The sequence below is a fragment of the Sorex fumeus genome, unplaced genomic scaffold, assembly GCF_029834395.1.
Source record: "Sorex fumeus unplaced genomic scaffold, SorFum_2.1 ptg000044l, whole genome shotgun sequence".
In the NCBI taxonomy this organism is placed as follows: Eukaryota; Metazoa; Chordata; class Mammalia; order Eulipotyphla; family Soricidae; genus Sorex; species Sorex fumeus.
Window position 1 is genome coordinate 70,123,004 of NW_026606101.1, and position 69,847 is coordinate 70,192,850.

Genomic DNA, 69,847 nt, shown 5'->3' on the forward strand with positions numbered 1-69,847 from the left:
CTTCCTTTAATCCGGTTAACCCTCAGTTAACCCATACCAGAGAAGGCTGTAACCATCCTCCAAGAGAAGATCCAGCAGGACCAAAGTTCAAGAAAAGGAGTTTCAAGGGCCGCACCCAATTCTACCCACTTAGCAACAACCTTAGCAACTGACTCTTACTTAGGTAGAAGCCCCAGAGGAGACCAGGTTGGAAAATCTCTATAAAAGCCACCTTGGACATGCTGACTTTACTATCTAATGCTGGGGGGTGTGTAGGGGCTTTCCTGTCTTTGGGGAAGCCCATGTTCTCCCTTGAATGCGTTACTCTCTCTCCCACTTTTCTCTTCCTCTTCCCCTTCAAAAACCCCCAAATGAAAATCTGTTTTACTCCACTGCTCGTCTGCTCCTGAAATTCTTTTCTGCAAGATGAGACAAGAACCCAGTAACCCTGGGTCTCGGGTGGCAGAGGCGGATGGGGAGAAAGTGGCTGTCTTTCTCCTCCCTGTTTCACATATGCCACCGACATCAGTTCCAGGGTCCAGCCAGGCCCTGGGCATGGAGCTCTTCATCTCAGTGGTTTTCTGGGTCCCTCAGAAGGGTCCCGGGTCTCAAATGCTGTCATGCCCCTGCGCTGGCTGTGGACGCCATGCCCCAGTGTTCCTGCAGGTGCTGGGGGTTTGGTGCTCAAACTGTCAGGACTGAAAACAGAAGAATTCAGAGACTATCAAGGGAAGGGAAAAGGAAACGGGCATGGGGCTCCCAGCATATTGAGGGGTTTCCCCAAGGGGGGCAGAGCAAGGCAGAAGGCTTCCTACTTTAAGCCTTTTTTTTATTTTTAAAAACAAAGTGGGGTGGGTGAGCATTTCTTCCTTCCACCCCAGGACTGTGGCATCGCACACTAGCAGCTCACTGGGCGGCCGTCAGCTTTGCCTGACGACGGGACTCTCAGGCACGTGGTCATCACAGAGCAGGACCGAGACCCCACCTGGGATGGCCTCAGGCTGGAGCGAGGCAATGAGAGCTGGACCTGCCTTCCCTGCAGCTTCATCCCTCCCCTCACAGGAAGGAGGGGCGGGAGGAAGAGACCGTCCCCCAGGAAAGCGGAGGGACAGAGAAATGCGCTCAGAGCACCCAAGCAGAGAAGCAGAGATGCGGGTGGTCCCCCAACACGCACCTCGCTTCCCTCTGCAAAGTTCGTTCCCTCGGGTTTCTCCTAAACTCCACTCCTTGGGGCTTGAGAGGGGCTAAGAGTCCCCCAGTCCCCCTTCGTGTTCTTATCACACGTGTTCCTGCTGGAGCTTCTTCTCTCGTGAGGGCTGGAAGCGCCTTCTCCTGTCCTTTGCGTCTGCCTTGCAGTGGCCTCCATGCCTTTGGGGTGCTGCCAGCATAGCTTTTCGTTTGGGGTGGGCTGGAGGGGCCACACTCAGGGTTTACTCCAGGTTCCAGGGAATCCTACGCTGTGCCAGGGATTACTGGGGTCCGCCACATGCGACTTCCTTGCTGTGCGCCCTTCCTCCTCCCTCCCCCAGTGCCCCCAGTTTGCAAGGGAAAGTAGCCAGGTCGGCCTCCTTGATGTCTGTGAGCCCTGGAAGGAAATCAGCCTCCCACTGACACCGGGGAACAAGTGCTTTCTTGTTGAAGCCACTGTGGAGGGGTGGCTGCCACGGCAGCAGACAGTGCCCCGGTGACCCATGAAGGGGACAGGGAACAGCTGCAAGCAGGGGTATGAGAGGCCAATGGGAGGAGAGTAGGAGGGAGATGGGTGCCTGGAACCAGCTGGAGGCCCCGGGATGATGCTAAGGGGGAGTGGGGGGGGCGTGGGGGATGTCTTCATTCGGGGACACCAGGGCTCAGGAAGGCCGGACATCACTGGTCCTAGGGGGAGAAGGCAGGTCGTGCAAATTTGGATGCCAAGTGGTTAAAGAACAGGACACGTAGTGGGACAGGGGACAGAGGAGCCCCAGGTGGCCGGTGGGGTAGGTGGCATCTGCGTGCAGGTGACACGAACACGGAGAGTGGAAAGTCGTGGTTCGTGGGATCGTACCCCTCAGACCCGCCCCCCGCACCCCTGCCGCCCGCGGGGCCCGCACACGGCCAAGAAACGACCCACCAACACACACGGTGCTGGGCTCAGTGCGGGGCTCGGTGCGGGGTGTCCCGCGACGGGCTGGGGGGGCCGCGGGGGTGATGCGCGGGGTACCCCGCCCGCGGGTCTCAGCGAGGCCGGCAGGGGGCGCTGTGGGGCCGCGCGCTGCCCCGGCCCGAGCGCGCCGCCCGCGCCTCCCCCGCGGCGGGCGGAGCAGCCGGCGAGCGCCGAGCCCGAGCCGCGGCCGGACCCCGGGGTGAGCGCGGGCCGGGCCGGGGTGGGCGCGGAGGGCGGAGGTCCCGGGCGCGGGGTGCAGGGCCGGGGGCCGGCGGGCGGCAGAGGCAGCGGCAGGGAGAGCTGCCCAGCCCCGGGGGGCTCCCAGGCTCGACGCTCCCGCTCGGGGGGTCCCGCGCGCCCCGCGCGCCCGCCCCCGCCCCCTGCTCCGACGCCCCTCGGGAGCTCGCCTGGGGCTCCCCGAAACCTTCGTTCCCCTCCTCCCGGCCCGGGCCGCCGCCTAGCTTCTCCGCCCGTCGCCCCACGGTTCCCCCCGCGTCCCCGCCCCTCCAGCCTGGCCTCTCGCTCCAGACCCCCCGCACCCCTGCCGCCCGCGGCCCCCCAGGACTCCAGCTCTCGGGACCCCCCCGCCCCCTACCTGGGCAGGTAAGAGGGCAGTTGCGGCGGCGGCGGCGGCAACTTCTCGGGGTGCTGACCCCCATCCCCAGGGTCCCCGCGGAGGGGCGCGTGGTGACAGCCCTGAAGCTTGTACCCCCTTGTACCCCCTGTCCCCCCACCCCGCAGCGTCTCTCTTGCTTGTGAACTTGGCGCCCGGCGAGACCTTTCCAAGCAGCTGGCTTTGTCCCCCTCACCGCCTTTCTGCGGGGTGCAGGTGGTTCTCCGGGCCAGTTCCGGTCGGCCTACCTGTGGCTGCGGCTGGAGGCTCAGGAGGGTGTGCGGGCAGGGGGTGTGCCGCAGGAGGAAGTGCGGGCAGGGGTTTCGAGCAGAGCAGGGGGTTGTGCGATCAGGGGGTTGTGCGGCCGGAGGGTGTGGGGCCGGGAGGGTGTGAGGTCAGGGGCTGTGTGTGGTCAGGGGGGTATGTGGTCAGGGCTATGAGGTCAGGGGCGTGTGAGGTCAGGAGGGTGTACGGTCAGGGGGGTGTGCGGCCAGGGCGTGTGCAGCCGGCGCTGACAGGGGCTCCTGGAGGAAGCAGGCTGTGTTTTGGGGGTCCTGGTTTGCAAGGCATAGAGTAAACCCAGGGCCTGGAGCCTGAGCAAGGGGCCCCACTGAGCATCAGCCCAGCACCCGGGAAGTTGCCTGGGCTTGAGCCTTGGCACCAGACGCCAGTTCCGTACTGCCAGGTGAGACGTTGGTGGGTGGCCCCCAAGTCCAGCTGCTTGTGCTCCTGTAAAACAGAAAGTAAACTCGGGAGCCAGGAGAGGGAGCGTAATGGGGAAGTGTGGGGTGCAAGACCCTGTGACCTTGGGAGAGGTTTCGGTGCCCAGGCTGGAGAGTCGCAGGCAGGTTCTGTGAAGGCCCAGAGGGGACGCCGCAGGCCCTGCTTGTCCGCTCCCCCAGGGCAAAGCAGCCTGTTTCGGAGAAAGAACTTGGTTCGCTTTGGTTTGTTTGTTGCTTGTCGGGGGCCTCCACCAGCACTGCTCAGGGCCTACTCCTGGCTCTGTGCTCAGAGGTCACGCCAGGTGGCACTCAGGGGACCCCGTGGGGTACAGGGGGTCAAACCCGGGTTAGCAGCCTGCGAGGCAAGCACCCTACCCATGGCTCCATGTCTCTGGCCCCTGAGAGAGGCTTTGTAGTGGGCTCTTGTCCTTTAGGGGCCAACTCCTGAGCGGCCCACCTTCCCGGTGTTCTGGGGTGGCCAGAGGCCAGCAGGGACAGGACATCCACTCGTGAGCCTGCCATGCTCATGGCTCTTGATCGGCTTGAGTCAGAATCAGCTTAGCCTGTGTTTGCCACCGAACAATAGTTAATTATTAGCCAGGTCGGTGGCTCTGTGTGTGTGTGTGTGTGTGTGTGTGTGTGTAGGGGGTGTCACCAGCCCCTCCCCCCAAGAGCCCATGGACCCCCATAGGCGTCCCCAGACTCTCTTCCTGGTGCCTGGGGATGTTATTGGTGGTCAGGGCTGTGTCGTCTCTGGCCTTGGCTGCTCTCTGCATCCCCCACAGGTGAGGGTCCGTGGTGGGGGCTTTATGTGCTGCTCGTAAAGAACTGGGGTCCAGGCCCCGTGGGTGGCTCTGGGCTGGACCTCCAGCCACTGCAAAGGGGCCATAGAAGTGGGAGTCCCGCTGGAACCCCGTCTGAGGCCATGCACATGTGTCCAGTCAAGCTTCCCTGTTTCCAGATCGCCCTTCCAGCACCCTACAGTCGCTCCGGTTGGGGGCGCTCTACCGAGGGGCTCCCTCACCTTTGCACGAAGGCCCACAACTGTCCCCACTCCAGAATGGGGGCTTGGGGGATGAGGCTGTGGCTTGATCCCCCATCTTCCACTCTGCCTTCTTGCCTGCCCCCCCAAACTCCCTGGGACAGACCTCAGAGTCATTTCCTGGGGGGGTTGCTACTGGCAGCTTCACACTGCACATCCTCACGGGGGGGGCCTGAAACTGCCCCTCTGGAGGGTGCCCCCCTTCTTTGTTCCCTCCTCCCCCTCCTCTTCATCCTTATGCTGATTGGGGCAGGGTGGGGAAGGGGAAACTGGACCTGTGCGTGCAAGTCTGGTCCGGTGCTTGTGGAGGCTGCACCCCTGCACCCCTTTCGTGTTGGGGCTGCTGGTGGCTTCACACTGAGCTGCCAGGACCTTGCTGGGCAGCACATGTGGGGGGATGGGAACTGAACTCTGGGTCTCACATCTGCAGGGAGGTGCCTGGAGCCCCCCGGGCCATGCCCCCCCCCCCCGAGAGCCCCCCTCCGACACAGCTCCGGCCCTTTTGGAAGGGCGCCGGTGGTGCTGCTGGTGGTGCTGGCATGTTGGTGATTGGCGGAACTGGCTGAGAACCCCCTGGCAGAGGGACCGAGAGGCACCTTCCTGCTGCTGTTGGAGGCTGGCCCCAGGGAGCACCCTGGGGCTCCTCTCTGCAGGGGGGCACGTGGGAAGGCAGGGATACGGAATGTCACTTGAAGATGGGCAGCCGCCCTCAGGGGCTTATCTCTCCTGCCCAGATGGTCTCTGCTGCGATGGCTCTTACCCAGAATTCCCGGGGCCTAATCTGTTTTCTAGAAGAGGTTTAATTAATGCCTGCGTTTGTGAGGAAGAGCAAAGGAGGAAAGGGAGACAGAAAGACAGACAGACAGACAGACAGATTGCTGTGGAGGGAGGGGGATGAGGATGGGATGTCTGCGGTCCTGATAGTGCTGGCTTCGCCCCAGAACCTGCCTGAGATGTGGTTGTTGGTTATTGGTTAAGGATGTGTGTCCACATTTTTGTAAGGGGGATTGCCACCTTTTGGGGGGGGGTTGGGGTTTGTTTGTTTTTGTTTCAGGTTTTGGGCCACATTTGACGATGCTCAGGGGTTTCTTCTGGCTCTGCACTCAGGAATCACTCTGGGTGGTACTCAGGGGATGCTGGGGATTGAACCCGGGTCGGCTCGACTGTGTGCTAGGCAAGTACAGCGCTTTACCAATTTCTGCTGGTTACTGGCCTCTGGGGCGGGGACCTGCCACCTTTTGGAGCAGAGCCATAGAGATGGGCCCATGGCCCCAGGGAATCCGGAAGGTTCTACGGACAGCCCTAGTTCTTAGGAGGCCGGGAAACCAGTGGGACTTAGCAAATGAGAGAGCACCGAGCCAGGTTGCATTTCTGAGTGAGGCTGAGCCTCTCCCAGAGTGGTGCCGGGAGCCCCACTGACCGGGGGTCAGCCCTGGACATAGGGAGGCTGAGGGGGACTGAGTAGCCGCAGCTGGAGAGGGAACGGGAGCAGAGCCTTGGCCCGGAAACTTCTCAGCTGTTTGCAGGAGCTCTGGGGAGGAAGCACCCATCTGCAAAGAACAAGCCGCCTCCAGGAAGCGAATAATTAAAAGGCTCTTGGAAGAAAGAGCTGGAGGGAGGTCTGGGTGTGTGCGTTTGGGGGGGGGGAGGGCCCCAGGAGGCCAATTCTGCCAATTTCTGCTGGTTTCCGACAGCCTGGGTCACTCCTGCATCTCCCCTCCCCCTCATCCCTTCACCATCCACAGCCCCCCCATGCTCCTGCTGGGGTGCTCACACCAGCAAGTCTGCTGTAGTTTGCAGAGTCTCTTCCCCCAGCATGGCTGTAGGTCCCCAGGCAGCCCTCTGCTTTCTCCTTTGCCCTCTGAGACCGACTTCCTCCAGCACAGCCAACAGCGGTAGCACCGAAGCCAGAACTTTGAATTTCAGACGGAGATGATAACCATCACCCTGCCCATCACCCTGCGTAGCTTACTCTCTCCCTGGTGGCCACTGACACTATTTCTACGCTACTTTGTCTGGTCCCTCCATCATTCGGAGCTGTGTGTCTTTCCAGCCGTGGAAACCGCAGCTTCCTTCCCTAAGACCACCTTTGTTCTGGGATCCAGCCCCCAACTTCTGGCCTTTACAGAATGCCTTGTCATGTGGGACTTTTTAATATGAAATAAAAGGAAGCCCTGGCCCTCCAGTCTAGCCACTTGCGAATGAAAGAGAATCTGAAGTGAGAATTGAAGAAACACCTTTATGGCCTCATTAACTCCTTGCCCCCGAAATGAAAGAAGCTGTGAGGTGGAGAGAGGGAAGTTATTAAGGTTGGATAGAAAAGTCCGGAGGCTTGAAACAATCGTGGAGAGCTGGAAACCAATGAGTCAGCTTTCGAAGCGGTTCCTAGAATGTGGGCAAAGTTGTCCAGGGGCTTTTCAAACAAGTCTAGACATGGGCGGGGCCAGCGAGGTAGAGCAGCGGGAAAGGGGCTGGCCTTGCATGTGGCTGACCCAGGTTCGATCCCCCAACATCGCTCGTGGGCTCTGGAGCACGGCCAGGTGTGAGCTCTGCACACAGAGCGTGAGGAAACCCTGAGCACTGCCAGGGCAGGCTCAAGTCAAAACCAAACCCAACAGAAAAGAAGTATAGGCGGGTGTAGCATTTTGCCAAGGATAGCATGGCAAGGGTTCTAGAAGTTGGAGCTGCTGTTGTCGGGGCATTTATTCTGGTGAGCCCCATATAGCAGGCCCCTCTGCCTGGGACCTCTTTCTGGCCCTCTGGGTAGTCTGGAGGCTTCTGAAAGTGTTCCCCTGGATTTAGATCTTCTGAGCAGAGACATACCACGAAACCCGGGTATTCTGAACGCTGGAGTCCCGAGGTTCCAAGGTCGCTTCCAAGTGGCAGGGCTTCTCTTTGGTTCTCAGGACTCAGTTGGTCTTGGTGTCCTCGAATAAGCCAAGGGCAGAGGCTCATCCCCAGCAGGGTTTCTGTGGGTTTCTGGGTGTCACAGGTTCTTGTCGAAGGTCCCCCCGCTGCGTGAGGGCTGCGTGTGGGCGCGTACCCAGCACCATGCAGTGGACTTGGTGGCCACCCTGGCGGTGGACCTGGTGGCCACCCTGGCCGGGGAGCCCATCCCTTTTTTGTCTGCACCATTGTTTCTTAACTGCTGTGTGCCTCAGTTGCCCTGTTTCTAACGCTGAGATATTGGTGATATCCATCTGCTGGCCTTGCTTTCAAGCTGACAGTCTCTCTGCGACAAGGACTTAGAACACTATGGCCCGTGTTTCACACTTAAACACGATTAACCATCATTAGCATTTCATTTGGGGGATGCCTTTCAGTGCTCAGGGCTTCTCCTGGCTCAGTGCGCAGGGCTCGATCCTGGTGGTACTCGGGAAGGGCCAGGTTGGCACGGGACAAGCACCTTCCCCTCCGCACGGTTGACTGGCCTGAGCTGCTGCTACCGTATATTCATTCCTTCTGCTGTTACTGTATGTTCATTCCTTCCAGATACAACCCAGGGCCCTGAGATGTGGCTGTTGCGTAAAGCATGAGACAGATATGAGCTCAGTCCCCACGGGCTTGCCGGTGGGGTCACGACACGCGGCTTCCAGGCCTCCTCTGATGGCCGCAAGTGGCTGCCATGTGGCCCTTAGTCAATGGTGACCAGGACAGCAGCTGGGCTCTGGGGTGATTTGGCCTCAGCACTTTGGCTGGGCCGCGTGTCGCCCATGCCAGCCCTGCGTCCTGCCCCACCCCACCGTGCCTGACTCTACCTCATTCCCCTTGGTCGGTAGCGGGAAGTGTGACCAGAGGCCGCGGGCTTCCGACTTCGGCAAAGTCTTCTTGGTCCTGATTGGACCTGCCCTGGCTGGTGTCAGGGACTAACCTCCCTGCAGCTGCAGAAGCTCCCAGGACCAGTGGGGACCCAGCCGTGGGAGGGAGGAGCGACTGGCCCAAGGGGGGGGGGGGGACCAATTTAGAGCAGTCAGTGTATCCCGTATCCACAGCAGCAGGGCATCCCGTGCCCACAGCAGCCAGGCCCGCTCTACCCCACAGAACTCCAGGAGACGGGGCTTAGAGTCCTGGTTTCATAGCTGTCCTGGGGAGGGAGATCTTCTCCCCCTCAGTTGCCCTCACCCGCTCCACACGTCCCTCAGAAGAGCCCAGCGTTGGCGCCCTGTGCCGCCTCTCCTGCCTGGAGAACGTGGCACTGGCCCCCTGCCAGGGGCTGAGGCCTAGCGAGATCTCCTTCCTGGGCTCCCTGTGCGGAAACCCACGGCCGGGTGCTTTGTACTTGTCCACACTCTCCTGGCCTGCTGCCCACTGAGCAGCGGCTACAGTCCAGAAAGCCCGGCAGCCCCTTCCTGGCCCCCCCCTACCCCCTTGCTCTTATTATCTTTTAAGTCAATGAGGATCTCAATGAGTGTTTTTCTTTTTTATAATATTTGTCCCACCCTTGGGAAATAAAGTCGAGGCCTGTTCTGCCGTTCATTCATCCCCTGCAACCCCCTGAGCCATTTATAATCTCCGTTTATCTCTAAGCCGCTGGGCAGAATGGAGTCAAACCTTCCCTCTCCTCTCCCGCTCATCCCTCGGGGCTCTTCCTTCCCCAGTCTTGGTTGCTTCTGGATTTCCCAGACCAGTTGTCTCTTGTCGCCGACTTGTCTGTCTCCATCCTAGTGACTAATGGAAACACAGACCTGGAAAGATCAAAGCTCGGCCACTGATGGTCAGAAGTCCTGGTGTTAGATGGATGATGTTTTTTTCTTTTTTCTTTTGGCTAATGCTCTGTCGTCAAGGTGAAAATAATTACTGTGTCTTCTTTGTGAGAGTACGTTTGAGCAGCCGGCTAACGTCAGCAGGCAGGGAAATCTAAGCGCCCTCCCTCATCCCCGGTTTACATAATTTCCAGCATTTCTCAGCGAGCAGCATATGCTTTTTGATTTTCCGTTGGTGTGCATCTTGCCCTAATGACGGCTGATTATCTCCGAACAGCTGCATTGATTGATGGTGTGTAAAGAGGACGCGCAGTAAGTAATTGCAGTTGGCTTAGCGGAGCCTCAAGCATTCTTCCACTTGCTTCGTAGCCGGGGGAGTGTTTGCTTCTGAAGGGCAGCAGGGAAGTGGGGGACTCCTCGCCTCAGTGCCCGCCCACTGCCCAGTGAGCAGACTCCCCCGGGCCTTCGCGCGTCATCTGGGGCAGCATCCCTGCCCTGCACTGGGATTGTTCGCTCGTGGGCCCAGCTCCCCAGCTGGACGGGAAGCTGTGGACAGATACGGCACACAGCTCCTCTCAGAAACGGCCGCCCTGGGGCCAGGGGCCCTGAGAGAGACCCCAGGAAAGGTTTGGGGACTGACTGAAAGGCTGCTAAGAGCTTAAAGTTTGTTGGTTTGTTTTTGGACCACACCTGGCAGTGCTCAGGGCTTACTCCTGGCTCTGTGCTCAGGGATCCCTCCTGACAGGGCTCGGGGACCCCAGGGATGCTGGGGATCGGACCTGGGTCAGTCACGTGTAAGGAAAGGGCCCTAGCCACGTGTAAGGAAGGGTCCTACCAGCTGTGTGTTTGGCTGCAAGAGACTGCAGATCTGACCAAAGTGGCGAGAACACACTGGTTGATTCATCTTCTCGAGGCCATCTGAGTATCAGTGTTGGCCAGCCCTGGGTTCGGAGGCCCAGTATGTCTGCCCTGACATGTGTGTGATTTCCTTGGCCCTTTTACTTGTGGGCCACAAGGGCTGCTGCGGGAAGGACGAGCCAGCCCCATGGTATCTTTCATTTTATTCCTGTTTATGTCTGTCATGCCAGGGATGGAACCCAGGACGGGTTCTCTTTTGGGAGCGACATCCCTGGGTCACAGTGATACTGCAGTAACTTTTTTTTTTTGTTGTTTTGGTGCCACCCCTAGCAGGACTCACTGCGGTTCCTGGCCCCCAGCTCTGGAGTGAGCCCGAGGGTTCTGCTGTTGGATCAGGGATGGCGGCCGGCTGGGCAGGCACTTTACCCCGTGGGCCATCTTTTGCCCAAGTACTTATTAGCAAATCAGACTTCAACAGTTGTCCCCACCCCAAACATCAGCAAACTTTCTTCCCTTGACAATTCATGTCCCATGAGCACTTGCAGTTAAAAGGCTATTGGGGGTCATCGCTGCCTTGAACAGGCGAGTGGACTCAGTGCTATAACAAACCAACTTTGACGGCTCTAGTAGAATAGACCATCACTGCACTGTCCTCCCATTGTTCATGGATTTGCAGGAGCGGGCCCAGTAACATCTCCATTGTGACACTCGCTGTTACTGTGTTTGGCATATCGAATATGTCATTTATTTGCCTTGTGGGGGAGATACTCTGGGTAGCAGCTTGCCGGGCTCTCCGAGAGGGGCGGAGGAATCGAACCTGGGCCAACCGGGTTGTCCTCCGTGCAAGGCAAACGCGCTACCCGCTGTGCTATCGCTCCAGCTCTTAGACGTTTCTATGTTTTTTGCTTTTTGTCTCTCTCTCTCTCTCTCTTCTTTTTTTATTGTTTTGTCTTTCTTTTGTTTAGACATTTCGTGTTTGCGCACACCAAGCCCTCCCCGGTCTCCCCGAGGCGTGGGAGTTTTGCTTCAGAGAACCAGAGGTGGTTCGGAGACCCGGATTTTGAATCCTGCCGCTCTCCTTTGCTCTCCCTTAGGCTAATCAGCGTTGGAGGAGGGGCGTGGCGCAGGTAGGTTGGTCCTTTGTTGCTGGTCAGTTACTACTCCTCACTGTCCATTGGCTGCTGCTGCGTCACGTGCCGCCACGGAGGCGGGCGAGGCGGCCCCGCCCCTGGAGGGCCAGGCGTGGATTTCAGGATCCGCTGTCTCTGCCCGCTGGTCCCCCGCAGGATCAGCAATCTCTTGGCAGGGAAGCGAGAGCGAGGACGGAGGGCAACGGTGGGTGTCTGCCTCGAAGCAAACAACGCGCTAAGAAGGCTGTCGCCCGAAATAGCCCGAAATAGCCCGTATCCCCGGCTCCTCTGGTTGAAATCCCTGCTTCTCTTTCCACCTTTCGGGAGCAGGGTCAGAGCATCCTGCCCAAGGGCCGACCCCACCCTGACCTGGGGCGCGCTCTGCGCAGCTGCTGAGGATGAGCTTGAGGGCTGGAGGGGACCCTGGAAGAACGGCCAGCAGCCCTTGCCTGCCCCTGGAGCTGGGGAGACTCTTCAGTCCCTCGTCCAGCCCACATCCGCATCTGCAGAGGACACCGGGAGTGACCTCTGCTCCCACGCGAGGAGTCCTTTGGGACCCGTTCCCCCACATCCGGCTGTTTGTTCTCAGCCCGCCTTCATCGGCTGGGTGGCCGCGCTTTGTTCTTGTGCAGTTTGCCAGAAGGTTCTGTGGCAGGTGTTTCTGCGTCCTGGCATCCTCAGGATGACCTTCTGCACCCCCACCCCCGCTTATTCATCCCTGGCGGGGGGGTGGTGGTGTTTGGGGGAGGCCCAAGAGCTGTGTGAGTGCGAGGTTGAGTAGGAGGGCAAGAGAATCCAGTATTGGGGGATTCGCCCACCTTTCGAACAGAGAACGCTTCCTGGGAAGGTGGCATGGGGGGAAGGGTTGGGCCACACCCACCTGTGCTCAGGGGTCACTTCTGGCTGTGCTCAGAGAACTGTCCGTGGGCTGGGGATAGAGCTGGGGTCTGCAGCACGCCAGGTGAGCCTCTTCGCTGCTGTCCTCGCTGTGGTGGTGGGAGGTGGTAGCCAAGCTGTGGCCAGGCAGGAGTTAACCAGGCCCCAGGCTTGGGGCCAGCACCGGGCAGCCCGGGAGGACCAAGGCCGAGGGCTCAGAGCCAGGGGGGAGGGCTTGGCTGTGGGACTGTCAGAGGCCACGTAGGACACCATGCCGTCACCTCGCTCGCCCTGTCGCTCTGTCTCCGACGCTTCTCTGGCCCTTTGCCTGGGCATTACTCAGCCTGTAAAAATAGAGGCTGGCACCGCACGCCAGCCTGGAGTTGGCGGGGAGAGCCAGGGCTGTCATTCCGCGGCGGTCGGGCATGTGCCAACGAGCTCTTTCGTGGAGCCTCGAGGATGGGGCTCTGCAGCCGGCGCGTCAATGCCTGGGGTGGGGTTTGCACCCCCCTTTCCGCTCCCACCAAGACAGCTGGCCTTGTCGTGGCTCAGGAAATGCCGGTCTGGGCACACTCAGACCAGCACCGTTCATGCTGGCGTCCACTGTGGGCGTGGTGTCCAGGCAACGTGAAGTGTTGCCCGTTAGGGGGGGCACACCCTGGGAATGCAGAGCCTTGGGGACCGCCAGACCTTTGCTCTGGGTCCCCCCAGGAAACGCGAGCAGAGACTGAGTCTGGCACAGTCGCTGAGAGGCCAAGGGCAGTGTCCTTCAGTCTGTGCCCAGCGACATGGACAGTGCCGAGGACGTGGACAGTGCGGAATAGGGCAAAGAGGTGGGCCCGGAGATGGCGCCGAGGGTCCCCTGAGCCAGTTGTGCCTTGTCCCCCACCAAAGGGCAAGTTACAGGATTGTCACTACCCTAAGTGCTTGCCCTAGTCCCTTCCTACCCTGCAACGTGCATTTCCCATTTTGCAGCAAATGCATTCATTTCTTTATTTGGGGGCCACACCCGGCAGTGTTCAAGGCTGACGATCACTTCTGATAGGGCTCAGGGGGCTTATGGGGTGCTGGGAATTGAGCCCAGGTCAGCCACATGCAAGGCAAATGCCCCACCCGCTGGCCTATCACTCCAGTCCCAGGAGGCAGGAATTTGGGATTCATTTTCATTTCTTTCTTTTATGTATTTATTGTTTGGTTTTGGGCCACACCTGGTGATGCTCAGGGCTTACTCCTGGCTCTGTGCTCAGGGACCACTTCTGGCGGTGCTCAGGGGACCATTTGGGGTGCTGGGGGTCAAATTCATTGCTCAACCTGCTGTGCTATATCTCTCCAGCCCTATTTGTTCATTCTTTTTTGTTTTTTCATTCGTTCTTTGGGCCATACCTGGAGATGCTCAGGGGTTACTCCTGGTTCTGTGCTCAGGAATAACTACTGGTGGTGCTCGGGGATCGAACCTGGGTCGGCCGTGTGCAAGGCACGTTCTCTCCCCGAGGCAAGTACTATCTCTCTGGCTCTATTTGCTCATTTTGGGCGGTGCAGTGTGTGTGCTGAATGAATGAATCCTGACTCGCATGGAGCAGGAGAAACCAGGACTCAGAGAGAGGAAGGAACTTAGGAGGAAAAGGGAGCCAGGCAGTGCTCTTGACCCTGCCGCCTTGGGAATGGGGTCCACGCCAAGGTATCACCATCAGATTTGTAGACCCCGCTTGGTCCAATACTCTGGCCTAGGAAAACCTACTGGCTAGGTCACCAGGAATTCAAGGGGATCCATCTTCTCGCAGGGCCCTGGGGGTGGGACGGACATACAGGCATGAACCAGAGACATAGCACAACTGTTAGGGCACTTGGCTGTGGCCGACTGGGTTCAATCCCCCCATCCCATATGGTCCCCCGGGAGGAAGCTCTGAGTAACACCTCGTGTGGCCCCCAAACCAACCAACCAACCTTCTCTTGTCCTGCCTGGATCCTTGTGGCAAATGCTATTTCTTCTTCTTTCTTTTTTTTTGGTCACACCCGGCGATGCTCAGGGGTTACGCCTGGCTCTGCACTCAGGAATTACTCCTGGCGGTTTTGGGGGGACCATATGGGATGCTGGGAACTGAACCCAGGTCAGCCGAGTGCAAGGCAAACGCCCTACTCTCTGTTCTATCGCTCCAGCCACACAAATGCTATTTCTTTTTCTTTCTTTCTTTCTTTTTTTTGGGGGGGTCACACCCGGCAATGCTCAGGTCACTCCTATCTCTGCACTCAGGAATCGCTGCTGCCGGTGCTCAGGGAACCATGTGGGATGCTGGGAATCGAACCCGGGTCGGCCACGTGCAGGGCAAACGCCCTCCCCGTGTTGCTACGGCTCCTTCCCTGACTGCTGTTTCTGCGCCGCCTTCCCCTTGGCTCCCGACTGTGCTGGAACCTTCTTGGACTCCCTCTGCTCCCGCAGGAAGTAGTCTGACGCCAGCCCCACCCTCCACCCAGTTCTCAGCTGAGTCAGCCCCACATCACCGTCCAGGCCCGGGACCCTCCCTGGGGCGCCTCCGCTGGGTCCTCCCTCCCACCCCTTCCCCCCTCTCGATTTCTAGCAGTGTCCCCCTCTTCCCAGAAGCCCTCTTGGCCCCTCCCAGCAGAGCCCTGCCTCCTCCCTCTGCCTTCCTCTCAGTGTCCCTGAGGTTCTAGAGCAGGGATGCAACTTTGCTGAGGGGGGCAGGGGTCTCCAGCAGTAAACTGAGTTTGATCTCTCTGACGCGTCAAGTAAAAACTCATTTGTACTGTGTTTTGAAAGAAGGGCACCCTTTGTTTTGTTTTTGTTCGGGGGCCACACCTGAGGGGGCTCTGGGTTTACTCTTGACTTTGCGTTCAGGGCTCACTCCTGGTGGACTCAGGGGACCGTATGGGGTGTTGGGGCTGGAACCCGGGTTCAGTGTGCCGTGCAGGTGCCCTCCCCGCTGTACTATCTCTCAGACCCTGAAGGGGATGCCCTTTCAACAACCCTGGTCTCTGAATTTATCATGAACCTGCCTTGTGACTTCTGCCTCATTACGCTGTTTAAAAATCATTTATGTGGGGGCTGGCATGATAGTACAGCAGAAGGGCATTTGTCTTGCATCCATATGGTCCTCCGAGCATCGCCAGAAGTAATTCCTGAATAAGAGCCAGAAGTAACCCCTGAGCATCACCAGGTGTGACCCAAAAAGAAAAAAAAATTCTCTGTATTAAACAGCTTTGCTTTCCCCCGATTTGAAAAATGAGACGTTTGCTTAAGATAATTTGGTAAATGCAGAAAATTATAAATGATAGAAGAAGAGTCCTAAGACTCTTCTCTCTCCCGTCCTTCCCCCTTTGATTTATTTCAAATTAGGGCGGGGAGGGGGTGTTGGGAATAGAACTGAGGCCGCGTACAGGCAGAGTCTGCACCCTCACACTGAGCTTCACCACCCACCCCTCCGCCCATTCGTTTTTAAAAATAGCCAGAGATCCTCAGCACCACCAAAACAAATGCATAAATAAAAATAGCAGTACGTTCACAATTCCAAAAATATTCACCCGAACGTCTCACCCCTGTCTCGAACCACGTTCTTCCCTTCGCGAGCTTGTCTGCTTCGCAGTGTGCAGGGGTCCAAACTCCACAGGCTGCCGTACAGAGCGTGTTTGTTTTCCCTTCTCCAGCCAGCTCCCCCCACCCTCTACACACTGTCATTCGTAATCTGAGTCTCCTGGGTATTCGCACACGTCACGTTGTAAAAACACAGTGTTGCACAGATGGGGGAATCTGGAGGAGCCCCAGTAGAGACTCTGCCGGTGGTAGCAGGGGCCCGTCTCCTTTCCCGCCTCTCCTTTCAGCCCTTTCCACGTTTCCTTGAGATCCCCTCTGCTTTACCCACGTGAGAGTTCACTGTGTCTAGTTTGCTGACACCTGCACACTGCATCGTTCATCTCTTTTTGTTTCTCTGCTTGGAGGCCACGCCCAGCAGTGCTCAGGGCTTACTCCTGGCTCTGTGCTCAAGGGAAACCATGTATAGCAGTGTCAGGGGTTGAATCAGACCTGGCCATGTGCACAGCCAACATCTTAACCCACTGGACTATTTCTCTGGTCCCAGAAAGTAGTCACTTATTTATATTTTTAAGGGGTTTGGCTCACACCTGGTAGTGCACAAGACACACTCCCAGCTCTGCACTCTAAGAATCACTCCTGGCGGGGCTCAGGGGACCAGACCGGATGCCAGGGATCAAACCCCGGGTAGGCCGCATGCAGGGCAAATGCCCACCCCACTGTAATATCGCTCCGGCCCCTCGTTGGTTCATATATGTGTATATATATATATATATATATATATATATGGCTTTTTTTTTTTGCTTTTTGGGTCACACCCAGCAATGCACAAGGGTTACCCCTGGCTCTGAACTCAGAAATCACTCCTGGCGGTGCTCAGGGGACCATATGGGATGCTGGGAATTGAACCTGGGTCGGCTGCGTGCAAGGCAAATGCCCTAACCGCTGTGCTATCTCTCCAGCCGCTATATATGGCTTTTTGGGTCACACTCAATGATGCTCAGGGCTGCTCCTGGCTCTGCACTCAGGAATCACTCCTGGCAGTGATCACCCCTGTCAGGGGACCATAATGGAATGCCAGGGATCAAACCCGGGCTTGCTGCATGCAGGGCAAACACCCTCCCCTCCAGCCCCTCATTGGTTCATATTTTGGTAATTATTTCCGTTACTGTTGTGTATGCGTGAGTGAGCCCTTTCCAGGACAGACACCCAGATGTGAGTTCTTGGGCAGCGTGTGCATGTCCATTGTCTTAATGAGCACTGTCCAGCTCTTCCCTGCCACGCTGTCATGTAGGGGCCACTCACGAGCGTGTGGGAGCTCCCGTCTGAAGGGTGAGGCATGGGTGTTACCTGAATATTGTGCTTGTGGGCCACCAAGATAGCAGGGATTTGGGTGCCCACCTTGCATGCCGCCAACCCCAGTTCTACCCCCAGGACCACATGATCCCCTGGGCACCATGCTTCTGTTCAACCTTTGCCCCCCAAACGGCCATCTGTGCACATCTACAAAGTATAATCGTGGATGTGGGGATGGAGATATAGTACAGTGGGTAGGGCGCTTGCCTGGTACGCGGCTCACCTGGTTTTATTCCTGGCATCGCATGTGGCCTTCCGAGCCCCATCAGGAATGACCTTGTGTGCAGAGCCAGGAGTAAGCCCTGAGCAACTCTGGGTGTGACCCCTGAAAAATACAAGAGTTTGTGCTATGAGTTCTGTAGCCTTTGGGGGCTCCTTTCTCATGAAGGCACATTACAGGTTTTGCACTTTTCTTGCCCTGGTCTCTGTATTATTTTCCAAAGCCCGTTGCTTGGGGGGCTCTTTCCCAGACCACGGGCGGGCCTTTATCTGAGACCGTTTCTCCCCTTGCTTCCCAAAGGCTGACAAGTCAGAGGAAGGAAAAGTGGAAGGTATATCCCGTAGAGGATAGACACTGGCCTGTTCCCGGATGGGACCCCGTACAAACCTGAAGGAGATGTTGGAGATCAGGGGCTCATCCCTCAGACATCACCGGAAGTCTTCCCCAAAGTGGGCGATGCTGCCCCCTGGGGGTGGGCACTGGAATGACCTGCAGAGGCTATAGTCGCCTGGGGTGCAATAAGGGGGCACTTTTGGCTAAAGGTTGATTTCAGGGGGGCATCCCCAGTACATTGGCAGCCCTGGGCCTGTCTTCCGGCTTCCAGCTCCTCTTCACTGTCGCCTCTGCTGTACCCTGAAGCCAGCACCATGTCATCTCATTAGGAGGGAGGATGATGAGGGTGGGCATGGTCTGTGATGCCCCAGCCACGAGCAGTTCCTGGCCACACTGCAAGTGTGTGTGTGTGTGTGTGTGTGTGTGTGTGTGTGTGCTCTATAGAAGGTGTGAGCCCTGGTGAGCACATGTGCAAGGCCTGAAGCTAAAGTGAGTGCAAATCTTGCGGAGCACTGTGGCTGAGTATAAGAGCACTAACTGCGTGAGCACCACAGCCAGGAACATGTGTGACCCCCTGGTCAACATGAAGGTCAACAGCAGCAATAAAGGGAAGGGAAGGGGAAGAGGGAGGGAAGAAAGAAAAAGGAAGGAAGGAAGAGAGGGAGGAAGAAAGGAGAGAAGGAAGGAGGAAGAAAGGAAGGATGGAAAGAAGGAAGGAAAGAAAGAAGCAAGGAAGGAGAGAAGAAAGGGAGAGGAAGGAAGGAAGAGAAAAGGAAGGAAAAGAGAAAGAATGGAAGGAAGAAAGGAAAGAGAAAGAAAGAAAGAAAGAAAGAAAGGAAGAAAGAAAGAAAGAAAGAAAGAAGGAATTTAACCTAGGAAGGGTAAGCTCTCTTGCTGAAAACTGTAGGTTGCATAAAAAGAATCTAAGACATAAGTCAGTGGGAAGATATTCCAGGCTCATGGTCTGAAGAAAGCATCTTGTCAAAATATCGATAACCCCAAGTGATTACAGACTTGGGGGGAGCCCCATGAGCGTCCCAGGGCAGTGGGTGGAGGCGGCTCTGAGGGAGAGCACTCGCATGGCATGTGTGGGGCTTGGGGGTCCATCCTCAGCACTGAAAAGCAAATTTCCAATCAAGTTCAGGAGAGATACACAGGAGACAGCTGCTTGTATGAACCCACGCTGAGCCAGCTTCAGTCCCTGGCACCACCTCGGTTCCCCTGAGTGCCATCAAGGGATCAAGGGTCACTCCTGACCAAAGAGCCAGGAATAGTCCAGGAGCACTGATGGTTGTCACTCCCCTGGCCAACCCCCCCCCCCCAAAAAAAAGAAAAAATCCGAGCATTTTCCTTAGAGGTAGAAAACTACAATCCTAGGGGGCTGGAGTGATAGCACAGTGGGTAGGGCGTTTGCCTTGCACGCGGCCTACCGGGGTTCGATTCCCAGCATCCCATATGGTCCCCTGAGCACCGCCAGGAGTCATTCCTGAGTGCAGAGCCAGGAGGAACCCCTGTGCATTGCTGGGTGTGACCCAAAAAGCAAAAACAAAACAAAACAAAACTACAATCCTGAAGTGTCTCCGGAACCACCAAATCCCGAAGAGACAGAGCAGCCTTGAAGAATAGGAGCAAAGCTGGGGGTGGTGACCCAGGAGTGTGGCGCTGGCATGAAAACAGACACCAGTGGCACGGAACAGAACCCAGAAACCCATATACACGCGTGGTGGAGAATGCGGAAATCTACAGCTAGAGAGGAAGGACAGGGCTAGCGGTGCTGGCCTCGCGCATGCGCCTGGCTCTGTGCCTGGCTCTGTCTGTGGGTCCTCGAGCACTCGCATCATCTCTGAGCTCAGCACCAGGAGTCGTTCCCGAGCACTGCTGGGTCAGCCACATGTGCAAGTGGGGCAAAGGACTGTCTTCAGCAAACGGTGCTGGCCACGGTGGACAGTCACATGCACGGAAGAAGGGAACCGAGCCCTTCCTGTGCGTCCAAGACGCGAACACACTCTACCACGTGAAATACTTGAATATAAGATCTGAAGCCAGACGAGTCCTGGAAGCCAACATGGGTAGATTTTTGACTTGGAGCTGGTGATTATTTTTCAGGGGCCGCCCCAGCAGTGCTCAGGGGACTGTGTCGTGCTGGCTTGAACTTGGGATACCTACGTGCAAAGTCTGTCCTCCCGCCCTCTGAGCCAGCTCCCCAGCCCAATGTTTATTTTTATTTTTATTTTTTTGGTGGGGGGTGTCACACCCAGTGATGCTCAGGGTTACTCCTGGCTCTGCACTCAGGAATCACTCCTGGTGGTGCTCAGGGGACCCTATGGGATGCTGGGGATTGAACCTGCATGCAAGGCAAGTGCCTTACCTGTTATACTATTGCTCCAGCCTCCAGATGGTGAATTTTTCAAAGTGTTTATTTTATATACTACAAATGAGATGATGTGGCCGTGGGCACCGTAACTGGGTTTTACTTGCCCATTCTAAGAACTAAGTCTCTGGGAAGTTGAAGGCTCTTTTACACATATAAAAAGTTCTTTTCTTTTTGAAATGCCCCAAGGCCTTTATTACCTGGTTATTTGTAGAACTTCTTTGTAACTTTTTACCTTGGATTTAACATTATGATCTGATGGAGGTTCAGGGACTCATGCCTTTCTTAATAATTCTCCACATCGCCACCCCCAAATTCCAGTGTGTCCTGCCATGAAACACCCTGATATTCACCCCTAACCCCCTTAACCCCTTACTTCCCTCTGAGAGCCGCCAGAATTTTAAAAAAAATTTTATTAGTTGAAACACCATGAGGTACAGTTGTAGACTTACAAATTTTTGTGCTTGGGTTTCAATTATACAATGTTCGAGTACCCATCCCTCTATCAGTGCCCATTTTCCACCACCACGGATCCCAGTATCCCTCCCACCCCCCATCCCCCCATCTCACTCTGCCTTTTGCTCTCTCTCTCCTTTTGGGTGCTGTGGTTTGCAAAAGAGGCATTTAGTGGCAATCATGTTCGGTCTATAGTCTACTTTCAGCATGCTTCTCCCATCCTGGGAGGATCCTCCCAACACCCTTTATTTGCTGCTCCCTTCTCTATCTGAGCTGCCTTTCCCCCTAGCATGTGTGGCTGGCCTCCAAGCCATAGAGTGAACCCACTGGTACTTAACTCGGTTGACAGGATTTTTGCCTAGTGTAGGAGTTAGTTTTCTGGCTTCTGCGTTTGTTTGCTTGCTTCAGTCCCTCTGTAATTGAAACCATCTAGAACTTGTCTTTCATTCCTGACTTACTTCATTGAGCATCAGCACCTCACATTACATCCATTTTGCCCACAAAGGCACAGTTGCATATCTGTAGGTCTCAGGACCACATTGGCAGTGCTCAGGGCTTCCTCCTGGTGGGATTTGGAGGGGTCATAGATGTTCTCAGCCATATTCCAGGGAACCATCTTCCCTGTTTTATTATCATTCCAATACCCACTTTTTTTTTGGTTTTGGGTCACCCCCAATGATACTCAGGGTTTACTCCTGGTTCTGTGCTCAGGGAGCACTCCTGGTAGTGCTCAGGGGATTCCATGGGATGCTGGAGATTGAACCCAGGTTGAATGCGTGCAAGGCAAGCCCCTGCCCGCTGTACTATCGCTCCAGCCCTATCAGTCCCCACTCCTAACTACACGACAGGACCTCCAAGTAGGATCTTGGCATTTCACTAATCTGCAGTGTCAACTGTATGTTTGATGTTAGCTTTCAGCTAAGCCCATTGGAACCCGCAACTTCTCTGAGTGACTCAGACAGTTCAGGGCTTATTTATACTTTCTTTTACCCACAAGGATTGTTTTCATTGGGACCTGAAGAAGACAGTTGATTTTTCCCACTGCCGTGGCCTTCAGGGAATCATCAATTTCACTGACTGTCTGAGGAGTCATTTTCAGGGTGTCCTGGGCTTTACGGGAGCCAAGGGAGGAAGTTTTTAAGGTTATGGAAAATGGAGTGTCATTCTGACAGCTAACCAGGGAAAGATGTTTTGATGTGGAATTTCCATCTTCATTTTGCTTTAGCTTGGGCTCACACCAGGAGTGCTCAGGGCTTACTCTTGGCTCGGTACTCAGGGACCACTCCTGGTGGAACTCAGGGGACCATCTGTGGTGCCAGGGATGGAAGCTGGGCTGGCCGTGTGCAAGGCCAGCATCCTACCTGCTATACTATCTCTTTGGCTCATCCATTTTTATTATTTATTTGTTTTTGTTTTGTTTTGGGGGCCATACCCAGTGATGCTCAGGGATTACTTCTGGCTCTGCACTTAGGAAATATTCCTGTGAGTGCTCCGGGCATCATATGGGATGCTGGGGATTGAACCTGGGTCGGCCACGTTCAAGGCAATCTGCACACCTGCTGTACTATCGCTCCAGCCTCTTATTTTTATCTTCAAAAAGCATCTCTCCGTTGTATTCGACACGAGCGCAGCATTTCACATCCCCGCTGATGATGCACTGGAGTTTCCATCTGTGCTGAGACAGGCTCCCCGGCCAGGAGCGGCTCTGCCCTGTGGTCTGAGTTTGCATTTCCAGTGCTTACTGCCGCAGAGATTGTTTTCATGTGTTTGTGGTCATCTGTCTGTTTTCCTTGAAGACGTGTCAATTCAGTGTCAATTCAGGCCTTTTGCTATTTTCTTACTGAGCTGCTTGAGGTGTGTGTGTGTGTTTGGTTGTGTGAGTTCTGCATTTCTTTTGGATAGCAACCTCCACGCCCCCCAGATGTTCTCCCTGCACACCTCTTGGTTGCTTATAGCTTCTGTGGTCCTGTTGTTCACTTTGTTAAAATGTTTCCACTTGATAGAGCCCCATGTGTTTATTCTTTTGATTTCTTTGCCTCTGGCACTGGTGTGGTCCTCAGATCACACAGCCAGGAGAAGGCCCTGAGCACTGGTGGGTGTGGCCTGCTTCCCAAAAGAAAAAACTCTAGGATTCTATTTTATGATAATAAAATAGTTGCTCATTTATCTTTTTTTTTTGCCACACCCACATTCCAAGTAGATACACCTGGAAATATACCAGTAAAAGAAAAAAAATTTGGGGGGGATGGAGAGGACTGAACCACTATTGAGCTATGATGACTCAGGTGTTCCAAAGATACTCATTTACATATCTTTGATTAAAACCTACGTATTTGGAAAAGTATTCATCAGGGTTAGGGGTAGTGTTAAGTTGCTGCAACAAATCCCCAAATTTTAATGACAATAATAGATTATTGTTTTCTGTACAAAAACAGTCCAGTTTGGGTCCAGGACAATGGTTTCAAGGATGGGGTGCAAGAATGGGATAGACTGCCCGCTCCACACGAATTTGGGGAGTCCTGGCTTCTGAAACATGCCATTGGCCTTTCTCTTGGGGGTGTTTTGTACTTTTTAACACACACATTTTTTATTTGCTCAGTATCTTTTTAGCCTTCTTTCCCCATTGTCCTTGAGATGTGGCGGTCAGTAGCACTGTCATTGCTTAAGCGGTGGAGAATGATTTCATGTAGGTATGCATTGCAAAGCGGTTACTGTGATGTAACATCCACCACTTCACATAGTTACGTTTTCCCTCCCTGTGATGAGAAATTTTAAGATCTACCCTCAGTAGCTTTCAACTATATGATACAGAGTCGTTAACTGGGGGCTGGAGAGATAAGGTAGGCTGGGCGTTTGCCTTGCATGGAGCTGACTTAAGTTTGATCTCTGGCACCCCAAGCCCTGCCAGGAGTGAGCCCTGAGCACAACTGGACATTGTTCCCCAAATGAAAACAAAGACAAAAATTGTTATCTGTAGCCATCATGGTTATATACCCACAACTTAGCACTAGAAGTTACTACATCTAGCACTGGAAGCTTGTGCTAGGATGTGTAGTCCGTCCTTCCTTCCTTCCTTCCTTCCTTCCTTCCTTCCTTCCTTCCTTCCTTCCTCCCTTCCTCCCTTCCTCCCTCTCTCTCTCCCTCCCTCCCTCCCACCCTTCCTTCATCTTGGTTCCATGCTCAGAGATCACTCCTGGCAGGACTTGGGGGACCATTTGGGGTACCAGGGATTGAACCCAGGTTGGCTGCATGCAAGGTGAACACCCACCGTGCTGTACATTGCTCCAGCGTCCATTGTAATTTTGTTTTCTTTGGATAAATATCCAGAAACCAAATAACTGGTTCCTTTTTTTTTTTTTTTGGTCATACCCAGTGATGTTCAGGGATTGCTCCTGGCTCTGCACTCAGGAACTACTCCTGCCAGTGCTCGGAGGTCCATATGGGATGCTGGGAATTGAATCTGGGTCAGCTGCGTGTAAGGCAAATGCCCTATCCGCTGTGCTATCGCTCCACCCTATCTGGATCTTAAGGGAGCTCTATTTCCGAATTTTGGAGAGACATTAATGCTATTTGTTTAACTGTGGCTGCCTTCTTGCCAACAGGAGGTCTCTTCATCCTGAGCAATCTCTTGGTTTTACACTCTCCCAGTGGAATAGCTAATCGGTGTAAAGTGATAGTGATTATGGTTTTAATTTGCATTTCCCTGATGATTCATGGTGTCAAGCATTATCTCACCTGCTAGTCCTTTGAATGCTTTCTTTGGAAAAATGTCACTGCGGTCCTCTGCCCACCTTGGTTTTTATTATTCTTTGGTGATGCCACACATGTAAGGCAAGCACTCCTCCTGCTAAGCTTCATCCCTGGTCCCATTGCCCATTTTCAAGAAGAACTCTCTCTCTCTCTCTCCCTCTCTCTCTCCCTCTCTCCCTCTCTTTCTTTTTCTCTCCTATCTCTATCTCCCTCTCTCTCCCCTCTCTCTTTCTCTCTCCCCCTCTAGATTCTCCTCTCTCTTTCTCTCTCCTCTCTCTCTTACCCTCTCTCCTCTCTCTCGCCTCTCTCTTCCTCTCTCTCCCTTCCCTCTCTCCTCCCCCCTCTCCTGATGCATGACTTTTTTTTCTTTCTTTTTATTAATTTGCACGTTAAACCCTTGACTGATGTATAATTTTATTTGTTTGTTTTTGGGGACCACATGCAGCATTGCTCAGGGTTACTCTTGCCTCTGCACTCAGGAATCACTCCCGGTGGGATTCAGGGGACCCTTTGATGCTAAGGATCAAACCCAGGTCGGTGGCGTGCAAGGCAAATGCCCTCCCCACTGTGCTATTGCACTGGCCCCAAAGGTAAAGGTAAAGGCCCTCCGTTGATCGTCGATTTGCTCGAGCGGGCCCAGTAACGTCTCCATTGGAGACTTTGTTGTTACTGTGTTTGGCATATTGAATACGTCACGGGGAGCTTGCCAGGCTCTGCCGTGCGGGCGAGATACTCTCGGTAGCTTGCCGGGCTCTCGAGAGGGGCGGAGGAATCGAACCTGGGTCGGCCATGTTGGCCGCCTGTAAGGCGAACGCCCTACCGCTGTGCTATCGCTCCAGCACTGGCCCCAACTGCTACATAATTTGCAAATATTCTCTCCCATTCCATTGGTTGCCTTTCTATATTGTTGATCGTTATTATTACTTTTTGCTACACAGAAGCGTTTTATTTTTGACTGAAACCCTCTGAACGGACTTTTGCTTTGAGTTTCAAACCCTAAAAACTCCTTGCGGAGACTGACATCAAGAACCTTCTGTGTGTCTCCCCCGGGAAGCCTGTGGCTTCAGGCCTAAATGCCTTCATGTCTTTAGTACTTTTGGAGTTTAGTTTTCTGTCTGGTAAAGGTCCAGTTTATTCTGTGCCATGTGGTGTCCAGTTTTTGCCATTTGTTGAATAGACTGTCCTTTCCCTATTTCATGTCTTTTGGCGCCTTTGTTGAAAGTTAATTGATAACACATATGTGGGTTGGTTTCTGAGCGCTCTGTTCCATTTCTTTCATCTGTGGGGGTTTTTGTTGGTTTGTTTTTAGGGTTTTTATTTTTTTGGCATTCCCAGAAGTCAAACCCAGGGCCTCACTCATGCCAGGCAAGTACTGTATCTGATCTAAGCCACATTCCCAGTTCTGATTTTTTTATTTAAAAACAAAAATCAATCAGAGAGAGAGAGAGAGAGAAGAAAAATGCCCGCCATAGAGGCAGGCTTTGGGAGTGGGGAGGGAAAATGGGGATTTGGTAGTGGGAAATGTGCACTGGTGAAGGGAGGGGTGTTAGAACATTGTAGACTGAAACTCAAATTATGAACAACTTTGTAACTATGTAACTGTGATCCAATATATGTATATATGTATATATTAAACAATTTTTTATTTACATCCCATGGTTTACAAAGCTATTGATGATAGTGTTATGGCCAAAGAATAAACAGTACCACAGAAATGGACAACAACAACAACAACAAAAAACAACAAAGCTATTAATGAAAGAGTTTTGAGCATTTGGCGTTTCAGCTCTAAACCCACCACGATGCCCGCATTCCCCCACCAGTGACCCTAAGTTCCCTCCTTCTCTCCAGGTTTCTTTTTCTGTGTCAATATTATACTGCTCTTCTTTCATCACTTTACAATATTGTTTAATCCAGAAGTGTGATGCCTCTGACTTTGTTTTTCTCTCTCAGGATTGCCTTAGCTATTTGGAGTCACTTATGGTCCCACAGAGATTTTAGGATTTTTTTTCTATGTTTATAAAAAATGCCACTGGAATTTATTTTTTTTAGGTGTTTCCCTGAATCTGGAGAACACTGTGGTAGTAAGAACAGAATACGTCACGGGGAGCTTGCCAGGCTCTGCCGTGCGGGCGAGATACTCTCGGTAGCTTTCTGGGCTCTCCGAGAGGGGCGGAGGAATCGAACTCGGGTCGGCCATGTTGGCTGCATGCAAGGCAAACGCCCTACCGCTGTGCTATTGCTCCAGCCCTAAGAACAGTTTAATATAAATATATTTATATCATAAAAACTGTCAAACTGTCCTCCTGTTATTCACCAGTTTGCTCGAGCAGGCCCAGTAACGTCTTCATTTTGAGACTTGTAGTTACTGTGTTTGGTGTATTGAATATGTCGCAGGTAGCTTGCCAGGCTTTGCCATGCGGGCAAGATACTCTTGGTAACTTGCTGGGCTCTCTGAGAGGGGCAGAAGAATTGAACCTGGCTCAGCCGAGCTGGCTGCGTGCAAGGCAAATGCCCCACCGCTGTGCTATCGCTCCAGCCCATTTATATCATAAATATATTTATATATTTAATATAATTTAATATGAATCTTCCAGCCGGTAATCACAGTCTCTTTCCATTTAGTTGTGTCTTATATTTCTTTTGCTGTTGTCTGATAAATTTCAGTGTATAGGTCTTTCACCTTGATGAGATTTTTCCCCTAGGTAATTTATTCTTATTTATGCAAATGAAAATAGGATGATTTTTAAAAATTTGTGTTTCTTGCACGCAGCCAACATGGCCAACCGGAGTTCGATTCCTCCGTCCTCTCGGAGAGCCCAGCAAGCTGCCGAGAGTATCTCGCCCGCACGGCAGAGCCTGGCAAGCTCCCCGTGACGTATTCGATATGCCAGACACAGTAACAACAAAGCCTCCAATGGAGACGTTACTGGGCCCGCTCGAGCAAATCGACGAACAACGGGAGGGCCTTTACCTTTACCTTTACCTTTACCTTGTGTTTCTGATAATTTGGCGTTTAGAAATGTTTAGAAATGCACCTGATTGGAGGCTGTAGAGCTAATACAGAGGTTAAGGTGTTTGCCTTGCAGACAAATGACCCTGGTTCAAATCACCACATACAGACCCCAAGCAGAGAGCCAGGAGAAGCCGCAGAGCACTGCAGAGGGAGTCTACCCCATGAACAAAAAGAAACACAATAGATGTTTGTACATGGAGTCTCCGATTACTTGAGTGAATTCATTTATTATGAGTTCTACTCATTTTTGATATTGTCTTCAGTGTTCTCTGAACATAATATGTCATCTGCGAGTAGAGGTAGTTTTAGTTCTTTTGTTCTGCACCAGAGGACCATATGGGTTTGAACCCGTGGGCTGTATGCAAGGCAAGCATCCTGGCTGCGGGGCCTCTTCCCCAACCCCTTCTTCTGTCTTTCAAAGGAATGTGCAGGGGCTGGAGCGATAGCACAGAGGGTAGGGCGTTTGCCTTGCACCCGGCCAACCCAGGTTCGATTCCCAGCATCCCATATGGTCCCCCGAGTGCCACCAGGAGTAATTCCTGCGTGCATGAGCCAGGAGGAACCCCTGTGCAAAGCTGGGTGTGACCCAAAAAGCAAAAAGCAAAGGAATGTGCAGATGTGCCCTCCTGCTCTCCACAGGCTGTCTCTTGCTCAAGGTCTGAATGAGAGCACCCCCAGGTCTCAGAACAAGAGGTTTCCCAGAGGTCACTCGTGTCCCACACTGCCCCCCGCCGTCCTCAGCAGGCAGCTGTCCACACTTAACTGTGTCCATGTGGATGAATGTTCTCTCTGACCTGCACCCACCCCACGCCACCAGCCTTCTACAAGCCAGCATCGGTTTCCTAAAGACCTTTATAGGGGCAGTGAGTTCCTGCCTGCTGACCCCAGCCCTGCCGATGACACCCAGGGGCTTCCTCACGCCACTGTCCCAGTGGAGGCTGGCAGTGGGCCCTGAGTGTCATCAGAGCCCAAGGGTCAGTGTGCTCAGCAGGAGCCTGGGCGGGGCTCAGAGCTGCAGCACCTGTCTGGTCGGCACAGGGCCGAGAGCCCGTCCCTAGCATCGTCCCTCGTGCCGAGTGTAAGGCCCGGGCTTGGGCCTTTGAGATCTCTGAAACACAACCAAGAACGCTGGGGCCCCACCATCAATTGTGTGAGCCCCAGTTCTCACACCATTTCAACCAGGAGAAGTGGGGAAAAGACCAATAAGTTTAGGGGCCTAGAGTGATAGTACAGCGGGGAGGGCGTTTGCCTTGCACGTGGCTGACCCGGATTCAATTCCTAGCATCCTATATGGTCGCCCAAGCACCACCAGGAGAGATCCCTGAGTGCAGAGCCAGGAGTAACCCTGAGCATTGCTGGGTGACCCAAAAAACAAAACAAAACCCCTGAGTTTAACAGCCCTTTCCAAAGCCTCGATTGCTGAGGTGCTGGGATGCAGGCACGGACCATCGCAGCCTTGGACCATGGTGGGTGAGCAGCTAGCAAGCTGCACAAGAAAACCTGATGAGACCTGTAGTGGTGCGGTCTCCCTTGGCACCTTCAAAGCTCTTTGACCTTGAAAAAAATTGGCTTCCCCACCCCAGCCCGCTCTCCTATGGCATACCACCTGTCTTTCCTGTTTTGCAACCTGGCCTCATTAATCCTCTGAGCTCTTTCCTGATGTTGGAAGAACCTTTTAATTGACACAGTTTGCTTGCAAAATCCAAAGAAGAAGCTGTCTTTGTTTCCTTTTAACTGTCCTTGGGGGCAGTGCCAACCGCCTGTTCTTTTCCTGCTAAGGGACTCCGCGCGGCTCGTGCCATGCTATAATAAGAATGCCAGTTTCAGATGGGCACAGCTATTTGCAAAGCCTCAGAAAGAGCAAAGTGGTGAAGTTGGATGAACACAGACTTCTCCCCAAATGTCAGGGGAAGGAAAGAAAACCTGACAAGGCTGGAAACGTGAGGGTCCGGGCTACATGGGTTCCTTCTTCACCAGTTGGTTTTGGTCCCGAGGAGCAGTCACTGTCCTGAAAATTTATCCTTTGTCAAGCTGGGGGGGAAAAACCAAAAACACAAACACCCCAAAGGAGAGAGTAGGACTGGAGCAATAGTACAACGGGTAGGGGCACTTGCCTTGCACACAGCGACCCAGGGGCAGTCCCCAATATCCCATATGGTCCCGTGATCACTGTCAGGAAAAATTTCTGGGTGCAGATCCAGAGATAACTCCTGAGCATCACCGGGTGTGACCCCCCACCCAAACCCTGCCTGCCCCCACAAAAAAAGGAGAGACTTGTAAGAACTTGTAAAACATATTTGTAAGCCATGGAGTCAGAGAGATAAGACCAGGGGTTAAGCACTTGCCAGGCACTTAACTGACCTGGGTTTGATCCCTGCCACCCCATATGATCCCTGAGCACAGAACCAGGAGTGAGCTCAGAGCACAGCCAGGCGTGGCCCCCAAACCCCTCGAAAATAGGGCTCGGAGTGGTAGAGCGAATGCCTGGCAGCAAGGTCCTGAGTTTGGGGGCAACACCAAGTCCCAGCAGTTCTATTTGATCTTTGAGGGTCCCTCCGCAGCAGTGCCAGGGTCAGTCCTGAGGGCTCATCTTGGTGGTGCTTGAGATAACTGGCACCTGACTCACCCCGCCCCTCGCCCTAGCGTTCATCCCAGACCATTTCTCCCATAGAATTTTCCAGACCTTTCTGCTACGAACATTACACGGCAGAAACTCTCCGCTGACCAGTGTCCACTGTGTGTTGGCTGCTTCCCAGCACATACTGGCTCTCAGGAAAAATGAATTCTGGTGGTTGTGGGAGAGGGTTGTGGTATATCCAGCAATGTCCGGGGACTATTCTTGGCTCTGTGCAGGGTGATTCTGGCAGTCCTTGGAGGACCCTGTGTGGTGCCAGGGACCAGGCTGGTATGGACTACGTGCAAGGCAAGTGCCTCAGCGCTGTTACAAACCATCTCCCCGGCTCCAAAAGAGGTTGTTTCAAATCAAGGGACTAAAAGAGTGAGTCCTTTTTCACTGTTTGCTGCGAATCAGACCAGAGGTCCCTGGAATGTGAATCATTTCTGGCCACGGGGTGTCTGTCCCGCTGCTTTTCTAAGACTCCGGAACCCTCCGGAAGCATCCAGAAGCATCTGTGTGTCTCTCTGTAGACTCTTCCGTCCTTTTATTCTTCGCCAAGCCTCTTTGTGATTCCGCCATGAAACTTCACTTTGAGGTGACTCTGAGGAGGGATCGCTGTCGCCAGGGAGCTGTTGCCTGGGCTTGATGTATATCTGGTTCACAATTATAGAGGAAAGGGTTTCTTTTAATGACAATATTGTATTTTCTTGGCGTCTGCCCCTCCCCCCCAGCCTGCAAGTAGAGGGTCCACCAAAAGCGTTTCCCCTTAATTCTGTCTTTCTATTCCTGGTGATGGTATTTTAATTGAAACGCCACAGAAGAGAGATAATTGAATGCACATTCTCCCCCTCCCAGCAGTTGTGGCGTGTTGAAAACCCTCAATTCTGTCCTTTGAAGGGAACCAGAGGCCAGAGCCTCCCAGAGCTTCCCTCTCCCACGGGGTCTCACGGCAGGTCACGACCTCCTGGGACAGAAACCTTCACTCTGTTGCTTTTCTCTTTATTTTTTCCCTTATTTATATTTCTTCTTATTTTAGTGAAGCAAAATTGTTTTATTTAGAGAAACATGAGGTGAGGGGAGAGAGAGAGAGAGAAAAATACAAGCTCAAGAGAGGAAAAAGCAGAGAATGGCTTTGGGAGAAGGTTCTAGACAATTTCTCCAAATTGCCGTGGCCTGGAGTTTTCTCCATACATGAAAATTAACCTGGGTGTTGTTGCAGGGAAAGCCTTAAACTCTTTTTTGTTCTTTTTTTTTTTGCTTTTCAGTTAAACTTTTCTTTCTCTTATTTATTTGGGGGTGGGGCATACCTGGCAATGTTCAGGGGTTACTCATGGCTCTGCACTCAGGAATTACTCCTGACGGTGCTTGGAGGACCATTTGGGATGCCGAGGATCAAACCCAGGTTGGCTGTGTACGAGGCAAGTGCCCCACCCACTGTTCTATGGCCCAGGCCCCAAACGCTTGCTGGTCCTTTCATCTTCCTTCCTTCCTTCCTTCCTTCCTTCCTTCCTTCCTTCCTTCCTTCCTTCCTCCCTCCCTCCCTCCCTCCCTCCCTCCCTCCCTTCCTTCCTTCCTTCCTTCCTTCCTTCTTGTGGGGCCAAATCTGGCGGTGCTCAGGACTTACACCAGTGTACCTGGCTCTGCACTCAGGAATCGCACCTGGTGGTGCTCAGGTGACCAAACAGGGTGCTGGGGATCGAGCTTGGGTCAGCCATGTGCAAGGCAATGCCCGCCCTGCTGTACTGTTCCACAGTTCATTCACAGAATCACTTCCAAGGATTTAGTTTGCTCTTGGCGCCCTATTGGACTGAGACCACTTTTTCCATGGAAGGTGCTGGAACTTGAACAGAGTTCGGCCCTAGGGTGCCACGACATGGTGCCTCGTCTTGCTTGTGACTGTGACTTCCAGAGCCTTTGCTCTCTGAGGGAGCTACTCTTGGCTATTCTGGGCGGGCTTGGAATGCAGACCCCATGGCTGTGCAGACCCCCGGAAGCAGAATCCCGTCTTCCCACTTCCTGGAAAGAGCCCTAGGATGTTTTTGGGAAGACTTTTGATTACAGTTTTAATTTCCTTGATGTTAATAGGTTTTTTCAGGTACTCTAGATCTTCTTGATTCAGTTTTGGGAGATGATAGGAATCCAGGAGTTTATCCATTTCTTCTAGGTTCTCTTGTTTCGTGGCATACAGACTTTCCAAGTAGCCTCTGATGATCTTTTGAATTTCTTTGCTTTCTGTTGTGATATCCCCCTTCTCATTTCTGATTCAGTTTATTAGGAAGAGCACTAGGATGGAAGGAAGGTTTTAAGTGAACCTTGGAGGCCCCTCTCTGGGAAACAGGTTAAAATAGAAGAAAACGGGGAGCAGGGGCCGGATGGTCCGGGTTACTCAGCCAGAGCTGCCTGCCGGGAGTCTTCCTCTGGGCTGGGAGCAGGAACTGACACATGCGTTCCAGACTGGAAACCTGCAGCGGGAGCAGCTGAGTCAGCCCCGGGGAGGCCCACGCGGCGGAGGAGCCTGGCCAGCCCACAGAGGTGGCCGCGTCCTCGGCTTGTCTCGAAGCAGTCAAGATGGAAAGCTGGGGACTGGAGATCAAATGGCTGAATTCAGGGAAGACTTTATTTAGGAAAAGGGAAAGGGAGGCAGGGGAGGGCCCGGGTGCTGGGAGGGCTCACCTACAGCAGATTCCAGGGAGAGAAAGAGAGCCTTTTTATTTATTTATTTTTTAATTTAATTTTTTAAAATTTTTTTTAAAGTTTTATTGGGTCACCTTGAGATACAGTTACAAACTCGCATGATTGCGTTTTAGTGACACAGTGCTCGAGCACCCATCCCTCCACCAGTGCACATTTTCTACCACCATTGTTTTTTTTTTTCCTTTTTTTGGGTCACACCCAGCAATGCTCAGGGATTACTCCTGGCTCTGCGCCTAGGAATTACTCCTGGTGGTGCTCAGGGAACCATATGGGATGCTAGGAATCGAACCCATGTCGGCCGCGTGCAAGGCAAATGCCCTACCCGCTGTACTATAGCTTCAGCCCTTCCACCACTATTGTTCCCAGTATCCCACCCGCCACCCCCACCCCATCCCACACTCCCTGCCTCTGTGGGAGGTACAGTCCTTCTCGCTCTCTCATTTGGGGCATTATGATTTGCAATAAAGATCCTAAGAGGTCATCGTGTTTGGTCCTTGATCTACTTTCAGCACGCTCTCCCATCCCGGGCGATCCCTCCAATCATTTACTTAGTGGTTCCTTCTCTGAAGAGACCCTTTTTAACAGAGGTGGTGGGTCGCCATTGCTTGAGTAAGTTCTAAGAATGCCCTCTGTTTGAACAGAGAGAGGGCAGAGAGAATTCTCCTCTGTCTGGATCTGCAGGGCCTCTGTCATGCGGATTCTCAGGCACCCCCAGGTTACCCTGTGACCTTCTGTGCAGTGATTCCCTTTCTTTAGGGCCACGCTCCTAATATCTCCCTGATCTTTCCCCATGTCCCTGTCAGTCACATCAGGCTGGTCCTGAGCTTAGAGCTGTGACTGTCGTGTGTATTGAGATTGCCCAAGGAGAGCCCCTCTTTGGGGGACTTGGGGGGCACACCCTGCTATGCTCAAGGCTAACTCCTGGTTCTGTGCTCAAGGATCACTCCTGGTGTGGTTCAAGGGACCATACATGGTGCCGATAATTTGAATTGGGGTTGGCTGTATGCAAGGCAGGCACCTAACCCCTGCCTGGCTCTCAGGCCCCTGAGGAATGGCCATAGTGAGAGGACACAGGAACCGAGAGGGAGGCCAGGGAAAGACAGTGATCTCCAATCTAGCTTGTTAAGCTGTGAAGAAAGCACCAGGTCCTCAGAACCAATCAGTAACCCCCAAACAGGAAACAGTGCGGGGGTCCCAGGATCCCAGCCATCTGGTCAACCTAACAGAGCCTCAGCACCCCCAACCTAGAACTGCATGTAGCCCCCTTTCCCCTGGAGCACTGCACTCATCCACTCAGCAAACTCAGAAATGCAGACAAGATTTAACAACGAACATCTGGCTTGAGGTCCCGCTTCAGGTGCCAGATACGTCAGGGAACATTTTGTTGTTGTTATTGTTTCCATGCGAGGGGGTAGGACATGGCCTTCACCCAGAGGTGCTCAGAGGCCATGGAAATGCCTGGAAATACCTCACACGTGCTAGGTACGTGTGCTGCTGCTTGAACCCCATATCTAACCTTCCATTAACCTTGGCTTTATATTTAAAAAAAAGTCAATGGGGCTGGAGTGATAGCACAGCAGGTAGGGCATTTGCCTTGCATACGGCCAACCCGGGTTCGATTCCCAGCATCCCATATGGTCCCCTGAACACCCCAGGCGTAATTCCTGAGTGCAGAGCCAGGAGTAACCCCATGTACATCATAGGATGTGACCCAAAAAGAAAAAAAATCCAAATTCAGTGACTGAAACAGCAACTATATTTACTTGTGATTGTTGGCAGGTTGACCAAACTGACCGGTGGCCATGGTTGGTCCAATGTGGTTCTCTTGAGTCTGAGCTGACTCTCCGGCTCAGGCTACCTTCCAAGAGCCGTAGATGGTCTCTGATGCCCTTGCCCGTGTGTGTGCTGATTGCAGGCTGGTTGTTGGACAAGGCCTCGGTCGGGTACTGGCTTCCGTTCCAGGTGGTCCCATGCTCCATCCGTGCAGCCAATGGCCTGGAAGCAGCAGGAATGGATGAGCTTGTGTGGGAGCCTCTTTCTTGGTTTTGGTTTTGGTTTTGGGGGCCACACGTTGCTGGGTGACCATACACGATGCCAGGGATCGAACCTGGGTCGTCAGCCTTTCTGCTGTCCTGTCTCCCCTGCCCTGGTGTGAGAAGTGTTGAGAGCAATTCTCTTTCCAGGGCAAGTCCCAGTTGGAGCAGTGTGCAGACACCCGGGAGAGACCGTCACAGGGGCCAAACAATGCCCGCACTGCCCAGATCTTGTTTTGTCTCTCTTCCCGAGCCTTCAGGGTCAGGACTCAGGGTCAGGGGTAGGCTGCTTCTGAGGTGACCCTGTCTGCCCATCTTAGGGGTGTAACTGAGGTGACCTCAGGACCCCCTCCTGGCAGCTGTCTCTCTCTTGGTTCAGTGAGCGGATGCAGAGGAAAGCTGTGATTCTTGCTGCTTCTGGTCCCCGGGAGGTCCCTCTATGTAGCAGTGATTGGCTCATGGATCCAGGAGGGGATCAAAGACGCTTGTAAGCAGCAGAGGAAAAACATCTTCCCTGCCTGTCCCCAGAGCTGTCCCCATGAGCTGCCTGGTAGTGATGGACATTCTCGTCAGCAATTCAAGCAGAAGGCCAGAGAGTCTTTTTATTGGAAATGGAGGCTGCGGAGTCAGCCTTGGGGGCCCGAAGCAGTGGTCACTTGTCCGTCAGAAGACCTTAGTGCCTGGCTCACTGTGGGTGTCCTGTGGGCCCCCTTCCTCTTGGAGGTCACGTTCGCAAAGTCTGTTCTTCCCCGTCCAGATCTCAGCTAGGAAGCATTATTCCCCCAGCGCGGGCTTCCACAAGTACATTTCAAGGGCACCTTCTTGGGGTGAGGGGGGCTTCCCGGGGGCACAGCCTGCAAACCACAGTGCTGGCTCTGAGCCCCCCCCCCCCATTCCTAAGGACCAGCACTTCCCCGCCAGAGCACCCGGTTAATCGGATTACTCTCAGCCCACCGTTGCGACCATTGCGGGGGCCGCTTCTGCACACATGTTGATTGCCTCCTCTCTGTTTACAGGATGAATTCTTCCCGACTGGAGGCGAAGCCATGAAGGGCAGCTAGAAGGAAGGAGGATGCTTTTCCGCAGTCGCTTCTTGCTGCTGCTGGCCCTGGCTGCCCTGCTGGCCTTCGTGAGCCTCAGCCTGCAGTTCTGTGAGTGCGCCCGGGGGAACAGGAGTGCAGGTGGGGGGCGGTGGCATGGGGAGTGGGCTTCCCCCCCAAATAGAGGATCCCTCCGGGAGAGGAACCAATAGACTTCAGAGAGTCATTTTTTTCCTCCTCCATTAAAATGGTAATCATCACCATGGCCAAAGCCTCTGCCTTTGCTTTCAGAGGTGGTGGTCACACCTGGTGGGTGCTAGGGGCTGACTCCTGGCTCTGTGCTCAGGGATCATTCCTGAGGTGCTGGGAGACTGTACAGTGCTCAGGATTGAACCCGGGACAGCAGCGTGCAAGGCCAGTGCCGTAACCCCTGTACTATCTCTCTGGCTCCAATCTTTTAAATGAGTCTGTTTGTTGGGGGCCACCCCAGTGAGGCTTCCGGGGCTACTGCTGGCACCCCCAACAGTACTTGGCTCTTATGGGGGTTTTGGGGCACAGAACAACGAGAAATGAGATGACAGTTTCTTCTGTGACTGGTGGGAAATGTGGTGGTGGTGATTGTGAGTCACGCCACGAGCCACGGAGCTTTTTTGGGACGTGGCATCTCATGCAAAAGGGCTCGCTGAGCTTCTAGTGTGGTTTGGCCTCTGTACACACCCGGGAACTGGTTATTCATGGAGGGGTTTTCTTGGCTTGTTTCTTCGGACCACACCTGGCGATGCTCGGAATAACTTCTGACTGTATTATGACAGTAACTCCTGACTGTACTCAGGAATTACTCCTGGCGGAGCACAGGGGAGCATATGAGCTGTTGGGGATCCAACCTGGTTCAGTCATGTGCAAGGTAATTGCCGTATCACTGTACTATCGCTCCAGCCCCTGAACTGTTTTTTTTTCTATTTTGATTTTGGGGCCCACACCCAGCAGTGCTCAGGGTTTGCTCCTGGCTCTGTTCTCAGGGATCACTCCTAGTGGGGCTCAGGAGCTTAGATGTGGCATCAGGGATTGAACTTAGGTTGGCCGCGGGCAAGGCACATGCGTCACCGCTGTTCTGTCTCTCTGGCCTTAGAGCGGCAGGGGGTGGGGGGGTTGGATTGCCATGTGGCCCTGTGACCCTCTAGAGCAGCCGCAGAGCAGAGTCGAGGTCTCGGGGCTGGGGCCTCATTATCTGTCCACTGAGCTGTGCGGCTGGAGGGACTGGGGGTGGGGAAGGCGATCAGGTCACCCCGGCAGCTGTCACGTGACAGGGGGTCGTAGGTCAGTTCCAGCCAGTACACCAGCCTCGTGTCCAGCCCAGCCAGACCCGTTCGGGCAGTGGGGCTCAGCAGGGCCCTGAGTCTGTCCATCCTTCTGTTCCATCGAGAATAACTGTCCATGAACACAGCTGAGGCCCCGAGCTGGCCCTGAGCTCCAGCCATGGCCTGCGGTTGGTTGGCATTGTCCTCGGGGGCCAGCCTGTTCTCTGGGGCAGACCCCGCCTCCCCTTGCCGCTGACTCCCGGGCTCCCCTCTCCCCACCCATGCTGCTCTGGGCCCCTTCTTCTCCTTCAGGCGCTCGCCCTGCGGCCCCTCCTCGCACCCCCCCTCTGCCCAGTGCTTCGTCTGTCCCTTTCTGGAACCATCTGTTCTCCGACACGCCCGCTTTCCCTCCTGGACCTGGGACCCTGCAGCGCCCTTCCCTCGCGGGCATTTCAGGAATGTGTGTGAGCTGAGCCAGGCGATGGGGCCCAGGTCGCTGCAGCAAGGCCGGCGGCCGCGCAGGAGCCTGGCTGAGGGGACTTGGCCTTCAGACGCGGGGGCTTGGGGCCACATGTCTGTGGCTCGCCGGCAGCGGTGCCCACACACACGACTGGTGCAGCTGCTGCGCTCTTGCTCCCAGGATGGCAGCTGCTCGCTTCAGCCTTAGGAAAGGACGAGCACGGGGAAGAAGGTGGGCATCGGAAGCTGCAAAGAGAGGCAGCCTATGGCTGGAGGGATTGCAGAGAAGCTCGGCCACTTGCCTGGCATGCGGTCGGCTTGGGTTTGATTCTCGGTGCCACTGATGGTGAACCGAGCTCTGCCAGGAGTGATCCCTGAGTGCAGGGCCAGGAGTATGCCTGAGCACCGCCGGATGTGGTTTTCTCCTCCCCCAAAAGTATCTTTTTTCTTTTGGTTTTTTGGGTCATACCCAGCAACGCTCAGGGGTGACTCCTGGCTCTGCACTCAGGAATTACTCCTGGCGGTGCTCGGGGAACCATACGGGATGCTGGGAATTGAACCTGGGTTGGCCGCGTGCAAGGCAAACACCCTCCCTGCTGTACTATCTCTCCATCCGCCCCCCCCCCCCAAGCATCTTAGCCCCAAACGATGTTAAAACTCTGTCATGGGGGTATTGGAGAGAGGGTAGAGGAGTGAAGTCACTCACCTTGCATGCGGCTTGTCCTGGTTCCATTCCCAGAACCACATACAGTCTCCTGAGTCCCACCCAGAGTGATCTCTGAGCAGAGTCAGGGGTAGGCCCTGAGCACTGCCAGCTGTTGCCCAGAATAAGAGAGATTCTGTCACACGATGCCAGGGAAACAGCTCCAGGCTCAAGGGCACAGGCCAACCCCCGAGTTTGGTCACTCAGGTCCCCAAGCACCTCTGGGTATAGCATCATACTGAAGCGTGGACGCCCAGCTCTCCAGACAATTGCTGAGGTCACTGGTGTAGAGCCCCTTGAACACTGTTTGGGATGCTCCCCCCAAAGACAGACTTTTGGTCGTTTCATTGTTTACAGCTTTCCAGGAAAGTTTCCCCACCGCCCCCTCCCACCCCGTCGGGTCACACTCCCCTCTAGGTCGTTCTCAGAGGCCGTCAGGTCCCGCCGTGGGAATGTGAGTGCTTGTGTGCGCTGTGTTTCTCCGGCATGAGGTTTTCCATCCCGCTGAATCGGCCTGTGTGTTTGGCTTATATAACTCAGCTCAAAGTACCTTCTGTTTGCGGAGAGCCCGTTTCCAGCCATCGTTTTTTAAGGAAAATTTTTCAGGGTACGTGAGCCTGCCTGCCACTGAGGTTTTTTCCTCTTGGAGGCGAAGGGGCTCAGAAAGACGCGAAGGAGATATGGACCCTCTTCCCGCTTTTCTCCTCCTAGGTAAACCGTCGGAAGGGGGTTTCCGCACTTTTCTGTGGAAACGGCCTTGGGCTGTTCTCATGAATGTAGTTGCTTTGTAAGTGGCTAATTTTTATGGGGTAAGATATGGCATGAACTTAGAGAGTTGTCTGCTTGAGTGACCTAGTTGCATTTGTACCTTCAAATAGATGAATTCCGCCCCCACTCTGATTTTGACTAATATTTAAATATCAAATTAGCAAATGTAATTATTTCAGACCGTATATCTGGGGTGGTCATGTTAGAACATGTTTGCTTATGCTTTGGGGAAAACATTGCAGTTTCGTTTTCAGAAACCATCGCGCGGTTTCGTTAAGAGTCTTGTCAGTATAGTTTTGTTTTTCCGACCTATTGAAGAGGAGAAACTCAGAAGTTGGTCTGTAAGTTGACAATGGGGTTGTGTAGAGAAGCATTTCTTCTTCTTGATACAGAAAGTGTGTTTGGGACCCTGCCTGTACTCCTTCAATGCCTCTGTGGTGGCGACTGAGGGTGGAAAGGGAAAAAAAAATGAAAGCAAGATTAGTGCAGCTCAGTTTCTTGAAATACTTCCATTCTAAATAATGCTAAAGATTTGCACTGTGCGAACAGCTGTTATTTTTTTTTGAACAGCTGTTATTAAAAACCATTTCGTGGGCCAGAGAGAGAGAGAGAGAGAGAGAAAGACAGACAGACAGACAGACAGAGACAGACAGACAGACAGACAGAGACAGAGAGAGAGAACTGGGGGTGAAACGTTTGCCTTGTATATACCCAACCTTGCTTTAATCCCTAGCATCACATATGGTCCCCCAAGTACTGCATGGAGTGATCCCTTGGGATAGAGCCAGGGGTCATCCCTGGGCACTACCAAGTGTGGCCCCCAGACAAACAAATAAAAACGGTCGAAAAATCTGTGCAGTGGATCGTGCTTGACTTGCAGACAGCTGACCTGGGCTGATCCTCGGCACCGCAGGTTCCCCAAGTTTCAGCAAAAGTGCTCTCTGGGCGCAGAGCCAGGAGGAAACCCTGAGCACCTCTGGGTGTGACCCCAAAACAAAAATAAGGAAAAGGAGAAGGAGGAATCGGAGGATGAGGTGGCTGAGGAGGAGGAGGAGGAGGAGGAGGAGGAGGAGGAGGAGGAGGAGGAGGAGGAGAAGGAGAAAGAAAACCATTTTACATTTTCAACCCCTTGATGTTATTTAGCTGAGAACACCCTGGAACCCGCTTAAACTTTGGACAAGGCGTAAATGTCTCCCGTCTCTCTGGGGCAGGTCCGTACCCACGGTTCAGGGTGGACACAGAGACTCCTAATGAGCTGCTCCTCTGTGCCCTTGCGGTTCCTGGTTCCTCCCCAGGCCAGCCTCTCACCCACATTCGTGCCTGGAGGTGGAGGGCAGAAGCCCCCAGGGCAGGGGCCAGCTGTGTGCCGGTGGCGGCCACCTCCCAGAGCCTCCACCACTTCCTATTGTGGCTGGAAGGAGTGCTGGGATGGAACCCCAGGCCTCGCACAGCCTAAGCAGATGTGCCACCCTCCTCCCTGCTGTGCCTCAGTTTCTCTGCTATGGAACTGAGTTCTTTGTTACTGCTTTGCAGTGAGAATGGGGACCTGGTGGCATTCCCCCGGAACCTGGCAGAGTGGGCCTCATAAGCCTCTTAAACCACAGAGCCCCGTAGGGGTCATCCACAGGGACCAGGGCACTCGGGCCCCCCCGCTCTTCCTAGGCTTCTATAACCTCAGTTACTTATCGGGGACACCTATGGCATAGATCCTTCCCTGGGATGGGGTGAGACACCCAGTGGTGCTCATGGCTCTCTCCTGGCTCTGTGTTCAGGGGTCAGTCCTGGTGGGGCTTGGGGGACCTTTCATGGGGATTGAACTGGGGTCAGTCACATGCAAGGCAAGCACCTTACCCCTGGGACTATCTCTCCAGGTCATTTTTGTTTTGGGGTCACACCTGGCTCTGCACTCAAGAACCATTCCCAGTGGTGCTGTGGGACCATATGGGATGTTGAGATCAAACCCGGGCCAGCCATGTGCAAGGCAAACACCTTTCCACTGTACTAATGCTCTGGCCGCTCCAAGTTCTCTTATTTATTTTGTGTTCATCAGCACCAGAAGGGTCAGTCTGTACTGACTGGGGTCTTGTGTGTGTCCGTGTGTGTGGGGGAGGAAGTGTGCAGGGAATACTGGGAACTCAGACCCATAGGAGAAGAGGGGATGGGGACCAGGGGAACTGCATTCTTTGGAGAGTCTCGGCTGCGGGAGGAGGTGCAGCTGCTCTGGTGCCTGTGCGATGACTGCAGAGACACACTTCAGTGAAAGACAAAGAAGGGACTTCCTGTGAGCTGGCATTATGCTAGGGCGGGCGATTGGTGTGCAGACTGGGCATGCTGCTCTGTGGAGAGCAGAAGCTCTGGACCAGACACATCTTCCACAGCTGATGGCACTTGCCTTGCATACAGCTAAACCTGGTTCCATCCCGGGCACTGCATGGTTCCTGGATCATCGCCAGGTGCAGGCCTGCCTTCTTTGATCTCTGCACTAAGCCACCTGCATGGTGGTCCAAGAAGGGTCAGGAGGGGTCCCTGGACCCCCCTGAGCACTGCATAGGAAGCCCCCCAACAGTAAGAGGTTCAGGATTGGAGCTGTAATATAGTGGGTAGGTGCTGGGCATGCATATAGCCACCCCGGGTTCAGTCCCTGGCACCTCATCTGGTTCCCAGAGCGGGGATCAAACAGAGGGGCTGTGTGCAAAGTCAGTGACCCCTGTGGTCTCTCTCCAACCCCAGCGAGGCTTGATCATTGACTGAGGCGGGGATGGCGTTCCTGGCTGCTGGAAGTGGGTTTTCAGAGATGGAGCCCAGGCCAGGGAATGACCGGTGTGGGGCTGGGCGGCCGGGCGAAGGCCAGGCCCCCTCCAGCAGCGCGGCACATCCGGGGCTGTCCTGCAGGCGCTCCGGGCTACTGGGCAGAAATTTTCATTTAATCCTCAATGAGTTATTCATGATGCCGACCCAGCTCCCGCTGTCACCCAGGAATACGCAGCTGGCGCGAAACTCCATCAAAGAGAAACCAAGGAGGTCAGTCGATGAGAGCAGCCGGTGCTGCTGCTGGCCAGACCTCCCTGCCCCGGGCGTGGTGTGTGCTCTGGCCAGCGGGGGCCTGGGCAGGGGCGAGAGGGCCCAGAGAGCTGTGTAAGAATGCGCAGTCCAGAGAACAGCAGTGAGGGCTCTGGCCTTCCACGTGGCCGCCCCTGGTTCCATCCCTGGTGCCTCCCTGGTGTGGCCCAGCCCTCCCTTCCTCCCTCCCTCGAAATCGCACACGTCTGGTTAGAGCGATCTTTTGGGGGCGGGGGTGGGGCTTAAGGCTCTCACCTTGCATCCCGCTGACCCTGGTTTGATCCCCAGCACCACAGAGGGTCCTCAACTACCATCCGGGGTCAAGCCTGAGCACAAAGCCTGGGAGTATCGTTGGGCATGGCTCCCCCAACCCTTCCATGCCTCCCGCCCCCCACAAAAGCAAAACTGGCAACCAAACAAACACCTGCATGTTCTCAAAACGTCAGGTTCCAGAACCTGAAAGCGGGTGCCTGGTGTGTCCCTCGCAGAGTTCTATGTCCAGCGGGAGGGTGGACCCAGACGTGGACATTTTCAGGGGGAGCCTGAGGCACGCCAAGGCCACAGCCACAGGCTGGCGGTCCCGGCTCAGAGGCCCCGACTCCTTGACCCCCCCCCCCCCCGGCCTTTCCAGGTCCTCTTATTTATTTTTGTGTTCAACAGCACCAGAAGGGTCAGTCTATACTGACCAGGGCCTTGTGTGTGTATGTGTGTGTGTGTGTAGGTGGGCATGGGTAAACAGGTCCAAAGGAAATGTGCAGGGGATCCTGGGAACTCAGACCCACAGCAGAAGAGGGGATGGGGACCAGGGGAACTGCACTCTGGAGAGTCTCAGCTGTGGGAGGACATGCAGCTGCTCTGGTGCCTGTGCAGTGACTGCAGAGACACACTTTGGGGAAGGACAAGGAAGGGACTTCCTGTGAGCTGGCGTCCTGTCTGGGTGGGCGTCTGTTGGGTAGATGGTGGCCGGTCCCCGTCAGCCTGACCCGGTGGTGTCCTCCCTCCGTGCTCCTGGGGGAGGCGGCCTGGCGGCTCAGAACATCCCTCACTGCATCAGCACTGGTACTGGCTGGGGGCAGACGCTGAACATGAATGAGGCTGGAGAGCGGGGACAGCAGGGGATGCTGGCCTTATGCACAGTCCATCCGGATTCCATCTATGGCACCCTAGACGGTCCCCTAGGCGTTATCAGGAGTGACCCCAGAGTGCAGCTGGGCATGGCCTCACCAGAAATAGGCATGTGAAAGGGACACAGACCAGGCCCTGTGAATGTGTGTGTGTGGGGGGGGACGGACTGGGGTGAGTGGGGGGGTGTTGGGAACCTACAGAGGCCACCATGAGTGGGGCATGAGCCACAAGGGCAGTGACAAGCAGACGGAGGCAGATAGCAGAGACGGTTCAGGAAGTAAGTACTTCCCTTGCACCCCCACTGGAGTTTGGACCCTTGGCACTGCTTGTGGAACCCCAAGCACAGAGCACAGAGCCGGGAATAGCCCCCCAGCACTGCCAAGTGTGCCCACCACCTCCACCCTCAAGAAGCAGATGAGCTCACGGAACGGCTTGAGGCCCCTTTGGAAAACAGGAAAAAGAAACTTCCTTAAAGAAGACATACAGGAGCTGGAGAGATAGCACAGTGGGTAGGGCACTTGCCTTGCACGCGGCCGACCTGGGTTCGATTCCCAGCATATGGTCCCCTGAGCACCGCCAGACCGCCAGGAGTAATTCCTGAGTGCAGAGCCAGGAGTAACCCCTGTGCATTGCCAGGTATGACCCCCAAAAGAAAAGAAATAAGAAGACATACACCCGAGAACAGATGCATGGATAGAGAAACCGTGTCACATCTGCACAGTGGAATACTACTCAGCTGTTAGGAAAAAGAAAGTTATGAAATTTGCCTATAAATGACATAGAGAGTATCACGCTGAGTGAAATGAGTCAGAAGGAGAGGTCAGAAGGACAGATATAGAATGACTGCATTCATTTGTGATATATATGTATATATATATATATATATACACACACACGCACATACACACACACACATAAGAAGACATATCCATGGCCAGGGAAAACAAGGTCTAGGGGGACTGGTCAGTGGCTGGAATCAACCACAAGTGTGTGTGTGGCTGAGGGTAGGTAAGATAGAGACCAGTACAATAATAATAGCTGGGAATGATCAGGCTGGACAAGAGCTGAGGGTTCAGAGGTATATTCTGGACAACCTTTCAGTATTTGTACTTCAAATCACAATGCCCAAAAGGGGGAGAGGGAGAGAGGGAAGGTGGGAGAGAGTGAGAGAGAGAGAGAAAGAGAGAGAGAGAGAGAGAGAGAGAATGCCTGCCATATAGGCAGGCTGGGGCGTGGTGAGGTGATGGGAGGGAACCTGGGGACACTGGTGCTGGGAAATGCCCACTGGCGGAGGGATGGGTGTTGGAACACTGCATGACTGAAATGTAATCATGAACATCTTTGTAAAGATCTGTCGCACAGTGATTCAATAATAAAATCTTTAAAAAAAGACATTACAAATGGTCAAAAGGTATATGATAAAATGCTCTGTCTCACTTCTCAAGGAAATGCAACTCCAGACGACAATGAGGCTTCATCTCACACCACTGTGACTGACTCTTCTCACAAGGAACAGGACCACTAGTGCCGGCAGGGGTTCGGGAAAAAGGGCCCCTCCTTCACTGCTGGTGGGCAGGTCCACTCGCCCGGTCCTTCTGGAGAAGAATATGGACACTTCTCAAAAGACTAGGGATTCTTGAGCAATTCCACTTTTTGGCACCTCCACCAGGGACCAATAACTATTTAGAAGAGATGTTTGCATCCTGTGTTCTCTGCAGCAAGAGACAGATGAAAGGCTTCTGGTACCAACCTGCAAGGAGGGCTGGGGGCTGGGTCACGAGCGCCACGGCCCTAGCACATCTGCTTTCCCTCCATCTGTACCTCTGTGGCATCATCCGGGGGCCTGAGCTGGGTCAGCGATCCCGGCCCCTTCCAGCTGCTGTGGCGGGGACGTTTTCCTGGGACCCCGCAAAGGGCCGATTTTGAGCCTGTAAAGGGACAGCTCTGTCGCCCTGAGCATTGTTGTAGCACAGTCATGCGTGACAGTATGCTCATTGTTGGAAAACTGGGTCTGTCCACGCCTGATGAACTCACATCCATGTTTCCATTCATGTAGCATGGAGGTTGCACGTGCTTTCGGTAAATAAATACTCGGGAATCTGCATGTGGGTATTGGAGACAGAGAAACAGATAGTTTTATAGAAAAACTAATACAAACATGCCACACTCCACCTCTGCCGCTGAGGAGGCAGCACTGCCTCGTGGTGGGCCCTGCCCACGGCTGTCCCGCATCTGCATGCCAAACAATGCATTCCTTGCCCGTAATTGCTTTCTTCTCCACACAAAGGGGATTAGCTAAGTATCCAGTGACTCCGTTTAGTCACTTCATTTATCTTTGCTTCGTTCCCAGGCTTTTTAACCGTGGAGGAATATTCCACAGGGCAACGTTTGGTTTGACAAATGATGACGAATTCTCAATATTTATCTCTGCTTTCTGTTCCTAAACATAGCCATGCAGAAGAATCTCTTCATTCAGACGCCTTTGCATGCAAATTGATATCTTTCATTCCCCCATCTCCCTGCCCCGTGGTGCCAGGGATGGAGCTGGGGTCTTTCTCTGGGTCTTCCTCTGCAAGGCTCTGCCCCCCCCCACTCCTACACACACACCCCGCTCCCCTCCCCCTCCCCCTCATATCCTGACCCTTGGGAACTGGTCATCTTTGGAAAATAGACTCCAGCATGTGGACGCATAGATGAGGGACAAATCACAGAGCATTTTGGTGGCCAGCACTAAACTCCTTTGGAGAGGGTGCCCACGTGGCACTGCCATGACCTGCAGTGTGAGTCTGGGGGGGGGCCTGGCCCCCTCCCAGTGACCCCTGTAATACTAGTATTCCAAACATAATTTCCTGTTTTTTTCTTTACATATGCACATTGTGGACATCTCCTGTGTTTCTTTGCCCTGGGTGTGTCTCTGATCTGCTCCTCTCTTTGTTGTGTCTTGGCCCACACCCGGTCATACTCATGGCTTATTCCTGGCTCTGCCCTCAGGGATTGCTCTGGAGGGGCTCAGAGGACCATATGGGACTCTGGGGGGATCAAACCTGGGTGGGCCTCATGCAAGCAGGAGCCCCACCCACTGTGCCATCTCTCCAGTCCCCAGCCGGCTCATCGCTTCACTGACTTTGCATTTGGCAGCCTTTGGTACACTCTGGAGACCGACTCATATGTTGGACATATTTCTCCCTCGGTGACTTTCACGGCTTTTACCTTCGTTTATATCATCTGTTTGCCAGAGGGACGTGATAAATATTTATGTAGGAGATTTTGTAGATGGGATCCAAAGGGATCTAGATGAGTGATTGGACCCTCTTTTAGTATTGTTCAAATGTTGGCACGTCTCGAAGATGGTGACTAACAAGGCTCTTAGCTTAAGCAGAGCCAAGGGAGAACTGGGAAGGGCTGAAGCGTGTTTGCATTCAGGGCTTCCAGGGTTGATCCCTGGCACTTCACTCTACCCCAAGCACTGTCAGGAGTGGTCCCCTGGGCACTGCTGGGTGTCCATCCCCTGCAAAAATAAATACTCTAGAAGTTCAGTTAGAGCTACTTTCTGTGTATCTTCTCAGGGGTTGGTGCCAAGAACACAGCGTTTATACAAAGACCTCCAGAAAGTCTTTGATGCTGGACAAATAAAGGCCTGTCAACCCAGAAGATGGACTTGCAGCCACTTCTAAGCAATGGACTGTTATTATTAATCTACTAATAACAACTGAGTATTATTAAGGAATAGTCTACTGATCAGGGCCCATTTGATTAAACCTAATGTCAACCGAAGAGCCTCAAACCTCAAATCGGTTTGAGGCTTGAGGCTCTTTGTGTTCCTAGAACAAGCAGACGTCATTGGGCTACACTAGCATGCAGCAGGGACGAATGGAGACGTTACTGGTGCCCGCTTGAGCAAATCGATGAGTAATGGGATGTCAAGTGATCAAGTGAATGTCAACCGATGCACTTTGCAGACAGGGGGAGCTGGTGGCCGAGCACAGCACTGGAGGTAGGGTGGTGGCTGAGGAAGAGGTGAAGAGGAAGGGGAAAGTACTTGCTTTACACATGGTGGGCCGATCCCCAGTACAGCATTTGGTTCCTCTAGCACCGCCAGGAGTAAATCCTCAGCACAGAGCCAGGAGTACTGAGTACCACCAGCTGTGAACCCCCCCCCCCAATATTGTAAAACAAATCAGAACAAAAGAGAAATAGTTCTTGAGTGTGCAGCTGACCTCTTGTGGCTCTGGAGCCCACCCCAGTTGTGAGGGTGTAGATTCAGGCCTTTCCTGGCAGCCTGTGGCACCTACCAGGGTCCTGACCTGCTTTGCTTCCCTTGCAGTCCACCTGATCCCCCTGTCCTCAGCTAAGAATGCTGTGAGCAGCAAAAGCCGAAAGCGAATCCTGCCTGACCCCGCAACAGAGCCCCCTGTGCTGGATCCCGTGAACGAAGCTCTTCTGTATTGCAACACACCCAGTGTGGCCGAGCGCAGTATGGAAGGTAGGTCTGGTGGCCAAGTACCCTTAGGGAGGTAGGTCTGGTGGCAGAGTGCACCATGGCAAGTAGGTCTGGTGGCCTAATGTCTCAAGGGAGGTAGGTCTGGTGGCCAAGTGCCCTAAGGGAGGTAGATCTTGACGGCGTGTCCACAGGAGGTAGATCTGGTGACCGAGTATGCCACATAAGTTAGGTCTAGTGACTGAGCATGCCACAGGAGGTAGGTCTGCTGGCCAAGCACACCACGGGAGGTAGGTCTGGTGGCTGAGCATCCCGTGGGATGTAGGTCTGGCCTCCCAGTCTGCAGGAACTTTGCTCTAGTCTTGTTCTTCCCTAGCCGCTCAGCACCCCTGGCCTTGAGGCTGGAGCTCGAATGAGTCCCTGGGACTGAGATGCCTCACCCATCACACTGGAGTGCCCAGAGCACCCTCTGTACTGTGGCTGCCAGGAGGGAGGGCTCAGGGACCACTCTGTGTAACACGTGGCTCCCCAGAAGGCCTCCCACCCCCTCTGACTCTTATCATTTGCAGGTTTTTAAATATATATTTTTAAATTTTTAAACGTTGGGTGACACACCCAATGATGCTCTGGGCTTACACCTGCCTCTGCACTCAGGAATTACTGTTAGTGGTGCTTGGAGGACTGTATGAGATGCCAGGGATAGAACCCAGGTTGGCCATGTGCAAGGCAAGCGCCCTACCTACTGTGCTATCTCTCTGGCCCCTGCTTTTTTTTGGGGGGGGGTCACACCCAGCAATGCACAAGAGTTACTCCTGGCTCATGCACTCAGGAATCACTCCTGGAGGTGCTCGGGGAACCATATGGGATGCTGGGAATTGAACCTGGGATGGTTTTGTGCAAGGCAAATGCCCTACCTGCTATGCTATTGCTCCAGCCCCTGGCCCCTGCATTTTTTAAAAAGTAAATTATTCTTGTTTTGATTTTTGCGCCACGCCCAGCAGTGTTCGGGGTTTACTCCCAGCTCTGTGCTCAGGGTGCACTCCTGGCAAGACTCAGAACCATATTGTTGTAGCAGACACAGATACTCGGGTTCTTGCCCTCAGTCAAGATTGAAAGTGAAGGATGAGAGGGCAAGTGGCCGGATTCAGCAGTCTTTCTCAGGGAAAGGAAAGGAGGGGAGAGGAAGGCGAGAAGCTCCAGGTGACGGGCGGGGTCTTGTGAGGAGGATTCCCCGTGTACAGCAGCTGGGTGGGACGGCAGCCTGGAGACTTGGACCCCACCCTCAGTGGCCCCTTGCTTCTGAGTCGGCTCTGGGACTTCCTCAAATCACCGGTGCGGGCAGTGAAGGGACCCTGGCTTGTCCCGTGAGCTGGGCTGCCCACAGGTGTATCCAGGAGCAAGGCATGTCTCATCGTTGGGGGCCTGCCCTGGTAGAGCTTTGAGCAGAAACCATCAGCTCCAGGCTTTCTCTGAGTCTCCTCTGGTTGGTAGATGCCATCTCACATCTCACTGACCTCCCAGAGGCTGCTGGGGGTCCGGCACCTCATCAGCGCTCCTTGGCACCATCCTCTTCCTCTCCCACCAGCTCCCCTGCTCCTCCACTTCCGCACAATCCTTGTCAATAGACATTTCCTGAGTGCTCACTAACTGGCAGACTCTCTCCCCAGGCCATGCCCCGCACCACTTCAAGCTGGTCTCAGTGCACGTGTTTATCCGCCACGGGGACAGGTACCCGCTCTACGTCATCCCCAAAACCAAGCGCCCAGAAATCGACTGCACTCTGGTGGCCGACAGGTACATTGCACCTTAAAAAATTGATTTGGTTGTATATTTATGTGTGTATGTATATATATATGTATATATGTATACATATATATATATATTTGTATAATGTATGTATGTATTTGTGGGGGGGGTCACACTTGGTGGTGCTCAGGGGTTATTCCTGATTCTGTGCTCAAGAGTGACCCCGCTGGGCTGGAGAGAATACAGCAGGTATGGCACGTTGACCTGGACACAGTCAACCCCAGTTCGATTCCCGGCACCCTGCATGGTCCCCTAAGCTTGCCAGGAGTAATCTCTGAGCACAGAGCAGGGAGTAAGCCCTGAGTTTACTCCCAGGTGTGGTTCAAAAACAGAATAAAACAAAACAAAGATCCCTGGCAGTGCTCGGGGGACCGGCCCTATGCAGTGCTCAGGGTCCAGCCAGCATCTGCTACTCTGTCCTCTTTCCAGGCAAGTGTGTGACCTCCTGCACTGCCATCCAGCCCCTCAGTTGCAGTTTTTTAAAGTTCTTTTTTGGGGGGGCCAGCGCCATAGTATAGTGGGTAGGGTGTTTACAAATGGCTGACCTGAGTTCAGTCCCTGGCATCCCATTGGGTTCCCCAAGCACAGGAGTAATTCCTGAGGGCAGAGCCAGGAATAACCCCTGGACACTTCCAGGTATGGCCCAAAAAGGGAAAAAAAGAAAAAAATGAGAGAGTTTGGGGGCTGAAGAGATAGTACAGTAGGAAAGGCTCTTGCTTTGCATGTGGCTCACTTGGGTTCGATCCCCAGTGCCTCTTATGGTCCTGTGAGCACTGCCAGAAGTGAGCTGAGTGAAGGGCCAGGAGTCACCCCTGAGCATCACCAGATGTCGCCCTGAAAACCACTGTTATCCTACTGTTCTGTCCTTCCAACCACCATCAACAACAACAGTTTTCTGTCATCTGCACCCCAGACCGAGTCTCAGGAGGGTGGGCGAGTCCCATGCCAAGCAGGACCTGTGTGGTGGCCCCCATGGTGGCACAGGGGAGTCGCAGGTCAGGGTGGGGATGCTTGCTGGTGTGTGACCACTGAGGCCGGCCACGGTACCCCGAGCTCCATCCTTCTGCTCAGGTTCAGGGCCAGGGCTGTCACACCCTCCCAGGCTCCATCTCCTCTCTTCAAAACGGGGTGACACGGGGGGACAGCGAGGGGACAGCGAGATGCTGGAGGGGAATGTCCACTTGCACTGCAGAGCTGGAGAAATGGCAGGCTGCACTCGGGCCCCCTTCTTACCCTCTCCCCCTCCTTGCCTCACCCCTACCCTCTTCCCCCCTCAGCCCTCCCCTCCCCTCGCCCCCTCTTCCCTGCAGCCCAGACCATGCTGGGGAAGGGGCCCAAATGGCCCAGTGCTCAGAGGCCCGGGCAGCACTGCAGAGCTGAGGAATGACCGTGGGCTCCTGCGTGTCCCCCCGCCGGCCTCTGCATTCTTCACCGAAGCACGAGCCGGCCCTGTCTGGGCTGAGAGCCGTTAGGGTGAAGGTCCCTTGAACAGGGAGTGGAACTAACCTGTGCACAGGGAAACGGCCTGACTCAGATTAAAGGTACAACTGGCCCTCAAATGCCGGACCCGGTCCAAGCCAGTGTGCTGGGGGCACGGGACACCTCTGGTGGGGCCCTGGAGAAGATGTACAGGAGGCCAGTGGGAAGCTGATACTTGTGAATTGGTTCCAGCCCCAGCTAGTGGAACCGGGACTGCCTCCGGGTTTGCGGGCTGAAAGATGGTGCAGGAGTTAAAGCCGATCCTCGGCATCTCATAACCGTTTCTTGCGCACTGTCGGGAGTGATTCCTGAGTGCAGGGCCAGGGAGGAGACCTGAGCTGTGAGTGGCGACTGGATCACAGGGCCAGAGAGAGCCCCTTGGGCTGCCCACGCCAGAAGCCCAGCTCAGGTCCCGGGCATGTCTGGTCCCTGGCACATTGCTGGGAGCGACCCCTGAACACCCAGCTCGTCACCCGCTGATCACGGCTGGGTGTTCAGCTAACCAAAACCATGAAAGAGAAAATCAATAGCAGCAGATGACGGGAGTTTGCTCCGGATCAGCGCTTTCTCGGCGTCCTGTTCCTGAACGGAACCAAGAAGCTTTCCTGCAGTTTTCACTTCCTGCCAAGGCCCCTGGGAGCTCTTGGCTGGCGGGAATCTGCGTCTTTGGCCCCGTGTTGGGTGGAGGAATCTTCCTTCCTCTGCCCTGGTTGGTGGGGGGGGGGGGTCCCATCCCCATCCCTCTTGTTCTCCCCTCTCCTTTTCAGACCTGTGACCCTGCCACTGGCTTGCTGTGTGGCCTCCACAGCCCCTCAGGACACCCACCTGGTGTGCTGGCAGTTAACCCTTGAGTTTCCGGATCACTTCCAAGCAGATGCGGCTGGGGGGGGGGGGGGGTGCAGGGCTGTGCAGGGGTGGGGAGGGAACTGGCCTTGCTCGATGGCACAGCTAAGCTTCAGTCTTACAACTGTGGGCCCTGGAGCCCTCACCAGCAGGGCTGGTGGGTGGGATGAACTGGGGCGGCCTCAGGCGTGAGGATAGAGCCATGTCCTCCTGGGTCTCCAGAGGACGTGAAGGGTTGGGCTCAGACGAGGGCGCTGCCTCCCCCCCCCCCCCCCCCCCCCCCCGCTATTCTGGAAGATTCCTGGGCCCCTGTTTGGGTTGTTTCCAGAGAAGGTGCCCGGCAGGCAGGCAGGCCTTCTTCCTGGCACCCTGACATTTGAAGCTCATCTTCCCATGAAACTGCCTCCACCCCCGCCCCCACCCCCACCTCTAGGCACCTGGACTCAGGCATCCTGCATCCGAGTCGCTGGGCCTGGCAGCTATAAGGAGGCCCGGGTGTCAGGGGGAAGCGCCAGCCTTGCTGCCCACACACGCCCTCCTAGGGGCCCCAAACAGATTTAAGCCCCAGAACAGGTACCTTCCAAGGCCTGGGGAACTTTTCTCCTGGGGGCCAACCTTTCACATCTCTGAGGTGGGGTGGCCCATTCTGGAATGTTCTGGAACATTCCTGACCATGATGATGTCAGTGGGCCCCACGGGTGACTTACGTGAAGCAGGAAGGAGAAAGACGATCACGTTCTCCCCATCCGCCTCTGCCATCTAGGACTCAGGGTTCCTGGGTTCTTGTCTCGCCTCGCAGAAAGGAATTTCAGGAGTAGACAAGCAGTGAAGTAAATAGATTTTATTTGGAGGGATTGGAAGGGAAGGAGGGAGAGAAAGTGGGAAAGGGTGGAGAGTAACATGCTCAAGAGAGAACCCGGGTTTCGTCAAAGGCGGAGAGAGCCCCTACACACATCCCAGCATTACACAGGAAAGCGTGAAAGTGCACATCTCAAGAGGGGGATGAGGGTGACACATGTGCTCAGGCACCACATGTGCTTGGCCACGTGGGCGCAGGTAGCACATGGGCTCGGGCAGCATATTGCCCGCGCTTCGTTTGTTCAAGGTCGCCTTTATAGCGTTTCTCCAACCTGCCCCCATGTGGGGCTTCTACCTAGGTCAAAGCCTGTTGCTAAGGAGGTTACCAGGGGGCTTGGGACTGTTGATGGTCTTTGAAATTCCTCTCCTGGCCTTTTGTTCCTGCAGAGCTTCTTGGGGCTGTTTGCTGTGATGGGTGAGGATCTTTTCAGGCCAGAGTTCCTGTTTTTCCTATTTTCTGCAAGGTTGGCGCTGGCCATTGCCTTGGGAGGGGGCCTTCCCTATCCTGCCTGCATCAATGGGACTGGTCATTCCTCTCTCACAGTCCCCTGGCAGTGTCGCTCTTGTGATCTGAAGACTGCTGCGGAGTCCCTATCTGTGGTCCTTCCCTCCTATGTCTCTCCTTAGACCTGTTATTTTGTTTTTTAAATTCGTAACATTCTTTTTCTTTTGGCAGGGGCTGGGACAGAGGGGGAGGTTGGTACCACGCTCAGCTGGGCTCAGGGGTTCCTCCTGGCTCTACACTCAGCGATCCCTCCTGCGGGGGCTCAAACCTGGGTTGGCTGCTTGGAAGGCCAAGTCCCTCCCCACTGCATTATCACTCTGGTCCTGTGATGTTTCTCTTTGATATTTTTTACCAGTCATAATAGTGGCCATAATAGTTGCTGACAGTGAATAGCAGGGCTGACTTAGAATGTCTTGCATGGCAGCCCCCCCCCCCCCCCAAGCTGTCCTTGATGACAGAAGCATCATGAATTGGTGCTGCGCCAGACAGCGGCCATGGTTGCACAAACCTTGAAATGTGCGCCCGGTACCACCAGGAAACCGAATCTCAAATCTGGTCTCTTTTCCCAAGACGTTTCTATGCACTTTCACAGGTGTCTTTGTTCATTATTTCTTGGTCCATCTCAAAATCCTTCCTTCCAAATCTCTGAATCTGAAAACGGGGGTGGGTGGGGGAGTTATTTTCATCAACCTGTCACATTCAATGCTGTGGACTGTGGAAGTCTCAAGGTTCCACAGAGCAACTAAAGATGGGGCACTTGTAGCTGTGATTTGGAGGGTCCTCCCCACCCCATCCCCTGGTCCGGGCACCGTGGGTGGCAGCATGGCCCACTGCCCATGAAACAGGTGCACCCTATCTGTTCTTTTTTTTTTTTTTTGGCTTTGGGGCCACATCTGGCGGTGTTCAGGGCTTACTCCTGGCTCTGTGCTCAAGAATCACCCCAGTTGGGCTCATGGGATCCAATCTCAGACTCATAGGATCAAACCTGAGTCAGCCATGTGCGAAGCAAGTGCCTGCCTGCTGTTGGATTGCTCTGGTCCCATGCTCTGTGACCCACCGACCTTTCTCTTTCCAAATCAGAAGCCACTTTTCATGAGCAGTTAGAAATGCACACACTGGGGCTGGAGAGAGACTGGGGTGAAGGCACTGGCCTGGCATGCAGGAGACCCTGGTCGGATCCCTGGTACCACATGGTCGCTTGAACCCGGCTGAGGCTCAGCCCTGCTGGGTGTGTTCAGCGCCCCTCCCCCACCAAAACGGGGAAGGGGGAATGCATGTATTAATTAAGAAGCAGTGTGGTGCCAAGAAAAACTGGCTATTTCAGCCAACCGACACGTCAGTTCTCAAATGAGAAGGGGTAATTTCTCAGGATCTCGGAAATGGCCCTCTGGGAAGCCCCCTTCGCCCCCCACCCACCACTGCTCCACCTGGACACCAGGTGATGGAGAGTCTTTGTGTGGGCTTGCCTTGGCAGCCTCATTTTCAGTCTGGAAGTTTTATTTCCCAGTTTTGCAAATATATATATATATGTATATATATATATATACACATATATATATGTCTTTTCACCTCAGGGGGAAAATAACATCTTTTTTTTTCTAGGAAACTCATAATTCCCCAGAGGGTCCAGGCTGATTCCTTTCAGGTTCCTGTCCTGAATTAGCATTCTTTTGTTTTCTCCAGGAAGGATTGTTTTATTCAGCTTTATGTCTCTGAAAGATAATAAACCCTTGTTGTCAGGCATTCAAAAAGCAGCTCCTGTTCCCAGCTCATTGGGACACGGCCAGCGGGGGTCTCCCTCGGGTGGGTGGTCGATATTCCTGCTTTCCAGGCCAGAGTGGTGCCTTGGGCCATTAGAACCCTCCCAACTCTGTTCTTTAAGAGGTATCTACATCCCAGGCATCGTTGTTATTCCAAGGGAAGGTATGTTTATTTATAGGTCATTTCATTATTCAGAGAGACAGAGAGAGAGAGAGAGAGAGAGAGAGAGAGAGAGAGAGAGAGAGAGAGAGAATGTGTATGTGTTTATAGGTCATTTCCTTGCCCAAGGAAATTGTATAGTCGTGAGGAGAAAGAAATTCTATCTTGATTTTCCACATGTGAGTCGTGACAGCAGTGTCAGGAGACTCGGATCCCATCAACGAATCGCTTTTTGGTTTCTCATTACCATTTGCAGGGAGCGAGGCATGAAAGTGTAAAACTCAAAGCAGGCCGTGGGGCGGGTGCTCTAGTCACTCTGGCTGTGGGAATCAGTTCATTTTGCCAGGGGCGCCAGGGAGGCTGATGGTCTGGCCTTACCTGGTGGTTCTCGGGGCTTCCTCCTGGGGGCACCCTGGGGGCCGTATGCGGTGCCAGCTCAAACCCGGGTCAGTCCAAGGCTGGCACCTTTCCGGCTGTACCACTGCCTCAGCCCCCCAGTTCATTTTCTTCAAGGGAGTCTTTCCTGAAGCTGAAAGTTAAGGATTCCTAGAAAGGTTGGGGTAGAGTTCCCTGGAGGAGGGCTCAGTGCATGGAAAGTGCTGGAAGTATAAAGAATTGGTGTGGGAGGAATGGAAGGGGGCCGGCTGCTGGGCCCGAGCACAGAGTTCGCATGGAGAGGGCCGGGGTCCTCCTGAACCCCAGTGGGCTGGGACCAGGAGAGGCGAAGCTGAAGCCGGAGACAGGGAGAACGTGACAGGCCAGCGCCCCTCTGGCAGGGGAGGGGATGGAGCCGTGGCCATCCGGACGAGGCTGCCTGAGCCAGGGTGCTGTGGGGTGCAGGAGGGAGGGGTGGGGAAGCCCCGGGGGGGAGGGAGGGGTCACACTGCAGGACTGGGCAGCAGATGGCCGTTGGAGACAGGGCAAGGGAAGAGAATGGAGGAGCCTGACTAGGGGCTTCCTGGGGATGGAGGTGCAGACTGGGGGCCTAGAAGTGAAGGGCAGTGGTTAGGGGCTCAGGCTGGCGTGGCCGGGAGGGGTGGGTGTAGGAGAACAATGACGTGGGACAGTGCGAAACTGACTGGCTCGAGGGCGGGTGAGCAAAGGACATGCGCACTCGGGAGGCCGCGGGGAGAGTGGACGGGCGGAGCGTGGCCGGCAGGAGGCCTGGGTTCGATCCCTGGCTCCAGACAGTCTCACGAACACCACTGGGACCGACCACCACCAACGCCCGCCTCACCTCATGCCCCCCAAGACAGATTCGCTTGTTGACCGCAGCCAGGAATGTGGCTCAGTCTTGTAGGAGTGAGGCCTGCGAAGCCAAAGGCTGGACTTGGACTGGGATGGGCATCCGGGGGCGCGCTGACCAGCTCTGTGTGTCTTTGTAGGAAACCCTACCACCCCAAACTGGAAGCTTTCGTCGCCCACATGTCAAAAGGACCCCGAGCGGCGTTTGAAAGCCCCTTCCATGCACTCCCGCTCTACCCAGACCACCAGCTGTGCGAGATGGGAGAGCTCACGCAGACAGGTAGGCGGCCCTCGTCCCCACACCCCTGCCCCACCCCGCGTGGACGGTGCCATGCATGCAGGGAGGTCTTGAGGGGAGATCGGCGTCCCCCCAGCCGCTCAGAGCCCACCATGGGGTCTCCTCAAACATCAGGCCCCTAAGTTTAGAACATTCCTGTTCTTGTTCATTTGTCTGTTTGTTCGCTTGCTTGGGGACCTCACCTAGTGATGCTCAGAGGTTACTCCTGGCTCTGTGCTCAAGAATCACCCCTGGTGGGGCCCGGGGGACTCTGTGTGGTAGCCGGCCGTGTGCAGGGCAGGCATCTTGCCCGCTGCACTGTCTCTCTGTCCCCAGCCTGAATCTCTTGTTATAAAAGCAGACCCTGTTCGTGAAAGAGAAAAGAGGACAGACCAGTGAGGGAAGCAGCGAGCGAGATGGGGCAGGGGGCAGGGACTCCCCTTGCCCGAAGCCCACCCTGGCCCGAGCCCGGGCACACACCCAGGACTAGCCCCCGTGAAGCTCTGGGTGTGGCCTTGGCTTCTGTCCCCAGAATACCGGGTCACCCTGAGCAGAGCCGCACTGGCCAAGGTCCGGGCCACCCTCTCTGCAGGCTACACAGACTTGAGTGGAAGAGGGAGAGAAACCACTTCTTGGCTTTGAGGTGGCTGGTGGGGTCGGTCAGCACCGGGCTCGCCCCGGGGCCGTGTCTGGTTTGGGATCCTCCCTGGGCCATGCGGGTCTCAGCACACAGGCCTTGTCGCGTTAGCCAGGCTTTCGATGGTGAGATTCCGGGGCCAGTGTCAGTTGCCTGGGAACTGGGGTGACCTCGAGGGCCCAGAGGCTGTTTTCTGGGGGGTCCACATTGAGACAGTCGTTCATTCCTACCTCGCTTGTGTGCGTCTTTGGGGGCCACACCCGGCTGTGTCGGGCGCTCCTACTGGCTCGGTGCTCGAAGCACACTGGGGGGGTGTCTGGGCCCACGTGTAGTGCCAGCAACCGAACTGGGCGTGGTCATGGGCAAGACCACATTCTCTCTCCATCCCCTCGTTCTGAATTTTCTTTCTTTTTCCATTTCTTTTTCAGTGATGGGGGGGGGGGCTAGTAGTGCTCATGACCCAGGAGGACCCCCCTGTGATTCTCAGCCAACCTGACTGGCATTGGGAGGATTTGAGGATACAGTGATGCTCAATGATGCTCAGTGGTGCTCAGCCACCCAGGAGTGCTGGGACCTCAGGGAACTCCCGAGGGTGCCAAGAAGCAACCCCCCCGCTGGGCTCTTGCTAAGCATGCCCTAACCACTGTGCTATCTCCCTGCTTCTCTACTCTCCTTTCTGATCTGTCTCTTCCTCCTCCTCCCCTCCTCCTCCCTCTCCTCCTCCTCCTCCTCTTATTCCTTCTCTTTTGTCTCCTCTTCTTTTTTGTCTCTTTTTCTTCTTCTCCTTCTCCCCCTCCTCCATCTCCTCCTTCTCCTCCATCTGTTCCTCTTCCTCTATATCCTCCTCCTTCTCTTATTCCTTCTCTTTCATCTCTTTCTCTTTTCATCTCTTTTTCCTTCTTCTCCCTCTCTTCTCTTCCTCCTCCTCCTCTCCCCTCCTTCATCTCCTCCTCCTCCTCCTCCTCCTCCTCTTCCCCTTCTCCTCCTCCTCCTCCTCCTCCTCCTCGGCCTCCTCCCCCGGGCACTCTGCTCTCAAGGCACCGATGCATTTCCCCCCAGAACTGCAACCTGGCCACCTCCCCCACCCCTCACTTGCTTTCTAACCCAGCGTCCTTCTAGGTATCACGTTTGCTCCTGTTCTCTCATTCTCTTCCAGTGAGGTCACCGTTATCCTCTAATTTATTCTCTTTTTTATCTGTATTGATTGAAGTACTGTGCATTCCAGGACCGCTAATGATGGTTTTAGGTGCCCATATTCCCAACTGCACACTTCCAGCCTCTAGTTAAAGTGTGATTTAAAATGCAGCGCTGCTGTGACTGTCATTTCCCCAGCGGACCCTTCCCCACAGTTGTGATATGAGACTGGTCACTGGTAGCGACTCAGTTCAAGGTGCTCTGCAGCTGCTAAGTGTCAGGGACGAGTGAAACCCTCCAGTGGTGACTGCAGGGCCCACAGCTAGGGGAGCGGAGGGAGAGAGTCAGCTACACTGCAAAGGTCGGGGGACTCTCTAGGGTAACCCCAGCCTGTGGGGGGGATAAAGAGGGCCAGTGGGAAGGTAAATGCCCTTTGGGTATCCAGTTCCCAGCTCGGGACTAGTATGTGCTGGACTTGGTGCATGCTGACAGTTCTAGGGGTCCAGGGTCCAAGGGTGCAAGGCAGGGGTCATTTCTTTGACATGGGGAGCAGGAGACAGAGAAGGCCGAGGGGAGCGACTGGGAGGGGACGCAGCCTAGATGGATGAGGCTTTTGTCTGCAGAGAAAGGCAAAGCAGCTGGGAGGAGGCTGTGCAGGACAGCCCTGTGTGTGGAGGGGAGTGGCTGTCACTCTTGAACTCTGTTTCTGCATGAGAGTGTGGGGCGGGGGGCCCTCGTGAGCAGGGCCTGGAGTGTAAGGCCGTGGGCTCAGCCCATGGGCTATGCTCCTTCTTAGCTCTGAGGCTCAGGCTCCTGGTCTGTGCAGGATGGAAACCGCGGCCAACGCTGACCAGCGGTACCTACCTGCCTCAGCTGGGGCGAGAGGGGTGCGGACCTCAGCTTTGGTTAATGAAAAACAGCCTGTAGAACAAAGGGGCCTGGAGATGTGGGGGTGGAGGTTGGGGAGGGGTGCAGTTTGGCCACACCCAGCGTGCCCAAGGGATCCCTCCCGACTCTCCTCCTTCCCAGACGCCCCCCTGGCCTTTTCGTCCCTGGCTCACACCGGAAGTTGTTCTCACGGCTTCCCCGGGGCAGGAAAGTGGCTCAGTCCTGTCAGCAGACTCTAAGCTGGGTCTGGATGTCCCTGGGGAGTGCGGTGGGCAGCAGAGAGGGACGGGAGGCGGTTCTGCAATGCAGTACTCGCGTTGCACGTGTGAGGCCCTGGGTTCGATCCCTTACCCCCCACCCAGCCCAGTCCCACAGCAGCCACCTGGAGGTCTCGGGCCCTGCGGGTGGCCCAGGACGAGGGCACCACGCTCCTGCCCTCCAGCTCCCTGTGCACCCCCCTGAGGTCTTGGGGCGGAAGCCTGAGCCCCGGCACCCGGGATGTGGCGTGCGGGGTCCTTGGGCATGTCCCGTCCCACCCAACCTCAAGCCAGGGCCGGGCGGAGAGCTGGGCTGGCCATCCCCAGCACCCCAGAGAGGGTCCCCGGAGCCCCCGCCAGGAGTGAGCCCGGAGCGCCAAGGGCCCTGGCCAAGCCCCCCAGCCCCTGCCCGGAGCTCATGCGGGCCCGCCCGCGGGGCTTCTCTTGGCCGCAGGCGTGGTGCAGCACCTGCGGAACGGCCAGCTGCTGCGCGACATCTACCTGAAGAGGCACCGCCTGCTCCCCGACGGCTGGGCGGGCGCGCAGCTCTACCTGGAGAGCACCGGCAAGAGCCGCACGCTGCAGAGCGGGCTGGCGCTGCTCTACGGGCTGCTGCCCGACTTCGACTGGGCCAAGGTCTACTTCCGGCACCAGCCCAGCGCCCTGTTCTGCTCGGGCAGCTGCTACTGCCCCGCCAGGAACCAGTACCTGGAGCGGGAGCAGCGGCGCCAGTACCTGCTGCGCCTGAAGAACCGCCGGCTGGAGGCCACCTACGGGGACATGGCGCGCCTCGTGGACGTGCCGGCCAAGCAGCTGCGCGCCGCCAACCCCATCGACTCCATGCTCTGCCACCTGTGCCACAACGTCAGCTTCCCCTGCACGCGCAGCGGCTGCCTGGACCTGGGCCACCTCCGCGTGCTCAAGGCGCACCAGCTGGACGACGAGCGCGACCGGCGCGAGAAGCAGCTGTACCGCGCCTACGCGCTGCTGGGCGCCCACCCGCTGCTCAACCAGACGGCCGGCCGCATGCAGCGCCTGGCCGAGGGCGCGCGGGACGAGGTCTTCGCGCTGTACTCGGCCCACGACGTCACGCTGTCCCCCGTCCTCAGCGCCCTGGGGCTGTCCGAGGCCAGGTTCCCGCGCTTCGCCGCCAGGCTGGTGCTGGAGCTCTGGCAGGACCGCGCCGAGCCGCGCGCGCACGGGGTGCGGGTCCTCTACGACGGCGCCGACGTCACCTTCAGCACGGCCTTCTGCCGCGACCACCACCAGCGTTCCGCCAGGCCCATGTGCCCGCTGGAGAACTTCCTCCGCTTCGTCAGGAGGGGCATGTTCGAGAGCCTGGGCGGGGCCGGTGCCACCTACCACGAGGCGTGCCACCGGGAGGGCTTCTGAGAGCGGGGCGCTTGGCGGCGGGGTGGGGTTCCGGGCCGGGAGAGGGGGGCCCGGGCGACCCACTGCCTGCTTCTGCCCGGCGCCGAGGGTACCCGGGGGCTGATCTCTCAAGGCGAGACGCCGCGTCCGGGAGTGCGGGCAGGGTTTGGGCGGAACCGGCAGGACCAGGCCCCCCTGGGGTGCGAGTTACTTGGCACACTGGGGCGGTCCACGGAGGACCGGGCGTGCGCCCCGCTGGACTCCGCTTCCACGAGAGCAGAGTGTGCCCATCCACTGCCCATTACACCCGACTTGGTCCGGTGTCCCAGAACCAGCAACCTCAGCCAAACCCCATCTGGGACATTTTTTCCCCTGCCCTGGTTCAGTGAAAACTGCCCCCACCCCTGGGTCTAATAGAGGGGTGTCATACTTTTTGTTTTTTTGGTGAGGGCCAGGTGGTAAATAGTTGAGACGTTTCAGAAGTCCGATGGCCTTCAAGAGTCCCGGTCGCAACACCTCAACTTGGTAACCAGAAAGCCACTCCGGAAATACTTAAGTGAATGGGTGTGGCTGCATTCACAGCTCCTTGTCCCCCTCCCTACCCCCCCCCTCCCCAAATGGGCCAGGCGGTGCCAGGAGCCACTGGCCTGCTGACTGAGATCTCCAAAGGTCACCTGCCACACTGGCAATGCCAGCACTTTGCAAAACAGCTGAATACCCAGATTTACTCAGTGGTGCCTACAGTAACATCTGCCAGAAAGCCAGAATTCAGTGTGTGTCTGGCCTGATCACAAGACTCCAGGGGCCGTTAAACATGGGATCAGAAGCGATCAGCCCGGAAGCGTTAGACAAGTACTTGACGTTCCCGTTGATTGTAGTGTAAGATAGCCCTGAGCACACCGGGAATACGTGTCTGCTGTCATCTCCTTGCAGCGCGTGCAGATTTTTGTATTCCATTTAGTATTTTTATAGTCTAGGAGGTATTTTCTAAGACTAGTTTTAGGTGTGCTCTGTATGTGATAATTCCCTTTTCTGCCCCTGTCTGGTGGCGAGGGAGGGGCCGCAGCTGCGTTCAGGCCTTTTCTTCCCATGAAATAAATTAAGCCTCGTTCCTTCTGACAGGCCCTTTGGATTGGATCCATTTTGGAACCATTTCGTTCGTGTCAGAAGTTAAGTCAAGATTGCTTTTTAAATAATTTTTTTGGGGAGAACTTTGTTACTAGATAGTTCGATAATCTTTCTAAGGTATTTTGTATATGAGAAGCTGTTGCAATTCAGTCTGTGATTTCTGAACCAATGGTGCTAGATTGCGGTGATGAAGCGAGAGCAGGGAGATTCCTCCGGGACTTCCACATTCCAAGCTCTTCCTTTGTGTGTGTCTGTGTGGCATTGGAATCTGTCTCTTTCTATCAATAAATTTTTGAAGAATACTTGTGCCTACAACTAGTGGTTCATACCTATCCCTCGTTCGAGAGCTTTTCAAACAACAATTTTATATTGTTTTGTCTTGGGGGTGTTGGAGCCACAGCTGCTGGTGCTCAGGGCTTACTCCCATCTCTGTGCTCAGGGCTTACTCCCGTCTCTGTGCTCAGGGCTTACTCCTGTCTCTGTGCTCAGGGGTCACTCCTGTCTCTGTGCTCAGGGGTCATTCCTGGTGGTGCTGAGGAACCGTCTGTGGCCTTAGGGAATGAACCTGTATTGGCGATACAGGCAGACCCTTCCCTGGCCTGCCGGTCTGGTTCAACAACCAATATTTAAAAAAACGATCTTAAGAGATTTTTTCTTTCTTCTTTTTTTTTGGCGCGATAGCACAGCGGGTAGGGCGTTCGCCTTACAAGCGGCCAACATGGCCGACCCGAGTTCGATTCCTCCGCCCCTCTCGGAGAGCCCGGCAAGCTACCGAGAGTATTCGATATGCCAGACACAGTAACAACAAAGTCTCCAATGGAGACGTTACTGGGCCCGCTCGAGCAAATCGACGATCAACGGGAGGGCCTTTACCTTTTTTTTTTTTTTTGGGGGGGTCACACCCAACAAGGCACACTCCTGGCAGTGCTCGGGGGACTTTATGGGATGCTGGGAATCGAACCCAGATTTGCCGCATGCAAGGCAAGCACCCTACCTGCTCTATTATCGCTCCAGCCCCTCTTTCTTTCTTCTTTAAACGTTTTTTTCCACTTTTGGTTTCTGGGCCACTCCTAGCGGTGCTCAGGCATTACTCCTTGGTCTGTGCTCAGAGATCACTCCTGGTGGGCTCAGAGGAACCATATGGGGTGCTGGGGGTCAAGCCTGAATCAGCCGCGTGCAAGGCATGCATCCTCCCTACTGTACTGTCACTCCGGTTCTTAACCTTTTTTTTCTTAATTGTTTTTTCTAATGACTGAAAGTCATGTATTTTCTCTCAAATATTTAAAGCTTCATCAGTCTTGGTTTATGGGTTGGGGTTGCATCTTCCACTGATGCAACCTTTATATTGTGGATTTATCCTTCATATTGTGGATAAAACTGGAATATTTTAAAATAAAAAAGAATGGCCACAATGAGAGCACAGGAGGTAGGGCACTTGCCTTGCCTTGCATGTGGCTGACCTGATTTAGATCTCTGGCACCACATATGGTCTCCCAAGCCCCAACAGATCCCTGAGCACAGAGCCAGGAGTAAGTCCTGAGCACTGCTGGGTGTGGCCCCCAAACAAAGCCAGAATAGAAAATAAATAAAAGGGAATCAAAAGTTTTTGTTCTGTTTTGTTTTAAAGGAAGCCAATACAGGGTCAGAGAGATAGTATAGCAGATAGAGTGCTTGCCTTGTGGTCAATTCCTTTTCAATTCCTGGCATCCCATATGGTCCCACGAGCCCCGCCAGGAGTGATCCCTGAGCACGGAGCTAGGATAAGCCCTGGACACCACCAGGTGTGGCCTCTCTCGCCCCCCTCCCCCATGTCAATTCATAACATCTGTTTGGAAATAATAAAGTTGGGTAAGAGTCAACAGTAAAAGCGTGGCTGTAGGTTTTGCCCCCCAGGACTTTGGTTGCTTCAGTGTTAAATGGACATGAATGCCCTGATTCTGGGCAGTGGGCTAACGGCCTGGGTCATGAGAGATGTGAGTAAAGACATGCTTTATTTAGTTAAAAAAAAAAACTTATATGGTTCAGATGAATACATGCACACAGGTAAAGCAACCAAACTTTACAAAAAGCAACTTCAAAGGTGTTCAAGGAGCTGGCAAGGTGGTTCAACAGTAGAGCACATGCCTCGTGTGTTTGTGAGGTCCCAGGTTTGATTCCCTGGTACACACATGCACACGTGTACACACACACACACACACACACACGTTCTTTCTTCTCTAATCTCAGAACACTATGAGATATTTAACAAATATTCTTGTATAAAAAAAATTTTTTTTGGTTTTTGGGTCACACCTGGCAATACAAAGGGGTTCCTCCTGGCTTTGCACTCAGGAATTACTCCTGGCGGTGCTCGGGGGACTATATGGGATGCTGGGAATTGAATCCAGGTTGGCCGAGTGCAAGGCAAACGCCCGCTGTACTATTGCTCCAGCCCAGAAAAAAATATTCTTCCAGAAAATTTCCATACAGAGAGAGAATATATGTAAGTTTTTAACAGGAACAAGATTATCATAAATATATATATTACAAAACATGTCTCTATACATTTATGTATGTAGAAGCGTGAATGGCTCTGTATCTGTATAGATATATAGATTATTTGCTACTATTACTACTCCTTATTACTGCTTTTATTCACTTGTTTCCTTTAATATATGTCACAGAACTAGTTCTTATTACCTTGCTCCCCTTAACAGCCTGTGTTAGTGATATTTCCACACTGACACAGGAACACCTCTCTTTATAGCCAAGGCAGAATATGTCTGTAAATGGATAAGACATATTTTTAAAATCTCATTAAAAATGAATGAAGTGGTACTAAAACAGGGCCAAGGAACTAAAACAGTACCACAAGGCTTTCGAGGCACAAGGAACAGAGGCCAGCAAAGATGTTTTGATTTTCCAACCCAGCTAAGCAGTTAACCCCAGTGTGTGTCCGTGTATGTGTGTGTTGTGTGTGCGCGTGCGTGCATGTGTTGTGTGCATGTGTATGTGTGTGTGCATGTGTAGGTGTGTCTGTGTGTCTGTGGGTACTTATTAATACAAATGGAACGTTTTCTATGATTTCACTGATTATCGAATTGGATGATATCTCATGTGACTGTGAAGCCTCTATGAAAACCTGAACCATTGCCTTGTGTAGAACTTTTTTCTTTGCGGGAAACACACTAAGCTGTGCTCAGGGCTTACTCCTGGTGGGCTTGGGAGACCCTGTGAGGTACTGGGGATCGAACCCAGGTCAGTGACATGCAAGGCAAGTGCTCTACAGCGCTGGGTAACCTCTTGAGCTCCATGCAAAGCCCCATGAAGGAGAAGCTGGAGAGACAGTATGGGGATTAAAACTCAGGCCTTGCATCACCCAGTTCTATCCATGGCACCATGTGGTTCCCTGAGCGTCACCAGATATGCACCTGAACTGCCAGGCATGGCACTACAGGCTCCTGAACAGCACAGCATCTTTGGACCTTTGTCCTGAACCACTGATCCGGCTGGGCAAGAACCAGAACGAGCCCCAACGCAGGAGAGGCAAGGCTGCCGCGGCCCTTTCCCCAGAGCCTTCTCAACAGAGCAGCCGTTAAGGGGCCCGTACCCTAACACAAGCATTGACATAAGAATTTTCCCCAGAAGCCTGACTTCTCTCCCCATCCAGCGAGCCTTCCCTGCTACAACCCCAGTGTAAAATACAGTGATATAAATTTATATTCAAAATATAAGACAGTAAGTTTTATATTTACCAGTGGCCACGAGCACTAGCAGGCATGAGCCCCAAACCTTCAGGCCCAGCTGGGTACTGGGGGGGGGTGGTGCGGCAGACTCCCTGAGCTCCGCTAGGGATGGTCCCTGTATCAGCGAATAAACAAACCCGAGCAGCAAATGAACCAGGGTTCTGCTCGGGTTGTTCCTGGTGCAGCCTCCTGCCTTAGACCCCTGGGGCGGCTGCAGCCTTGCAGTGCCCCTTGCAGGCCTGGTGGTGGAACTGCAGGCCCACAGGCCACCTGGTCCCCTGACTGCACCTCCCTGACCCCAGAACCCCACCCAGGTGAGTGGAGCCTCATGACTGCACAGCGACCCATTTCAGCTCCAGTAAGTGTCCTGTGCAGAGTTGGAAAGCAAATTCTGAGGGACAAAGGCCTGCTTTGGGTAAAACAGTAGAGCTGGAGGCATTTCTTTTTTTTGGGGGGGGGGGGGGAGGTATTAGGCCACACTTGGTGATCGGAGGCTACGCTGACTCTGTGTCCACGAATGACCCCGGAAGTGCTCTGGGGACCCATACATGGGACCAGGGATAGGATGGGGTTGGCTTCGTGTGTGCCAAGGGCTTTGATTCCCATTCTGTCTCAGGACATTTCTTTCAGAGCTGACACATCTGTTGATCTTGAAGCCCCACACTGCCTTCCAGAGGCATCCATTTGACAGTGGAAGTTAGTAGTGAAGCGGGAATAGGGAGAAACTGGCTTCTGGAACAGTCCAAAGCTGAAGGCAAGGTTGTTGTATCCAAACTTGTCATTTACAAAGCATCATTTGGGGCTAAGCATAGTGGGCATTTATTATCTCCATGTTACAAGTAAGGAAACTGAGGCACCTTGGCAGCTCACAACTTGTCAGTAGTAAGGACCAGGGACTGGGAATCATTTCAGACACTGGAGCTCTTTCCAGTCCCTTAGCAAGACCCATCTCTTCCCGTCGTCCATGGGCAAATGCCCATGGAGACATCTGAAGTGCCACCCCCGAGCCAACAGCACCCTGGGCAATGGCTGGTGGGCATCTTGCACGACTGTGATGGGTTTCCGAGTATTTAGCATTTCACTTTCTCCGTTTAAATTTTTTAAAAAATTTAAAGCAACTTTTCCAAGAAAAGTTGGATTGTTCTAGGCTGGGTGCCTGGGAAAACAGAATGTGAGACAAAAGATGAAGAGGCAGGTGTGCGAGAGCAGGGTCCGAGGAGCAGAAGGGCAGGAAGGGGGAGACCTAAGGCAGGGGTGCAGAATTAACTCTGGGGTCAGTGGGACAATACCTCGCCGCCCCCCCCCGCCCCCAACCACACACACACAGGCCAGATTTGGGTCTAGTTCCCAGCAGAAGCGCCCTCTGGTGGCCGTGGGGTTCCGATGGTTTTCCTGGTGATCCGCTCACAGTCTCCCGTGTCAGATGCTCACATTGCCCGCTTCTAGGTCTGCGATGTGCCATCTCTTCAACGTTCTCAGTGACTGGCTTACTGATGGACAGACTGGCCAGCGAGTGACTTTCGTCTGATGGACCCGGATGAACAACTGTCTGGAAAGGTAAACCTGTGTGCCTGATTTGCTGCCTAAATTAGTTTGGGAGGGGCCAGAAGAATGATAGTACAGCGATTAGGGTTCTGATCCCCACTGTCCCATGGCCCCCCAAACACTGCCAGAAGTAAGTCCTGAGTGCAGAGCCGACAGTAAGCCCTGAGCTTCGCTGATGTGACCCCAAAAAGTAAATTAGTTTGGAATTTTTTGGGGGGTGGTGTGGAGTGCGAGGGAGGGTCCTCCCAAGCCATACTCAGGGGCCCTGGGGGGGGTCACTTCTGGTGATACTCAGCCTATTCGGCTGGATGGTTCAATGCTGGGACCAGTGGGGCAGGGCTGCTTGGGCCCTGCAGTGGCCACCCCACAAGCACTTGGGGCCACGCAGTGCTGGGAACTGAACCCAGGACCTTGGGAAAGCCTGGCATGAACTGCCCACCTCCTGATTTTCTACCCCATGATTCATGTGACTGATCTTTCTCACCGACCAGCCAGCCACCCCCAGACACCAAGAATCGAGTGTCTGGCCGGCTCTCCTGGGATGGCAGAGGACCGGGGGTTCTCTAGAATTTACTAGGGGTGACCACCCAATGGGAGGAAGGAGGGGAGGCCCTCTGTTCTCCCGTCTAGCGCCCCCTGCAGGTGGAAAGGCAAACCTATTTTGTTTTGGAGCCACACCAGGTGGTGTGAGAGCTACTCCAAGTTCAGGGCACAGGGGATGCTCCTGGTGCTGCACCTGAGACCACAGGGTGCTAGGGTTCGAGCCTGGGGCATACAAACCATGCACTCCAGCCCTTCTGATGACGTTCATAACCAGAGATGACTTCGGTCTGCCTTTCCAGTCATGTAGGTGTACACTGGCATGATCACCATGGCGGAAGTATATTGGCTGTGACAGGTTCTCCAGAGACCGGCTCATACCAATACACTCCACACCACTGCTCTGGAAGACTAGCAGAGGCCTTACCTGCATGCAAACTCCTTTTCTCAACATCTCTCGGACCATGTAGGAAGGCTTCTAGGCCAACAAGGACAGGCCCTGCGGGTGAGGTGCAGAGAGGCTGAAGCTTCCAAAGAGAGTGCCAGGGAACGAGTGGGCAGCCCTTAGACAAGACGGAGCACCCTCAACTCTGGGCTTAGCTTTGATCTAAGCGAGGCTTACCACGGGCCTTGGTGGGAAGGGATAAGGAATTCGTGACTGGTGACTCTGCAGTTTTCAGTCTAGGTGCGTCAGGAGGTGGGTGTGTGGGCTGTGTGACCATGTGTCTGGACGTCCTTTGAATCAGGGCGTGTCCAGCGGCAGGGCATGGATTTGCACGTTTGCTCACTAAGGAAGCTTAAGATTTTGGAGGGCTGAGCTAGCTCATCGCCCAGAATCTCTGCAGACGCGAAGCGGTGCACACCAGAGACCGAGGATTCCTCCCTCCTGAGAGCAGGTGGCTGCCTCCCTTGCCCCTTGCCCTGCAGCGGCTGTCACTGCTTTCTCCCCCATCCGCCGCCCCTGCCACATCCGCCGCGACTGCTCATGGTGCAGCTGGCGGCCACGGACGCGGGATTGAAATGAAATTGGGGTCACAGGCGCCTCCGCAGGAAACGAAGGGCCCCACACGGTCAGGGAAGGGCAGCGTCCCCCCGCCGCCCTCTGACTCCTGGCCCCCGACGGGCCCAGCTCGGTGCCCCACCCTGGCCATCCATCTCTGCACCCCGCAACTCAGACAGACACTGTCGCAGGCCACTGTAAAAGCCCCCAAACGGTTGGCCACTGCAGCCGACAAAGACCTCCAGATCGCATGCCCCCTTGGCTCCCCCAACTCTTCCCCAAATAAAGAGCCTGCTCACAGAGATGAAAGGAAGACTGACACTCCCCGTTGCAGAGGCACGCGCACATCCACGCGGCTTTCGCACACCGCTCTGGCGGGCGAGCCGAGGAGGGAGAGGACTACAACTCCCAGAATCCTTCTCGGCGAGACTCGCTTTCCCAGGGAGCCTCGCGCCCCGCCGGAAACGCTCTGGTGGTCGAAAGCGGAAGCCGGGCCGGGCCGGGCAGTCGAGTCGCCTCCCGAAGGGCTAGAGGGTGCGAGGGTTTCGCCGCGTGTCTCCTGCAGGGGTCGTCGGTGAGTCGCCGAGCGCGGAGCCCGTGCCTGCCTGTTTTCGGGGTTCCCCCTTGTTTGCTCCCAGCCTGCAGCGACCCCGAAGACGTAGCCCACCCCACTCTGGCAACTGACTCTCCTTCCCGGGATCGTGGGCCCCACGGTCCGGCCTCCCCGTGGACTCTTTTGTCTCTGTATTTGGTTTGGGGCCACACCCGGGCGGCGCGCTGGGAGCACTCCCGGCCGTGCACCTAGGGAGCACTCTTGGCCATGCACTCAGGGAGCACCCTTGGCCGTGCACCCAGGGAGCACTCCTGGCTGGCCTCCAGAACCAGATGGGATGCTGGTGATAATGCCCCTGGCCAGCCACGTACCTGCTAGGCAGGTGCCCTCTCCGCTGTAGCCTCTCTTGGGTCCGAGGTGGGGGGAGTTGGCAGCAGATGAAAGGCACCGAAGAAAGTAAGAGGAATAGGGGAGAGCAGCGGGAAGCCCCTCGGTGGTTCTGGGGTGTGGGCGTACAAGCCAGCGCACAGGTGGTGAACGGGTCTGTTCATAGCTCGGTGCCTCCAGCAGAGGCCGGTGGACGCTTAGTTTTGCTGGAAGCGCTTCAAGGCAAGTGCACACTCTCTCGGGCTGTGGCTGCTTCCAGATTGGTGACCCCTGGCAACCAGGGTCGTTTTAACAAGACAGGTGCAAGAGTCGGTTTCCCAGAGCCGCCAGTCACCCGTGGCCCCACACTTGGCCAGGAGGAGGGCTCTTTGTGGAGGTCACACTAAGGTGTATTTGCGTTTC

General features: G+C 54.5%; 1 protein-coding gene across 2 annotated transcripts; it reads left to right on the plus strand.

Annotated features, from left to right (window-relative positions):
• The first annotated feature begins 2,273 nt into the window (after positions 1 to 2,273).
• Positions 2,274 to 60,610, plus strand: PXYLP1 (2-phosphoxylose phosphatase 1). 2 transcript variants are annotated; one of them, XM_056121676.1, is made up of 6 exons: positions 2,274 to 2,321; positions 35,473 to 35,607; positions 47,234 to 47,392; positions 49,015 to 49,141; positions 56,144 to 56,283; positions 59,651 to 60,610. In XM_056121676.1, the coding sequence occupies exons 2-6, from the start codon at positions 35,529 to 35,531 to the stop codon at positions 60,586 to 60,588; spliced, it is 1,443 nt and encodes a 480-aa protein (XP_055977651.1). In that variant the 5' UTR covers positions 2,274 to 2,321; positions 35,473 to 35,528; the 3' UTR covers positions 60,589 to 60,610. The 2 variants fall into 2 exon arrangements, with proteins under 2 accessions (XP_055977651.1, XP_055977650.1); XM_056121675.1 differs by lacking the exon at positions 2,274 to 2,321 and adding an exon at positions 11,063 to 11,187.
• Positions 60,611 to 69,847: the final 9,237 nt, after the last annotated feature.

Excerpts from the sequence above, each read along its gene's own strand:
- PXYLP1 (XM_056121676.1), top strand. The coding sequence starts at position 35,529 with ATGCTTTTCCGCAGTCGCTTCTTGCTGCTGCTGGCCCTGGCTGCCCTG. Across the intron at positions 35,608-47,233 it reads GAGCCTCAGCCTGCAGTTCT|TCCACCTGATCCCCCTGTCC; the intron begins GTGAGTGCGCCC and ends CTTCCCTTGCAG. Across the intron at positions 49,142-56,143 it reads TGCACTCTGGTGGCCGACAG|GAAACCCTACCACCCCAAAC; the intron begins GTACATTGCACC and ends GTGTCTTTGTAG.